Source organism: Sorex fumeus, unplaced genomic scaffold (assembly GCF_029834395.1).
Source record: "Sorex fumeus unplaced genomic scaffold, SorFum_2.1 ptg000122l, whole genome shotgun sequence".
In the NCBI taxonomy this organism is placed as follows: Eukaryota; Metazoa; Chordata; class Mammalia; order Eulipotyphla; family Soricidae; genus Sorex; species Sorex fumeus.
In genome coordinates, this window is record NW_026606179.1 from 1,119,331 (window position 1) to 1,190,074 (window position 70,744).

A 70,744-nucleotide genomic window follows, 5' to 3' on the forward strand; every position below is an offset into this window, starting at 1 on the left:
GAGAAAAATCAGGCAGGCCTCAGGTTCAGTTCCTGTAACTGAAACAGATTCAATTTCCCAATAAAACAACGCATAACTAGCCAACCTGAACCCACCTGGGAAAGTTCCTGGGCTCAGCAAGCGGGCTCAGTTAATCAATTCTCACAATGCCCCAGAAGTTGCTTTTCGTTAACCCTAAAAGAAAGAGAAGTCTATGTAATCATAAAACTATTACTGTTACTGGAAATTATTGTTTAATTTGACACTTGCCAAAACACCTTTGTTTGGTAACTAAGTAAGATTCTTTTTGAAACAATAAGGCATGTACTGCTTATGTAATCAAACCCTATATAAACAGCTTGCTGCCTGAAGTCGGGGTCGCTGTCAAGAGACCACCCTGTGGGTGAGACAGTTGACCCCAGTATACTGAAATAAAACTCCTACTGCTTTTGCATTACCGAGTTAGTGTTTCTGTCCATCTTGCCGCTTGGGAACCCAGAATCCCGGGCTTAACAAAGGGAGGGAGGGAGGGGTGGAGAGAGGAGGGAAAGGAAGGTCTAGGTGAGGGTGTGACCATTTTTGTAGAAGTTCATAAAAATCCAGAAAACAGGGAACTACAGAGGGATGAAGCTGCAAAAACACTCCCTTCTGAACCACCCCTCCTCTTGAAAGTTCAGAAAACTTATATAAAAATGAGCAACAGAAAAGGATTGTGGAGAAATTCCATAAAAAATTATTATTTTTAAAATGAGAATATAATGAGCACTGTCCCCGCAGATAATGAAGGCATTCCAGAAATATATGCCCACAGAACATGTGTCCAAAACATAAAAACTGTGCCCTAATATTTAAAAATGAGTCAACAGAAATTAAGAAAGCCATAAAGGATAACAAAGAATAGCACATCAGGATGAGAAGACCTCAAAAAATATGTGTTAGAACTGAGGAGAGAATTAGAAACCGCCCAGAAAGGGGCAGGAAAGACCGTCCAGGAGGCGGGGCTGTGGCGGCGGGTTCCTGGCTCCGTTCCCCAGCACCGCACACGCGCCGTATGCACCACCAGGGGTCGCTCTGAGCAAAGAACCAGGAAAGCTGAGCACTGCAGGGTGTGAGCCAGCCCCCACCCAAACTACTCAGAAATTTAAGAAACTCATTTCAGAGCGAAGAATTAGAAGGAATGTAAGGTAAAAGGTAAAGGCCCTCCCGTTAATCGTCGATTTGCTCGAGCGGGCCCAGTAACGTCTCCATTGGAGACTTTGTTGTTACTGTGTTTGGCATATCGAATACGTCAGGGGGAGCTTGCCAGGCTGTAAAATCTACATATCGTAAATAAGTACGACAGAGAAGGCCTTAGGAGAATTCTAATCAGGGGTGGACAATTCACTGAAAAAGGCTCCTTCTAAGTGGAGGATGGGAACCAGACTTTTGGTAGGATCGTAACAGGGCACGTACAGACGTCAGGCTGCAGCGCTGCAGGCCTGAAGTCTGTACAGAGATAAAGGCCAATGCAAGCCCAACACACTATTCTTAAAGAGAATTTATTGGGTTGGAGATCATAGAGTAGCTAGGACACTCACGAAACCAACCAGCATCCTTATGGTCCCGCAAGAACCACAGCATCCTTGTGATCCCGCAAGAACTGCCAGAACTAACCCTGAGTGCAGGGCCAGAAGTTACCCCTGAGCAACACCAAGTGTGTCCCAAAAACAAAAGAGAGGGAGAGAGAGACAGAGACAGAGAGAAAGACAGGGACAGAGACAGAGAGACAGAGACAAAGACAGAGAGAGACAGAGAAAGAGAATTTAGTTTTTAGTGGTTTATTTTTAACAACCAAAATGAACAGGAAGAGAGATAACAGGCTCCAAGAGAAAGTGACTGCATAGGACAGGCAAATGATCTAACATATGTAAAATAAAAGCCACTGAAGAAGGAAACCAAAGCTAGAGAACCAAAGTCTAAATACTATGATTTAAAACAAAGAGACTCTCTGATCGGAGATGCTATTCAGCAGTGAAGTATAGATAGGGTATATATGAAGCCCTAAATTTTCTTCCAGCAACACACACGTTTTCAGAAATGAATAAGTTTGAAATGTATTTACCCGTGACGTATTCGATATGCCAAACACAGTAACAACAAGTCTCACAATGGAGATGTTACTAGGCCCGCTCAAGCAAATCAATTAACAATGGGAGGACAGTGCTACAGTGCTACAGAAATGTGTTTATTATATATTAGATATATTAGATATAGCTGAAAAACTGATGCAGAATGCCCAACCAGATAGTCGGCTGAAAAATTGATGCAGAATGCCCAACCAGATAGTCGGCTGTAGCTCCTTGTGTACTTCCTGCAAAGCAATAGAACGCATGTTCACAATAGTATGGAAGACAGCATGTGCCATGGACACTGACTCTAAAGTTCAAGGTCATAACCTGTCACCCACATGACTCCAAGACTGTTGAACACAACCGGAGAATAGGCTTCAGCACTCTCCCTGCTAGCTTCATCCACACGCCTCTATTCTGCAAGACAGTTTCTTCCCTTCGTTGGACGGTGCATTCCCCTTGGGGGTTGCTCACATCCCAGCTTGGGGTGGATAGTTCCTTTCTTTTACTTTACAGTGTTCACTCTTCTCTCTTTTCTGGCTCTTATTTTCTAAATAAAACATTTTTCAAAGAGAAAAAAAAGAGGAAACAGTCTTCGGAAAACTAAAATTACTAGAGAAATAAGGGCTGATGTGGAACATTCAACATATATAACACATAGCTTCTTGTCCAATTTCAGCAGGATAAGGATTGTAACAGATAGCATAACTGACATAGTACAACTGCCAAATATCAGAGGGATGGGTAGAGCATAGAAAGTGAATAATAGGGCTAGAGCAATAGTACAGCAGGTAGGGCATTTGCCCTGCACACCGCCGACCCAGGTTCAATTGCCAGCATTCCATATGGTCCCCTGAGCACCACCAAGAGTAATTCCTGAGTGCTAAGCCAGGAGTAACCCCTGAGCATTTCCAGGTCTGACTCCAAAACAAAAAGTGAATAAGCTTGTGAACTGGAGATAGTACAGTGGGTAGGGCACTTACATTGTATGCAACAGACCAGATTCAATCCCCAGCACCCATATAGTCCCCAGAGCCCCACCAGAAGTGATCCTTGAATGCAAAGTCAGAAATAAGCCCTGAGTACAAACAAACAAACAAAGAAAATCAACAAAAATGTGCAATAGACTTACAGGTTGCCTTGTAGTTCTCATCTAGGAGTAAAAAGATACTCATTCAAATGGGAAGCTTGGATGATAAGCCCAACAAATTTTAATATTGCTCATAGGAGGGAGCCAGGATACTGATGGGAGGAGACTGGCAGCTGTGCTGTTCACTCAGGTTAGAAGAAAGGTAGCGGCTGGAACAACCTCTTCGATATGCCCAAAAGACAAAGTCAAAAAAAATATTTTTGTTTGTCTTGGGACACACCCGCCAATGCTCGGGGGTTACTCCTGGCTCTGCCCTCAGAAATTACTCCAGGAGGTGCTCAGGGAACCATATGGGATGCTGGGGATCAAATCCAGGTCGGCCGTATGCAAGGCAAATGTCCTACCCACTGTACTATTGCTCCAATCCCAAAGTCAAAAAAAAAAGTTTAACTGTCCTCCCATTGTTCATCAGTTTGCTTGAGTGGGCCCAGTAATGTCTCCATTGTGACACTTGTTACTGTGTTTAGCATACTGAATACATCATGGGCAGCTTGCCAGGCTCTCCGAGAGGGGCAGAGGAATCAAACCTGGGTCTGCCAGGTCGGCCATGTGCAAGGCAAACGCCCTACCTGCTGTGCTATAGCTCCAATCCCAATGTCAAAAATAATTATAACTAAACCATATTTAAAGACAATTTGTTCAAAAAAACTTACATAGACGTAAATACAATATGAAACAGTATGACAGAACTGAAGCCAAACATATTGATCCTACTACCTTAAGTCATCTATTAATAGAAAGAAAGATTTTTAGGTTGGCTAAGAAAGGAAACTCCAACATTATGCTCCAAATTTCTCTGGATTAATGGTCAGAATTCAGCGTCTAGTGAGAAACTGTGAGGTGGAGGGAAGTGACTTTGACGTGCTCTGGTTTCTCTAGTGGAGGGAGGGATGCCCTTGGTACAAACCCACTTATATTACATATGAAAAGTTCCAGTTGTCTGTTGTAGCACCACAAACCACCCCATAGTGTGGTGTAAACAACCATTTTCTTTTTGCTTTTTTGTTTGTTTTTTGACCACACCTGGTGTTTCTCAGGGGTCATTCCTGGCTGTGCACTCAGGGATCACTCCTGGCAGTGCTCAACAGACCTTATGGAATGCCAAGGATAGAATCAGGGTCAGCCACATGCAAGGCAAATGCCTTATCCACTGTGCTATCCACCCTGGCCCTGACAATCATTTTCTTACACAAATAGTGTGGGGAGAGTCCCTGCAGGGTTGACCAGGTTGGTTTTCTTGTTCACAAAGTACAGTGGAAGGCCTTCCCTGGCATCCAGTTGAAGATAGGCAGCTATGGAGGACCCAGCTATCTAAGGGGTGTTTGGCAAGGCTGTTGGGAGGTGGGGCTTAGTGAGGGCAATGGTCTGTTAGTCCCGACTCATGTGCTCTCTTGTCATCTTTTGTGATTCCTGCTCATATGGTCTCCTCCAACAAAACACTTTCCAAGCACCAATGTCTCAAGTGAGCCAGGTGGCTTCGCAAACAGCACAGAAGTTCCTGAACATCAGTTCTGCCGTGTACTTCTGGAGGCTGAAAGAGCCACAAGTTCCCTAACTGCAAAGGGAGGTATAAAGGCATCTCTGGGGGCTGAGAGCTAGTACAATGGGTAGGGCTCTTGTCTTGTGTGGGTTTGATGCCCAGCACTCCCAACCCACCAGGAGTGATCCCTCAGCACCCAACAGGAGTAAGGCCCGAGCACTGCCAGGTGCAGCCCCAAAACAAACATTTACAACAACAAAAAGACCACGCCTCTCATTGAAATGAACATTCAGATATTTGTGACTATGTTTTACAGGGGCCAATGTGGGTCAAGAGACATCACAGGGGTTTAAGCATTTGCCTTACATGGGCCAACATCAGTGTGATCCCTGGCTCCTCACGGTCCCCTGAGCACTGCCAGAAGTTACCCCCAAGCACAGGATCCAGAGTAACCCCAACATCTTCAGGAGCAGCCTAACCCCCCAGCCCCCAACCCCTAAGGATCACTATATATCTAAATGGTTACAAGGAGGGGGAGAATCTCAACAAGAGTAGTTACTACCATTTATTGAAAGACAAATTATATTTGAAGCATGAGTTCACAACTGTTCTTCAACCTCTACTTGATCACCATTAAAAGACCCATTTAGGGTCGGAACAAGAGTACAGCAGGTAGAGCACTTGCCTTACACGCAGCTGATTTGGGTTCAATCTCTGACGTCCCATATGATCCCCTGAGTACAATCAGGATTAATTCCTGAGTGCAGAGCCAGGAGTAAGCCCTGAGTGTGGCAAAAAAAAAAAATTAATCTAGAAAACTATTAGCAGGACCATATCAGCGATACATTCTGCCTTTCCCCTACAAACTGTCCCCTTAGAGAACAATTCAACTAATTAAAAAAAAACAGCATTGATAGAACTAGGATACCACAGGACTGAGGAAACAGCAGAGGGGCTAGGGCTCTTGCATGCATGCAGCAAACCCTGGTTAAAATCCCCAACACAAAAAAGCCAGGAATGACCCCTGAATGCCATTGGGTATGACCTAAACTGTCAACCAAAAGATTAAGATACCACAAGTGTTCAGTTACTTGTAAACTGGTGAATCCAGGCAGAGAGTTGCTGCTAAAACTTCATATTTGCCCCAGAAATATAGATCTCTCTGTCAAGTGACCTTATCCAAAAAATGTAGAAATCCAGTGCCAGAGAGGTAGTATAGAAATAAAAATGCTTGCCTTGCATGCAACTGACCCTGATTTAATCCCAACACAATATATTGTCCCCCGATCCCCACAAAAAGTGTCCTTGAGCACAGAGCCACAAGTAAGCCCTGAGGACTCCCAGATGTGGCACAAGACAAAATTTTTCCCACTTAATTTTAACTGTGGTTTACAAAGTTGTCCATGATTTGTTACAGGCATTCAATGTTCCAACCCCAATCCCACCACCACTGTCCCCTTCCCTCCACCTATGTCTCCATTTTCCCAACCACCCCTCAAGTCTTCCCCCATAGCAGGCCCAAAATAATTTACTTTATATTGCTTTTTACACTAATCAGAACGTTCCAAAAATATTTCTGTAGAAGAAAATTTGTGAAAATGGTTGTATCTCACCACGGGGGCATTAAGTCCTTGATGAGGGTTTACTAAACTGTTGTTGCAAATTAAGACTTCTGTGTTAATATTATTGTTAGTTGGCTTCTACATTACATCCCATCCAATCCTGATGTGCTCCTACTAGTATGTCCTAAAATGTCAGTGTTGTAGTTTGGAGATGCTGCACGGCCAAGAATGCAGCTGCGCACTCCAGAAAATCCAGAATATTTACGATACGGAGGGAAAGACAAGAAAGAAAGGAGGGAAAGAAAGAAATTGGGAAAGACAAGTAAGGAGAGGCTGCTAAAATCTCAGGACTGGGACAAATGAAGACGTTACTGGTGCCCGCTCGAGTAAATCAATGAACAACAGGATGACAGTGATACAGTGGTACTGCGATTTAACTGGGCAGTCCGAGATTTTTTTTCTTTTGAGTGTCTGGAAGAAAGCCAGGAGATGAGCTTACATGGTGGTGGTGGTAGGACACGAGTGTGGCTTCGGGGCTTCCAGAAGTATGGGGAGATGTGGGGAGGTCGCCCGTCCTGACTCTGAGAAGACCTGGAGTTTTCAGCCCCAAAATCCCATGTACCTGAAATTTTAAGCAGATTACATTCTCTGTGGAGCTCAGTCCTGAGAAGAAGTGATCCGGTAACCCAATACAGAGCCCAGTCAAATCATTTTGGGTTCATTTTGACATTTTGAGGCCATTCTAAATTTGAATGAAAACAAATTTAAATGTTTATGTTTTTAAAATTATGTATTAAATTGTGACTTTGGGGTGTGGGAGCAGATGCCGGAGCTTTGGATGGGAGCTGGCCCACTCCCCTCCAGGGAATGCCCCAGAAGTCTCAGCTGCGAATGGGCATTGCAGCTAATTGATCTCTTTTGAGATTTATTTATTTATGAGTCTCTGGAACAAGGCCAGTAGGTGAGCGTCCATGCTGAAGGTGGTTGGACATGGGCCCCAAAATAAGCCCAACGAGAACCTGATGTGGTCCCTGGACCCATATCCCAATTTGCAGGAAATCCAGGGACTGCAGGGAGTACTATGGGTGTGGGGATAATCAGTTCTTCTTTAACAAATAAATGAAAATGAAGAAAGCATGAAGGTCCAAAAGCAATGAAAGACAGAGAAGAAAAGTTAGCTAATGGGACAGGGACCCAAAATGGAGCCACTCAAATCATTTTGGGTTCATTTTGAATTTTTGAGGCAATTCTAAATTTGAATAAAAATGGAATGTTTGTTTATGTTTTTAAAACTATGTATTAAATTATGATATTATTTTCTTAAGTTCTCATCTTTCAGAAATAAACTCTGAAACATTAGTGGGTTGGCTAATAAAGTTGGGTTTGCCCGGTAATCTTTTGTTTTTCTTGTTCTCCAATCATGTTATTATCTCCATATGGTGATAATATTGTGCTGTGGTACTCTATTATGCTTTCCAAACTGCTTATACTTTCCATTTCCACAATCCATATGCCAAAAAATAAGCACATATTCCCAAATACAGTCAAAAATAGGCTTACTAGACTGTTTCCAATTGCAGCTGAAGGTAGCAACATTTACAACAATTAGTTTTTGTTATTCCCATAAAAATGTCTAAATTGCAATGCAGCTATAATGCCAGAAGAGTCTTGCAAACATTGCCTTGGTGATTATGTATCTCCTTCAGCTGAACGATTTGGATTCTTCCTCGGCTGCCTGATCCTCACACACACAAAGCGGTATCAGCAGCCCTTAGGCCATTAAAGTCACAGTACAAAATAGCATTATGGTGGTTTACCCATAGACACAAATAATGTCACGGTCACGGTCCTCCCGTTGTTCATCGATTTGCTCGAGCGGGCCCAGTAACGTCTCCATTGGAGACTTTGTTGTTACTGTGTCTGGCATATCGAATACGTCACGGGTAGCTTGCCAGGCTCTGCTGTGCGGGCGAGATACTCTGGGTAGCTTGCCGGGCTCTCCGAGAGGGGCGGAGGAATCGAACTCCAGCCCAGACACAAATAATGAGCTAGCAAATATGTAGTAACAGATTAGATCCTTGTAATATGGCAAAATATAGGCTGGTTAGGGGCTGGAGCTATAGCAGAGCGAGTAGGGCATTTGCCTTGCACACGGCCGATCTGGGTTCAGTTCCCAGCATCCCATATGGTTCCCCGACCACCGCCAGGCATAATTCCTGAGTGCAGAGCCAGGAGTAACCCCTGAGCATCGCTGGGTGTGACCCAAAAAGGAAATATTATATATATATGTACATATATCACTTAATCATACATATATATATATAGGCTGTTTATGTGTTCCCAAAATTATTAGAAGCACCTTTTGTTAGAATGGAATGCAAGTGAACATTTCAATACTCCAATTTAAAGTGATGTTTGCCTCTCACTTTCTTGGGAAAGAGTAAAAGTGGTATACATGGGTTTCACTTAAATTATGCCACAATCTTCTACTATTGTCCCAGATTCTGCGTAAGGAAGTTCTATCATCAAACCAACCATGGTATTTCACAACTCTAAGAATGATAATCAGGGGCCAGAGCTATAGTACAATGAGTAAGGCACTTACTTGTCTTGCACACAGCCAACCTGGGCTCAATCCCCAGGATCACATATGGTCCCCCGAGCACCTCCTAAAGTGAATTCTGAGTGCAGAGCCAAGAGTATCCCTGAGCATCAGCCAAAAAAAAAAATGGAATGATAATCAGAGGCCTGAGAGATAGTTAGTAAGTATAGCAGGTGAGGCACCTGCCTTACATGCGGCCAATCAGGCTCAATCCTGGCATCCCATATGGTCCCCTGAGCACCGCCAGGAGTAATTCCTGAGTGCACAACCAGGAGTAACCCCTGCGCATCACCAGGTGTGGCCCAAAAGAATAAACAAACAAATAGAAGAATGGAAATCTTATGTGAGACTTGAAGAAACCCCCGAAGCAAAAGCAACACAATGGGAGAACTGATCCAAACAACTGAGCTGGGGGTTGGGATGCTGGAAGGGAGGGGTGCTGAGGCCCTTGGGGAGGGAGCTGGGTGCCTCAGTCAGGAGTGTGGTGTCAGAATTATGTACAAGGAAAACCAACATTAACAGATTGACAATATTATTATAAATCAGAACTTCGATCAATAAAAATGTCTTTTAAAAGAATGGTGAGATGCTGGAGCAATAGCACAGTGGATAGGGTGTTTGCCTTGCACGCGGCTGACCCAGGTTCGATTCCCAGCATCCCATATGGTCCCCTGAGCACCGCCAGGGGTAATTTCTGAGTGCAGAGCCAAGAGTAGCACCTGTGCATTGCCAGATGTGACCCAAAAAAAGCAAAAAAAAAAAAATGGTGATCCCGAACAAATGTGCTCACAGCAGCCCAGGCCATGACGATAGGTATGTCATCTGAGACATTTTCTTGGGGTTATTGTCCTGCATGACATTGGTGACTTCATCGACCTGATTCTGAACATGTTTGATTGGAGATCATTTCTAAGTCCAAATTGTGGTCCAGAAGATCCCCTTAAGGTCCCCTTAGGGAAAAGTCCTCTTCTCCATCTGAATCATCTGTAAGTCTCTCGCTTTTCACAGAGTCAATACCATCATCATCATTAAGGTGGCACTTGACCCTGGAAGACAGGTTTCTTACTCAAGGAACACCTTTCTACTTTCTCTGTGGGATAAGTATCCCCATGTGTCCCGGGAAAGCTCCGGGCAGCTCTCAAGGGCAGGTAGAGACAGGCCACTTGGTGGTAGGACCAGGAGAAAGGAGAGCATGTTGTGAGGGTCTGCAAGAGACCACACCACCCAGGCCTAGTAATTGCAGGAGTAATTTCAGGAGAAAGTGGAGGGAGGATGAAGAGATGAGGCAGGAAAGAGCGGATCACCAGACTGAGGTGAAAGCTGATCAATTAGCTGGATGCAGGACACCAGAAGGCCACTTACTTGCCCTAATTTTGTCTGTGTAACTTTTTATTATAAAAGATATATGTATGTAAATTTTGGTACAATAAAATGTGCTTACATATAAAAAGTAGGAAGAATATAAATCAAAATGTCAGAGTACACCTTGATCTTACACAATTTTATAGGTCAATTATATCACAATAGAAATAACTTCTTAAAAATTCTAGTCAGGGGACCAGAAGGACAGAAGAGCAGGCAGAGGACTTGCCTCGCACACAGCTGATCCCTGACATCACCTATGATCCCCTGAGCACTTCGAGAGTGATCCCTGAGCACAGAGTGAGCCCTGAGTACAGCTGGGTGTGGCCCCAAAGACATCTGAACAAAAGAGAACAAACAAAAAATTCTAACCAGAGTCAGGGAAGTAGCTCAGTGATTTGAGCTACTATTATTATTTACAAATATTGAGTATTTGCTACAAATATTGAGTATTTGCCTTGTATGTGTAAGGTCTTGGGTTTGATTTCTGGAGCTATATTTTTGTAGAAATTAGTTATTTTAAATTCTAGCCATAAATAGCTGTGGCAGATGGGATTATAGGCAAAGTTTTCTTTGGGGGAGGGAGGTTGGGGCCACACCTGGCAGTGCTCGAGGACTATTCATCACTATGTTTGGGGTGGCTCCTGGTAGTGCTCAGGACCTTGCAGTGCCAGGGACCAAGGTCTCCTGCTTGCCGAGCACACAGGATATAGCCATTGAGCTCTCTCCTCCATAAATTACCCCACATCTTCCCAAATTTCAGTCTTATTTGTCTTTGTTTTTGTGCTACACCTGGCAGCACTCTTGGGGGACCATGTGGTGCTGAGGATCTTAAAGTTCTGCAGTGAACACTTAGTGTTTCAAAACTCTAGGAAGGAATGACTTAACCAATGGACCTGTGGATGATGACTTAGCACAGCTGAGCCTTTAAGCATCTGACTATGCAGTCCAGGGCTCAACAGACGTGTGTGCTCCCCATCACCCCACTTGTCTCCTGGGGATCATGCTCAGAAATCAGTCTGAGAACAACTGTGATCAAGGACGTGCAGGTCATAGGGCCGGAGAGATAGAACAGTCAGTAGGGCACCTGCTTTACACACTCCAAGCTCCACTAGAGTGAGCACGGAGGCAGGAATAAGCCCTGAACACACACACACATACACACACACACACAGTGCTGGTCAGGGGTAGTGACAGAACTTGGAACTGGAGACCATATCCCAAAACAACAAGCAATCTTGGTGAAAAAAAGCCCAGAACCCCGATCACTAAGCAGCCTACCAGGGGGCAGAAGCCCCAGACCTAAGGCCACCTGAACCAAGATGTCTACATACATCAGAGCTGTTACAGTCTTCTGTGGGAGAAAACCAAAACCCAGTTATCAGCTCCCTGGAACCAGCCATTCATATTTCACATTAAACTATGCCAATTTGGGTTGCTGGAGAGATAGCACAGTGGGGAGGATACTTGCTTTGCACATGACCAACATGGGTTCAATCCCCTGAGTCCCACCGGGAGTGATTCCTGAGCAGAGGAATCCTGTCCCCAAACCCTAAACCCTAGCTTAATTAAGTAACTAAGTAAAATAAAATAAAGTAATAACAAATTATCCCAATACTTTCCATAGCAGTAGGCTTTTCTGAAACTCCCAACTTGGGCAAGACCATGCACACCCCACTTCTTCTTCCTCTTTTTTTGGCTTTTTAGGTCACACCCCGTGATGCTCAGGAGTTACTTCCGTCTATGTACTTAGGAATTACTCCTAGGAATGCTCGTGGGGCTATAAGGGATGCCGGGGATCAAACCCGGGTTGGCAGCGTGCAAGGGAAACGCCCCCCACCTCCCCGGCTGTACTATCACTCCCTCCCAACACCCCCCTTCTTTACTTTCACTGTAACCACTTCTCCAGCTACTGTGTGTCATACTTGAACTGGAAAGAACTGGGAAGTAGGGCAGGGTGGGCTTCACCTGACTGTGCTCGGGGCTTATTCCTGGCTCAGCACTCCGGGACCTCTCCTGGTGGAGCTGGGGACCATATGGGGTATCCTGGGTGGAATCCATGCAAAGCAAGCACCCTACTGCCTAAACAATCTCTCCAGTCCCTGAAAAAAGAAAAGAAAAGAAATTTGTTCAGACTTTACAGCAGTATCTTGTCAGGCTTATTTCTAGTGAGAATTGGGATTTCCCGGTATCTGTCAGCCTTCCTTCCAGAGCCCCAGTGTTCAGGCAGGCTCCAGGGTGCCTTAGAGACTACATTTCCCAGCCTCCCTTGCAGTGCCGGAAGCCCATGTGACTGGAAACGGTGAATTAGATGGAAAGCAGTGATGAGCTGCGCCTCTGGACAACGCCCTCAAGGGAAGGAATGTGCCATCTCTTCAACTCTCCCTTCATCCTTCCACCAGAATGTGGGCTTGGTACAGGGGACCGACTTGAGTCACAGGGAGGAAGGTATCAGACACCCTCAGTGTCGGAGCAAGGAGCTGGAAGGAACTTAGACCTTAGCAGCAACTGTTACAATGACCACTGACCATCAGAGTGTGAGGAGAAGCCTGTCTGTGTGGTTTCACCATCATATTAATTAATTAATTAGTAACCATCATTTTTGTAGTTTTTCTGTTATTTTAAATAAGCAGCTGGACCTAGAGCTCCTAACCAATAAAACGTCTTAAAACTCACCGTGGCACCCAGGGCTGGCAGCTTGTCTTGTCAGATTCTTCCAGAAGCAGAAGCTGAGGCAAGAATTCAGGGGCAGGTGTTTAATGAGGGTAGTTCTGGCAGCAATGGGTGAGGGAGCAAGGGAGCTGGGGGTGAGCAACAACCAAGCCCAGGGGGATTTCCACTTCCCCTTCTGGACCCCTGAGTGTAGACAACAGCCCTGAGTCTGTGTTGCTTGGGGCAAAGGACTGGGCGCTCCCCTGCGGCAGACCAGCGTGGGTCTGTGGTTGGAGGCTGCCCAATACTCTGTTGTACTGGCCAGGAAGCTCCGGGCAGGATCTAGGGGGTCTGAGGGTGAGTTTCTGAAGCAGGTTCCAGATGCAAGTGGCCAGCAGCAGGCAATGAGCGGACAGGCAGAGGACGGGGACAGGCTCAGGGCAAGGTGCCAGCACTGTCCCACGTGGAGCTGGGTGGGGGCTGGGGAAGGCCTCCAGGCCCTTGTCATCCTCACCCATCGAACATAGCTGGCTGTCCTCCCAACATGTCCTAAAGCAAAATGAACCATGGACAGTCCACAGCCCTGATCCTGGGTCCCATGCCAGCAGCTGTGACCGCTACAATTCTGCTACTGTTAAACCAACTGGCATTTGCCCCAGTGGGCAGCAGATCCCAGCGCATGGAGCTAAGAATGTGCAGAATCAGAGAGGTGTGGCAACCTGCCCGATACCACACAGCTAAATGGAGGGACTGAGACTTGTAGTTGAGGGGAGGAACAACATCTCAGTCTAAAGTCTAAAGTTCTAGAGAACCTGGAGGAACAGGCGCCAGACTCTAGAAAAAGCCAGGGGGGCTGTGGAGGAGGGGTCCACCACAGAGGGGCTGGTTCCGTCACTGAGGGAGGCTAAGGTCCTGCCCCCCACTATGCTTCTCTGGGACTTTGGCTCCTCTGCAGATTCCCTGCAGCAGACGACAGCAGAGAGGCTCAGGGCAGGAAATTCGGGGAAATACCCCTGGGGAAGTGAGATGGGCAGGAAGGAGCCAGTTAAGTGTGTTCTCAGCACAGTGCCCTGGGGGTGCCCGGGGCTCCATCCTGCTGGGAAGCTGCTGCTGGCCTGGCACAGCGCCTTCCTCTCCTGTCTGCTGCGGAGCCCGGGAGCTCCCAGATCACAGCTCCTCTCTGCACACAGGCTGCTGCGCTAGGTACTTAACTGGGTTCCTCCAGCTGCCCCGGCTCCCTGCTGAGAAGAAATTGACCAGAGGGGGCCATGGCCCTTGGGCTGGAAGATGCTGCTTCCCTGCCCTTGGACCCAGAGCACAAGATCTCCCCATCCTTTCCGACTCCTTGTTCAGAAAATAGCATTTGCCAGGACTTGGAGACCTGTGTGCTTTCTTTAGCAACTTGAGGATTTGAAAGACATGGAGTTTCTCGTGTGGGTGTGGACAAGTCTATTGACTTAGCTCCTTCAACCTGATCTGAAGACAGACAGCAGGTGCCAGAGAGCGGAGAGCAGGCCAGTGGGCAGCCAGACCCCACCTGAGGGTGCCAGGCCCAGGACGCACCGTGTCCCACTGAAAAACTAAGTGGTCTGGTCCAAAGACCACCCAGCCTGTAACTGAGGCGTCTGTCTGGATAAGGACCACCACAGAACCCTGGACAGACTGACCTGGGTACCCAGGTCCCTGGATGCCCCTTGGGCCCAGAAAGTTTTCCCATCACTCTGTAAACCCTGAGACAGAGCAAGAAATCACACACACACGCACGCACGCACGCACACACACACACACACATATTGGTTTGGTTTTGGGGTCACACTCGTGGTACTCAGAGCTTATTCCTGGCTCTGTGCTTGGGGCTTAGTCCTGGCAGTGCTTGTGGAACCATATGAGATGCAAGGAGTCAAACCCAGGTCAGTTGCAAGCATGGCAAGTGCTCTACCTGCTGTTCTGTCACTCTGACTCCAGAAACCCTCCCCTTAGCTGGGAGGGACAGAGTCACTTTCTGTTGCTGGCCACCAGGACTCCTGAAAGGCATGTCCAGCATAAGCAGCACGAGCAAGAGACAGAAAGGAGAGATGCTCAGTGATCCGCCAGCCCATGCAGCCTCTGAGCGCTCAGACACCTGACGACTTGCTGAAGGTCACCTAAGGGCCAGGAGCACCAGAGTCGGCATCTGGCCGGGCTCTGTCCTGACTCGTCAGATGTCTGAGTCTCCAGGACAGGCAGGTGGACTGCCCCTGGCCATGCAGCCTGTGGAATCTCATAGTCCCTGACGGATGGACACGCCTCCCGCACCCATTAAGATCAAGGGCAGCCAGCAAGCCCCACCAGCCTTGGGCACGGCCCAGGGGGGGTGAACACAGGCATGAGAACTTATTTAAAGGCAAGTATGGGGGAAAGAGCAGACCAGGAGCCTGAGAGCGGAGACTAAAGCACGTGATGCAGAGAAGGGGTCGGGGAAGGAGCCGCCAGCACACACACAGCCCTCCGGCAGGGTCAGGACCGAGCATTCTTCAGAGCCAGGGGAACCCCCCCCCCGCCCCCGATGATCAGCCTCAGCACTCCCATCGTGTGTGTGGTTTGTGTGTGTGCACGTGAGCATGGATGCATGTGTGTGTTTGCATGCATGTGCTTTCATGTGTGTGTTCATGCATGTGTGCATGCATACATGCATGTATGTGCGTGCATGTGCGTGCATGTTGCACGTGTACATGTTTGTGTGTGTGTGTGTGTGTGTGTGTGTGTGTGCCTGTGCGCACGCGCTGGGGACAGGAGAGGTTGGTGAGGCTGAGGATCATCCTCAGGGCCCCACAAGTCTAAGTATCAGCTCACCACTGACCCAAGTCCCTGACCCAACATCTCCAATTTGCAGATGCCATGACAGAATCCCAGAGGGGTGTGTGACACTTTCCCACTCATACAGGCTGGGGGAGCAGAGTCTAAACAGGTCTTTGTGTCCCAGACAGCTCAGGAGGATGTGGCAGGCCCTGGAGGCAGAAAGGCAATAAGAACATTCCGGAAAGGCCGATACTAGTATTGCTGTTCACTGAGTAAGGGTCTCCCCAAGTTGTGCTCAGGAATCCAGGGGCCACTCTCGGCAGTTCTCAGCCCTTCCTGGCTTGAAGTTCACTGACTGGGTTTGGTCAGAGTTGGTTCGGGATCACTAGGGCTGCACTTGACAATGCGGGGGCCGAGGGGCACCAGACTCATCCCAGTGGTGCCTGGGGGACACCAGAACAATATATAGAAATGCTCAGGGAGGGATTTGGTGCTGGGATCAAACTTGTGGCCTTACACATGCAAGGTATGTTTCCAGCCCTGTGAACTATGCTCCCAGTTCACGATTGATTTTTAACTTTGAGGATTATTATTTCTATGTTTATTCTTTTATTGTTTGCTTGTTATTTTTTGTCTTGTTTTTGACGTTTGGGCCACACTCAGTGGAAGTCAGGGCTTATGCCTGACTGTGCGCTCAGGAATCACTCCTGGCTGGGCCCAGGGGAACTTATGTGGTGTCTTGGTCTGCCCAGGGCAGACAAACACCTACCCGCTGTGCCCTCTCACTCCAACCCCCTGTACTGATGTTCTCTGTCCCCTGGTCAAACCATCCCACCCCACCCCACCCCCAATTTCAAACCCTTTGTGAATTCCCACACAGCCTTAAAAAGAAGCTGTGGGGCTTTGCATGCTGGTACCCAACCCTCTGCTCGCCGAGTGACCCCGATCCTCTCCCGTCTCCAGGTCTGTGCAGATGGCCCAGGCTGCCTGCTCGCTCTGACCTAGTCATCCCTCTCCTGTCACTGTGCTGCCACCACAGGGCTCCCCTCGTCCTTACCCTGAAGGCCCCCCTCCTTTTGTGGCACTGCGCAGCTTCCAGTCCTCTGGGCCGGCCATGCCTGCTCCAGGCGGGCACAAGCAGGTTCTGGGGAGTGAAAGAGCCTCTGGCAGGAGAACAAAATGCAGGACGCGCCGGGATCCTGCGGGCTGTCCTCTCATGCGGGAGAGATTAACTTCCCATCATTAGCTTCATTAATCAAATTGGACGTCTTAATTAGAGTGAAGCCTAATTTATTTACATGTTTTAATGAATTCATTTCCATGTAACTTCTCGTTGCTCCTTAGGGAACGATCCTGGAAGGAGAAGTGGGAGACTCTGCCTGAGCACTTGTGAGTTTGCTCAGGCGGGCGTGAGGCCCTCGGGAGCTCCCCGAGATCTTAGTCCTGCTCCAGCTTCAGCTCTGAGCACTGCCGACTCCAGCAGGCACGCGCCTCCCCTGCAGAGAAGCGCCGAGTCCACGCAGGCCTCCTCCCCGGATCCACACACACTGGGAACCAAGAAGGGAAGAACTTTCCAAGCGGTGCACCCCCAAGCAGAGATCGCAGCTGTAGCTGCCTCCCCGAGTCCCCCCAGGAGACAGGCCCTGGACAGGAATAGAGCAGCCCACGGCTTCTGTAAGGCTGGCGGGGGCAGGGGCAGCTAAACCCAGCCTGGCAGGTGGTTCCCTCGGGAGGAGCAGAGCCCTCGCTGGGCAGAGCTCTGGGTCTCTGAGCTCATTCAGTTCTGTCTCCCTCTCTGGGGAGGGGGCCGTGGCCAGGTACAGCTCTTGACTGGGACTCTGAAACCTCCAGGAGACCCCGAACGCCCCCGGGCGTGAGAATCAATGAGCTCCATCCAGTAAACAGAGCACAGCTAATGTATATATAGGCCCTCCCACCTGGTTTCCAAAAGGATTTGCAACAGCTTTTGCGAGAGACAAAGAAATGAGCATTTCGGGCGTGCCAGAGTTTACTCATGAGCTCTCCCACCACAGACCACAGGGACCAGCGCCAGGACAGAAGAATCTCAGATCCCCCCAGGCAGCCGTGTGAGCAGTGATGAGCAACCCACCCCTGGAGGTGTGCAAGCAGAGACTGGAGGCTGGCACCGGGGAGGGACCCATGCACCTGGTACAGGTTTCACCTGATGCTAAGTTCTGCCGAGGAGAGATGTTGCCAACCATGCTCGCTCAGCCCCCACCCTGCCCGCAAAGAGAGGCAGAGCCTGACATACAGCGGGCGGTGGCAGCCACTTGCCGGCTTCTTCCCACCCTCCCCAAGCCATTTCCCCAGATGATTGAAAACTAAGGAGAGGAAGCCGCGAGGCATCCCATGTGGTGTCCTGAGCCCCACCAGGAGTGATCCCTGAGTGCAGAGCACTGCTGGTGTGGCCCAAAGACACTTAAAAAATATAGAATAATAATAATAATAATAATAATACTGAGAAGAGGGGCCAGAGAGATAGTACACTGGGTAGCATATGTTTTAAATAAGGCCAATCTGGGTTCCATCTCCAGCATCCCCAATCTCTGAGGCGGAAGGCCCTACACACTGCTGGATGCGGCAGAAAGAAATGGAGGGAGGGAGGGGAAGGAGGGAGGGAGGGAGGGAGGGAGGGAGGAAGGGAGGGAGGGAGGGAGGGAGGATGGGAGGGAGGGAGGGAGGGAGGATGGATGGAAGGAAGGAAGGAAGGAGAAAAAGAAAGAACTGTGTGGAAGGTTGGGACAGTCCCCTGCTGGTCTGCTGAAGCAGTCTGGGGTCCTCAGAGAGAAAGTGGGCTGCAAGGCATGGGATCCTCCAGAGACCTCAGCACATGCAACACCACCCCCTCTGTTCCATGTGGCCACGCTGTCCCGTCCCCTCTCTGAGGCACCCCGCTCCTAGAGAGCACTCCCATCGATACCCCAGAGAGCCACAGCACACCTCTTACCCCATCATAGAACCTGACACACGTTGGCATGTCCTGAGGTGGAGCTCTGCCTTGGAGCCAGAGGGCAGTTTCCCGCTCAGGCCCACGTGCGGGTTCTGGCAGGACACAACCCTGCCTGGTCCCAGGGGCGCCTCCAGGGGTGGAGGTGGTCAGCGAATGAGAACGAATCAGGAAGGCACTCGGACAAGTTCTCTTGGGGAAGAGGACACCAGGGCCAGCCAGGACGCATCTTTGGGCAGTGTCTGGGCAGAGGTGGGTTGGTGCAATCAGAGGAAAATCTGGCTTGGTGCTTGTTTTGGCTTAGACCTTTTGCTTACTCCTGGCTCTGCACTCGTACCAGTCTTCAGAGTGCTCAGGGTGTGTGCAGGCAAGTGCTCTCCCTGCTGTACGAGAGCTCCAGGCCCTGGGCCTGGTGTTTGAAGCAGGTGTGGGGAGAGGGAAGGAGGCAAGTGGGCTAGGGAAGGCCAGAGCGGGTCTGTGGGAGGAGACAGTCACAGCAGGACAGGAGAACTGGGGGCTGAAGGAGGGAGCGGTTCCTGGCTCTGTGCTTCAGGGACTCTCCTGGCAGTGCTCAGACATGGCAGGGATGGAAGCTGAGCCATGTGCATGCAGAGCCTGCATTCCATCCTCTGAACTGCGGGAATGGGTCAGACCCTTCCCTCCCTGCAGGAAGGCAGCACCTTGAGAACCCCTGCTGCTGAGGCCGTCACAGCTGTCTTTGCACAGACAGGCCACGTGCCTCCACCATCTGGTTGTCAGTTCCGAGAATCTCATTATCCTCCGGTCTGGGCTGGACCCTGCCTACCCTGCTGCCAGGAGGGAAATGCTTTCACCTCACCATAAGGGCAAGGCCTGGTCTCTCAGGGCCAGAGGGCAGGGAGGGGCAGACAGGGTTCTTCACTGAGGCCATGGGGGGTGCACAATCTTCCTTGCCTGACTTCTGACCACGGGACTTGTATTTGTCGTGTTGGGCACACTGCCTGCTCCCACTCCTCAGGAGCCCTGGATACTTTTTTTTTTTTCTTTTTGGGTCACACCCGGGGATACACAAGGGTTACTCCTGGCTCTGCACTGAGGAGTTACTCCTGGCTGTGCTCAGGGGACCATATGGGATGCTGGGAATCAAATCCGGGTCGGCCGTGTGCAAGGCAAACGCCCTACCCGCTGTGCTATCGCTCCAGCTCCCAGCCCTGGATATCTTTTGCTCTCTGCTGAGTTTTTTGCTTTGGGAGGAGAGGTTCACTCCTTTCTCTGCAGGTGGGGCTCAGGGGATCATATGGGCACTCACTCAAAATACGGCCACTGCAGAGCAAGCACCAGACCCACTGTAGTATCTCTCCAGCCCCACTTCCCTGCCTCAGTGTCAAGCCTGAAAACAATGGGCCGTTAGCAGGGCTGTGTCCAGGACTTAATCACTTGGTAAACTCTCAAGTTATTTGTGATTCTGGAGAGGGCTTTGAAAATTGTAAATCCTTTGTGTAATTTGTAATTGTGTAATGTGCAATGACCAAACACTTGGTAAACTGTTCGGTGAATGAGCCCGCGTGGGAAACTGCCAAGTGCTTTTATAAACTTCCAGCTCTGCACTGCGCGAGGCTGCCGGATGGAGGGGGCCGTGCCACCCGTGACCCCCAGAGGCTGCGTCATGCCTCCGGGCCTGCACGCCCGCATCACCGCATCGGCTGAAGAGCGAGCACAACCACGAGGTCTGGAGAAGGGGCGTGCAGGGCGCGAGGGACTGGGGGCGGGGGGGGGGGGGGGGGGGGGTCCTCTCGCGGCGCACGTTGTCAAAGTCCGGGCTCTGCCGCCTCCTGGTGGCCGCAGGAGGAATGACGAGGCATCCTGAAGCCTCGCGGCTGGACGCGCAGGCAGACCCGCGCACGCGCACCGGTCCACGTGCTCCCCCCCCACCCCCCCGCATACCAGCGTCGGGGTTCACTCTGGGCCTCGCGCTGGCTTTCATGTTACTTGTTCTTTCGGGGTTGCATTCAACGGAGACTGACCATGCGCTCTTGGTCGGGGGGGTGGGGGGGGGTTGAGGTGGGAAGAGGACAAAGAGGACAATGATAGGTTACAGCTGTCTGGACAGCAAAGATGAGCTGGACGTCCAGCTAGGAGGGGTGGGGGGCACGCACCGGGGCACCCTGAGGAGGGATACGGGAGCATGCATGGCTGGCGGGGACATCCCAGGCAGAGGGCACGGCCAGTCCAGGGGCCTGGGGTGAGCTGCACCTCCTGGGAATGGGAAGGCCAGATGGGGGCGGACGTGCCTCTACTGCTAAGGGCAGCGCCAGGAGGAACCAGGTGGCAGGGGTCTGCCACTGACCATGGACTCCTGGGGATGGGCTGGTGAACAGAGGCACAGGGCTGGCTCCTGGAACCCTGCCCGGTATTGCGGTGGGGGCTGCTTCCCATGTTGGCTCCCTGGCCCAGGCAAGGTTGGGTACTTCCACTGAGCCCAGCCTCTGGGTCTTGATCACCACCATGCAGGGCTTCTGGTCAGTAGTGGGGCTCCTGGGTCCAGTGGAAGAAACTTGGTGTGACGCTGCAGGGCTGCACTGCCTGGGCCCTGGAAGCTGGCCTTCCTCCCACTGCCCCCCCCCCCCCACCTCCCCACCTCAGGGAGTCCAGCACCAACTCCACCCCCAGCCTCCACCTAATAAGCTGTGTGGCTCTGGGCAAGTGACCTCAGCTCCTCGCCTCAGACCGGGAACAACAGCAGGCTGCAGGCAGCGGCCTATCAGTGAGACAGTGTCCAGGGTGGGGTGCAGCCCCCCGCACGGCCCATCACTGCGTGTGCCGGGCTATCACACTTGGGGACAGAGGGACAGATGACCGGGCCACGTTCACTGAGAGGCCACTGGGGAGCTTCAAGTTCCCTAGTGGACAGGCCTGACCATCTCAGGGGAACAGGGGTCGCCGCAATGACAGTCTCACACCAGCTTTCATCCCACTGTTTTGTTTTTAAATTAAACTAACAATTGGGTTTCGGCCCCGCCCAATCTACCAGGGAGAGGGCCCAGGGCGGTTCCATTCTTCAAAAAAATATATTTTCTTTTTTTCTTCTTTTTCTCTTTTTCTTTTTTAAAAACACCAAAAGCAAATCCAGAGCCCCGCCAGAGCCGGTCCCCAAGGGGTGTGAGCTGGGCAGGTCACCGGCACCTGTCTCAGCAGAGACCCGGCCCGCACCCCGACCCCAGCCTGAGTAGAGGGCAGGATTACGCCTGCTGGTCCCCCGAGGGGTGACAGAAGTGATCGGCTCCAAACCATGCAAGAAAAGCCACCAAACCCACAAAGCAAAAGAAAAAATAATAATAATCAAAAGGATAAATTAAAAAAAAAAAAAGAGAGAGAGGTGGGGGGCTCGGACTTACCCCCGGAGGCCCTGCCGTGTGGGGTGAAGGTTTGAGGAGGGTCCTGGTGCCCACTCACAGGGATCTCTAGGGGATCCCCGCGGCCCATCCCTTCCCTACAGCCCCCAATCCATTGCTGGAAGAGGTGTGGCCACCCTGGGCCAGTGTGTGCAAAGTTCATTCAGTTGATAAAATTAAAAAAAAAATGTACAACTTAAGTGGCACCCAGGGCCGGGTGAGCAACAGCTGCCTTCACTGCCGGGCCAGCAGCATCCGCCGGGCCATCCGGCACCTCCGGGTCAGGTAGCAGGGGCTGGAGACTCGGGTCCCTGGGGCAGCAGGGACAGAGGCACGGGCCAGGCCTGAGCGGGTAGGCACAGGCCCCTCAGTCCTTGGCAGCTTGTGGATGTGAGCAAGCGGGAGCTGTGCGGTCTGGTGCGCAGCGTGGGGCCTGGCCCCATACCTAAGAGTCTTCCCCCAGGATCTCCTGCACAAAGGCAGCGATGTCCGTCTTCTTGGTTTTGTGCAAGGTGAAGAAAGGGTGCTCCTGCAGGGGAGAAGGAGGCAGCCCAGTGAGTGTGACAGGAGGAGCAGGGGGACAGGACAGGCAGCCCCCTCCCTGGCCCATTCCAGCCCTGTATCCTGCTCTAGCCCAGTCACCCTGCTCCTGCCTGGCAAACTCCTATTCGACCTTCTTGGACCTCTGCCCCAGGAGGCAATCCTCATTAGGGGCTGCCCTTCTTGGGTTCCTTCTCCACCCTGCAGCCCCACTAAGTTGGATGGTTCCCAGGTAGCAAAACTTCCCTGTGGAGGACCCTCTCTCCACCATCAGGGACATCCCTAAACTCCTTCCAGGCCCATTCAAAGGACAACTCCTCTGTGAAGCCTTCCCCGATGCCTCTGGATAAAAATTATTCCCCAGGACCCATTGTTCTCTGAACCCTCCGTGGGGCTGAGTGCTGGAGGAAGCCACCAGGGGTAGGTGTGTGTAAAAGGATGACTAAATGATCAATCACCCACACCCACCCACCCACCCACCCATACACACACATACTCAACTGTTCCCACTCCTCACTCACCATCAGCTCCAGATAGCTCATGCGCTCTGCTGGGTTCTTCCTCAGGCTAGGAGGAAATAGGAAAAAGGCTGGGGCCAGGCTGGCAAGGGAGACAAAGTCTTGCCTCCCCCTCCAGACCAGCAAAGCCAGGCCCTGCTGACAGCTGCCTCAGCGAGGGGGCCACATGCTCCGAGGGCTCAGGAAGGGGCAGGCCTGCCCCAGGGCTCCCAGGGTGAGGGTGGGGATTGGGTGAGAACCCTTGGTGCTAACTCAGGAGACAACCCTTGGTACTAACTCTGCCCCTTGGGGGCTTCACTCTCCTATCTCGAGGAGTCTAGGATATTCCTAGTGATCCCAATTCTAAATACCCAAAAGCTAGTTAGCCACCATTCACCTGGCACCCTTCAACAGAGGAGCAGACTCCCTATCTCAGGCCATGGGGGGCGGGGGGGGAGAGGCCACGAGTTAGGAAGGGTTCAGGTGATCGGCAGTTCTGTGTGGCTGGGGTTCACGCACCTTCGGCCTCTCTTGGTTTCTAATGAAACAAGTAAAGGCTATGAATTTTCCTCTCAGTAACTCTTTGCCTACAACACACAGCTGTTGATATGTTGTGTTCTCCTGGCCTTTTCACTGATGAATAGTTGGCGATTTATTTTTAAAATCTCATCTGTGATCCAAGAGCTACTGAAAAGAATTTACATTTACTTTCCTCCTTTTTAGTTATTAACAGGCTTTATTCTCAACTGGCTGACAGTCAGAGAACAGTGGTGTGCCTATGTTTCTCTTGCCCCCTATTTCCTCTGCAGTCTCAAACACAATTTTTATAAAGCTCCTACGGTCATTCTTTAAAACAGTACAGTCCTGCGGCTGGAGAGATAGTACAGTAGTAGTGGGGCACTTGCCACGCATGCGGTCAACCTGGGTTCAATCCCCGGCATCCCCAATCATCCCCCAAGCCCACCAAGAGTGATTCCTGAGAGTGTAATAACCCCTGAGCATCACTAAGCATCCTCCGCCCTCCCCCAAACAACAGCAAAGTTCCAAATATCAGAAAAACAAAGGGGCTTGTTACACTGTGTGAGTCCTCCACAGGTTCTGGTCTTTTCTCAGTCTAACTGCTCTGCTGGTTTCTAGGACTGGAATAAAATCTCCCCCAGGATCACAATCTAAACAATTTAGCCTGTGCTCACTTTCTGCCTTTCCTGCACTGATACTACCCATCTGAAGGTCTCCTCGGCTACAGAAGGGGCCTCGGCCAGCAAGGGGCTGGGTGCAGCCAGGGCAGAGAGGGGACTGGCTGCGGCTACGGGAGATCTGGGGGCTGACAGCTCACCACTGCGCAGTGAAGTCTACGAACTCGGGGGAGAAGCGGTCGGCAGGAAGCTGCGGTGATGGCTCTTCTACCACTTGCTTCAGCTGCTGGAACGGTGTCCCCCAGGACTCGTACGGAAACCGGAGAATGGCCATCTCAATCTGCGGGGCGGCAGAGGCATGGGTCAGGGACCCCCCAGGAGCAGGACATTAGGGAAACCTTCCAGAGCCCAGAGCTTGAGCCCCAAGGTGGGTCAAAAGGCTTGATACCAGGACCAGGACGAGGACCTGACCATGACCTGACCAGGACCCAGCTATGAAGGGCTTAACGATCAGTTTTCAAAACCATCTGAATTCAGAAAATTTTCCACAAATGCCCAGATCCCAGCTCGTCTAGATCAGCCTGAGAGGCGGGCAGCCACAGCCACTTGTCCATGAAGTCAGCAGCAAGGACACCTTTCCTGGGGCCTCTGGCCTCAGTCGACCCGAGTTCGATTCCTCCGCCCCTCTCGGAGAGCCCGGCAAGCTACCGAGAGTATTCAATATGCCAGACACAGTAACAACAAAGTCTCCAATGGAGACGTTACTGGGCCCGCTCGAGCAAATCGATGATCAACGGGAGGGCCCTTTACTTTACTTTACTGGCCTCAGTGGCTTCATCCTGTCTCACATGCCCAGTTCCTGTCACCCGCCTCGGAGGAGACTGTCAGGCCCTGAGCTCATGGGACAGGTCTCTGGGCCACACAGGAACAGGGGTATGCAGTCCCTCCTCTGCCCACCTGCCAGCATCCGGGCCCGCAGCTGCTGCCCTCCCTCTGCAATGGCTCCCGGCTCCACCTAGATAAGGTCCCTGGTGGGCCTCACCTCTGCAGTGGATGAGACCTCCCTGTCCATCCGAGGCCAGCCTGCACAAGGACCCAAACCTGCACCTTGTGCCCTGGCCCCTGCCTTGCCAGCAGTTGGTGGGAAGTCTTTTGTGGAAATGACCGACAAGCTGATGATCAACTCTTGGGTCCAATTTTGACTACCCAGATGAAAAAAAACAATGAATTAGGTCAGCCCAGGCCACCGCCTGGAACAGCAGAGGCCTCTCACTGACAGGCCATAATCACCGTAATGAACGGAAGAGGCCGCAGCTCCAACAAACGCGCTGGGCTGGCAGGCAGCACTCGAGCAGACACTAATTACTGTGTTCGAAAGGGCCTCCCCGTTAGGCGCAAGGCCCCTTCCCACCAAGACACCGGCACAGGCTGCAGATGGAGGAGCTTCACAATTGGGTGGGTGGGGGGCATCCAGTGGGGACTTTCACAGGACAAGCTGAAGGCGCTTCTTGCCTAGTGTTCCTGACAGCCTGCAGAAGGCAGGACCCTGCACGGGACCCAGACCAGCCCTGCGGGCTGCCACCATTTATAATTAGGAAAAGAAAAGTGTCCAGATCTGTGACCTAGAATCCCCCTCCTGGCCAATTTTTCTCTAGCGGGCACAAAACAAACAAACAAAAATAAAATCAGCCTCTGGGCACAGAAAGGCACCGTGCACTGTCATGTCTGACTGAATCTTCAGAAACCACCTAAACATCCGGCACCAGGGCACTGGCCCTGCACAGGCCCCGGATATGTCTGGAACTGGGTGCGCTGGACACCCCAAACCAGCCATTACAGGAATCATGTGCAACTGATGCCCACTGAAGCTGAGAGTCTTCTGGAATATTTGATCTGCCCTGGACTATCTACACCCTTCATGCCCGGAGGGGGTCTGACAAGAGCACCCCAGGATGGGTTCAGGGGACCCTGGGCGGGGGGTGCCCGCATGCTCCCCCGGCTGCCAGGGAGTTCCAGAGAAAAGGAAACGTTAGGGGATGAGGCTCATAGTGAAGCAGAGCACTTGCATGCATTCGTCCTGGGATTCCTAGGACAGGGTGGGAGGGGAGGGGAAGGGAGAAGTGGGGAGAGGAGGGGAGAAGAAATTAATGTCTCTCAATAAAAAAATCACAAACAATTGTATATCCCAGTGAGGGCTGGTTGGTAGATGGTGACGTACAGTTGAGGGGAGTTTGGAGGAAACCCCTCTGCTGGGGTTTCTACTGAGCCAGAGAAATAGCCCTTCTGGTTCAGCTCCGGGTTGATTTTCTCGGGCTGTGTGAACATCCCGACATGAGATGAAGAAAAAGGCAAAATAAAAACTAAATTAAAAAAAAAAAGAAATACTAAATGTTTTACAACAGGAGAAAATGTCGGCAGCTGACCTGGGGAGAAGGGAAGTCTGTCTTTGAGAATAAATCAGGCGATTTTCCACTTTCACTTCTTTGTTTTTATGTTATTTCTGTGACTTTTATGACTGTGGGGGGACCTGACTGGCGCTGACCGCCTCCCCGCTGACCACCATGTGACCCCAACCTCAGCTGGACTGGACAACTTAAAGAGGAAGAAGTAGTCCCATGGCAGTTTCAGGTCTAACGGGTAACAGCCCTTCTCTGGGACGGCAGCCACAAAACGATACTGTGCCTAACACCCGGGAGGGGTCAGCATAGAGCCCAGTCTGCCAGCCCAACCTTGACCCTAGTTGTGACTCCAGCTGTGACTCCAGTCTTGACCCTGATGTGACTCCAGTCATGACCTTAGCCATCCTAGTCGTGATCCCAGTCATGATCCATCGTGACCCCACTCATGACCCCACCTATGAACCCAGCTGTGATCCCATCCTTGATCTAGTCATGACTCCAGCCGTGAGTGATCCCAGTCCTGGACACATGGTCCATGGCTGTGATTTCCCATCAAGCACTGCGACCTCGGGACAAGTTCCATATGTGTGTTGCAGGGACTGGGGGTTGCAGTATTTGTAACACAATGTCACCTGCAGACATTCCTTTCAGTGTATTATGACTGGTCAGGGCACTGGGCATTTTGCCAGAAGCTCAGGGGTAACAGGCTGGCCCCAGCCCCCAGGCCGTACCATGGTGATGCCGAGGCTCCAGACATCGGACTTGACATTGTAGCCCTTCTGGTTCAGCTCCGGGTTGATTCTCTCGGGCTGTGTGAACATCCCGACACGAGATGAGCGAAGGGTCCTCAGCCAGGCCTAACCACCCACCCACCCCAAAACTCGGGGACTGGTGCGCATATATCCTGTCCCAGCTTCTCGAGGCAGAGATGGGGCAATGAGGCCTGTGTGGGCCCTGGGCGAGTACTGAAAGCTTGCCTGCCTACTAGGGAGAGAGGGTCCCCACCTTCCAGACACCGAGCAAGGGCAGGGCCTGCACAGACCCTGAGCTACCTCCAGGAGGGAATTCCTGCAACTTATCTTCTAAAGGGGCACTTTAGGGTACAGTTAGTAACAGGTGCAAACGAGGCCCTTTGTGACAGGACATGCAACATCTGGGGAGGCCTCTCCTGCAGGAGAGAGGACCTGGCCACACTATGCTTTGGACCTGGGGAGACCCAGGGGCCCCCTTACAGCCATGTAGGGCTTGCAGCCAGCATCCATTGTCTTGGCCACTGAATCCACCAAGTAGCCGCTGATGCCAAAGTCGCACATCTTCACGTGGCCCTCCTTGTTGATGAGCACATTCGACGGCTTCACATCTACAGGGGACACAGACCTTTCTCAGCTCCTAGCCACTGAACCCATCTGGAGGCCTGCAGGCACCTCCACAACAGGCCCAGGGGAGGAGGGCAGGAAGTCAGGCCCCACAACTGGCCAAGGAAACAAACGTCCACACCATCAGTACTCTGGCCCAAGGTCAAGATAGGGGCATGTCCAATGGCTCGGACACAGACCAAGAGCTGGCCTCTAGGTGCTATAAGACCTCTCAGTCTGGGATCCTCCCAGATGGGGGTGAGAGGTCCACCGCAGGACAGGCAGGAAAGAGCAGATGACAGGGGTCCATGGGCATGCCGGGAGTCCATACAGGACGTGACAGGGGCGCAGCACATACATGACACCGCCCGCCCACAGGTCCATGTGGGCACATGGGGACAGATGGAAAGATAGCCGTGACCCAGGGGGTCCAGCTCCAAGCGCAGGCTGGGAAACTCCTTGAGTAAGGGGACTTACCCAAATAAACTCTCCCAAAGCAGCAAGCCTGGGAAGGGGCCACCGGGTACGAGAAGGAAAGGCTCTGAGATGCCAGTCTGGGCATCACATGTACATGCAGTGGAGGGAAGGTGACCCCGAGAGCCGACACATACCACAGGCTTTTCCATAGTGCTGAAGAGCCAGCAACACCACCAAACGCGGGAACTCAGATGAGGGTCCCCAGGGGCATGGGGCGGGGGGGCAGGGGCTGACCACAGAGGGAAACTTCCTGGGTCTCTAGGGTATGTCACATGGTATAAACTGCTCAGATCGTCCACAGGGGCCTCGACATCACATAGCATAACACACCTGTGACGATCAGGGGGCCAGGGACAGTGGCTCTGAGAACCTCAAACCCAGCGGCCAGGGACAGACCAGGGCAGCTGAGGAGAGGGGCCTGGAGATGTGGAAAGTGGCAGAACTAAGAAGCGGGGTTCAAATCCCAGGAAAACAAAAGAGGGTCTGGCCAGGGTGAGGATCACCCAGAGCCTCCGCTAGCACTAACCTCTGTGGATCACCGAAAGCTTGCTGTGCAGATGCTCCAGGGCCCTGACGATCTGCAGGGGGAGAGTGACATGAGCACAGAGGGCCCCTTCAGCTGGCCGGGTCCCTATCCACACACGCTCCAGCGCCCCACGGTCCCAGTTGCCATGGACGCCCCCACCTTACTCCAGAGGCCTGGAAGCTAGGGATACATTCACCTTGGAGCCCCTCCGAACCCCCCACTCATGACCCTCCACAGACCACACACACCCCTAGCCTCTGCCGCTCCCTGCTGCCTCTCCCCTCAGGCAGTACCCGGCTGCATGCTGCGGCCCTGCCCTTGGGAGACACTCCAGGGACTGGGCAGCTGGTAGCCGGCTCAGCGTCCCCCTCAGGTGAGAGTGACACCAGTGGGTTTTCTTTTCCTTTGGGTGGGGAGGGAGTGGTGTGGGTATACCTGGAGATGTTCAGGGCCTACAACTGGCTCTGCACTAGAAGATAGATCACTCCTGGAGGGGCTCAGGGGACTGTCGGAGTGCTAGGGCTCAAACCCAGGTTGGGTGTGTGCAAGGCCAGCACCCTCCCCGCTGAAACATTGCTCCAGCCCATCCCCGGCAGTTTCAACGCCTCCCACCTGCAGACGGCCAGAGCACCACAGCTGAGAACCCTCCAGATGCTGTCCGGGAGCCATGAGTCACGGGCTGTCAAGGTTTCTATGCTGCTCTCTAATATTCGCCCTCCAACACTGCTGGACACTAACCTTCTCCCCAGCTTAGCTGCTACCTCCACTGGCTGCCTGAGGAAGCTGTAAACACTAAAGTGTTTTCTAGAACAGGGGCCAGGAAGGTCGGAGGCTGCACCAGAGGCCTAGGGCCTGGATCTCCTCAAGCAGGAAGGTGCAGGAACAGGTCAGGGCAGCAAGCACGGGGGCGGGGTATGGCTCAGCAGCTGAGGGAGCCAGCAGCAGGCCCGTTCCTGCTGCCACAGGGCTGGACCCCAGCCCCCCCAGACCAAGGCCACTCACAGACACGGCAATCTCCCCCAGAATGTCTTCGGGAATCGTCATATCCTTCTCCAGCACTTTCCGGTAGAACTTGTCAAGGGACGTGTCCATGAGCTCCATACAGATCCAAACATCTCCCTGCAGGGGTCAACTGAGGTCAGCCCACTCTGATACCCGCCCCTCCCCCACCCCCGACCTCCCACAGCTGGGGCTCCCCTCTTCAGCCATGGGGATGCTCTGAGCTCGCAGCTCCTTGCAATCTCCCCTTGCCCCCGCAGTCCCTGTCCACCTGCTCTCTGTCCACCTCCAGGCTACACTGCCCAGCCACACACCCAGCTGTCCTGGCCGAAAGTTTCCCGGGAACAGTAACAGCGTGTCTGAGTGGGCATCACCCCAGATCTGACCACTGGGAACAAGGGCGGGACCTGTGCACCCGGCCCAGTCCCTCCAGCCCAACACATGGGGTTCATCCAGCTCTAACCTTGGCTGCCACTTTCCACCTCTGTCCAGGATGCCCTTCTCCCCATACCCTACCCCCTTTTCTCAGGAAATTCCTGTGTGGCCTTCAGGACAGCCTCTGGAAGGCAGCGGCAGCATTCCCTGGGCGTCCCTGAGTGTGTAAGGCCTGGGTGTCCGTCACCCCAATGGCATATACGGACTGCACAGGAATCAGGTCTGCCCAGCCAAGCAAGCCCTGGGCCTGCTAAGTGCTCACAGGAAGTGTCTGGGCAGGTAGCAAACCCAGAGCGTCCACCCTAGCTCCTGGTGTCCATCCACATCCCACAGCGGCCTTCCTGCTCGCTGGCCAGCTCCACAGCAGCCAAGCCACATCCCTGTTCTCCTTCACTCCTGGTCCTCCCAGTGAAGTCAGTGCCTCACACAGCGCCCCCTGCTGGCCCGGCCAGGAGAGGCAAGCAGCACCCCTATGGCACCCTCGTGCCATGGCAGGCCTCAGGTCAGTAGCAAGGGACAGCAAAGGAAACTGAGGCAGAGGTTGGCACAGTCGGGTGATTCTGCTCCAGAGGCTGCGCTCTCAGGAGCCCAGAGGAAGGCGAAAATGGGTGGCCTGAGCTCCAGACCCAGTCCCGGCAGTCAGCCCCGCCTGAGCCGTACCTCTCTAAAGAGGGCCCCGTAGAAGGTGACGGTGTAGAAGCAGTCCACGGTGCGCATGTTGACATCCAGGTCCATGAGCAGCCGCTTCTGCTCCTGTGAGTTCACAGTGGCCCGGATCCGCTGTGGGAGAGAGCTGCCACTCAAGGTCCGGCCCCAGCTCCGCCCTGTCCAGCCCTGCCTCAGCTCCGCCCTGTCCTGCCCAGAGCCACCTCCAGCCCCTCCACAGAGAAAACCCTCACACAGCACTCGCTGGCCACCTGCTTCTCCAAGTGAACAGCGTCCCCCTCACCTGAACCTCAAATCACTGCCGCTCTCACCTGTCTGAGGAGGGTGGGGTGTTCTAATTCACTTGGGGAAGGTCTGCATTCTATGGCTGGGTCAGGAGCTGAGGGGCACCCCACACCTCCTTTACACCACCTCCAGGGCCCCGGCCCGCCCGGGCCCTGCTCACCTTCACGGCCATGATGGTGCCGCTCTGGGCATGCCGCACCTTCTCTACCACCCCGTAGGCACCACGGCCCAGCTCCGAGATGGTGACCAGGTCGTCGGCCTCCACCTCAAAGTTCTTGGGGGACAGAAAAGAGAAGGAGTAAGTGGTCACTCAGAAACCAACTGGTCAGAAACCAACTCTCACATCTCGCCCAGTGGAGGCAGCAGGAGGGTGGGAGAAAGAACAGAGTTGATTCCTCAGATCCGGATTCAAATCCTAGGCCAACTACTTCTTCCAGTGGGACCCGGGTCTGATGGCTCACCCTCTCTGAGCGCATGGGACCCTATCTTAAAGAAGCACAGTGTGTGTGGGGGGGGGGGGAGTGACAGGAGCGATAGTACAGCGGGGAGGGCACTTGCTCGCACACAGCAGACCCGGGTTTGGGCCTGGCTTTGATCCTCAGCACCCCATATGGTCCCCTGAGCAATGCCAGGAGTAATTTCTGAGTGCAGAGCCAGGAGTAACCCCTGAGCATCACTGGGTGTGGCCCAAAACCAAAAATCAAAACAACAACAACAACAACAAAAAGAAGCCTGGTGCCCAAGTCCAGGGGCTTTCAAAAGCAAGGAAGAGAGAGTCTGAGTGTGCAGGGATGCATCCCTCTCCCTCCCCCCCCCCCCCCCCTCAGTGCTGATCGAGTCATGCATTTAACCACTGCTGGTCAAGCACCGCCTAAGTACAAGTGCCTGTTTGCGGCCACAGGTTGCAGAGCACATTGCTGGGAGCGGCGTGAAGGGGGCATCCCACTCCCTCTCCAGCTCCCTACCACAAGAGGCGAAAATGGAGGTCCACAAATGGGAATTCAGATGCTGATAAGTGAATTGGGGCGTACAGCTAAGCCGCGGCCCTGGAGTGGGTCGCCACTCAAAGACCCTGGGCCTCTCTCGTGGGTGATGCTCGATGTCTGAGCGGGACCCCCAGTTGCTGGTGTCTGAGCCACAAGGATCCACGTATGCAACCAGGCTCTTGGCACTGGCCCTGAGGGTCTGCTCAGGGTCTGGGTGGGACCTGGCGTCCAGGGTCCTGAACCCGGAGATCAGAGAGCTTTTTACCAGCTCGGGGCCTCAGTCAGGCCACTGGTCCTGGCCCAGAGGGACACACACACCAGCCTCCAGCCCAGACACCCACCACAGCCCCCAGGACTCATGCCCTAGCTGTCCGTGGCACAGGCTCTGCTGGAGATGCTGGGCCCGACAGGGTGGCGCCCAGTGCCTACCTTATCTCCGATGGTAATGAACGTCCGGGAGTCCAGGTTCCGGGGGGGCCTGCAGGGAGAAGACAGATCTCTTGAGATGACACACAGAGAAGGAGTAACACAGAGAGGGTGGCTCGAGGGAGGAGGCACCTTACTGCACCTGCCAGAGCCTCTGCAGCGCCAGGCCCCCATGTCCCATCAAGAGTGTCAGGACCCCCACAACTTCCACACCACAGAGGCTGCCCCAGGCTGATCCCTCCTTTGGGCCTCCCAGGCAACCTCTGTAGCTGGACCAGAGGAGAAACTGAGGTAGACTCACGTGGGGTTGGGCACAGGTGGCTTGGGCACACATGATATTCGTAACTTCTTTTTCTTGGTCTTTTCTAAAGGGGAGAAGAGGAGAGGTTTCAGATGCACATTCGGTCCCCTGGGCTGCCACGGAGCACAGCAGAGATGGCACAGAATGACAGCACCATCACCCCCATGGCCCCTGAGCACACAGGTGCTGAGGGTCAGTGTGACCAATGCCACACCAAAGTACCCAGGGAATGTGCCCACACAGGTTGGAAGTGCCCAGACCCCACCTATCCTCCTAGAAGCTGGCCATGGATGGTCACCCCAAAGTCGTCCTAGCAAAGAGGCACCTCAGGGCAATGCCTTCAAGGAACTCAACTGTTCCACGGGGGCCCTATCCCACCAACAAGGCACAGAGCAAGCTACCACTGGGCACCCACTTGAAAACAGGGACTGGTCTGGGCAGCTCAGGCTTCCACCAGGCCCCTGTATCTACGTTTCCACAATGATCTAAATCATGCCACCTACAAAATTCCCGTGCTGCCATCCAGAGCTGCTCAGGGTGGCAGCCTGTGCAGAGCCAGGACCTTCATAGAAATGAGCTAAACTGAGGCCTCTGATCTTTCTAACAGGGTATCGGGACCCAGAGACAGGCCCAGGAACAAAGGCTGGGACAGCGCCATCCCTTGAGCTCAGGGAGCCAGCCTCGCCGACACCTGGATGTGGGAGTCCAGCCTCTGTCACCATGGCACCACGAGCAGGGCCTGCCCGGTGAGCCCCCGAGGGTGCTGCTCTGGTCCCTGGGAGATGCCCTAGCACCTGCCAGGTCCCAACTCTGCCACCCTTGCTCTGTGCCCCAGGTGTCATACTGGAACCCAGACACCCGCCTCTGAGGCCCTGCCCCCTTCAGCCTCAAGTTTCCCCAGTGGCCTGTGGGGCACAAACACTTATCCATGGGCAGAGGAGGCCACAGGGACCACACAGCACACACAACCTGGAGCAGCGTCCATCCTTCCACATCTCCCAGCCCAGGTTATACTTTTCAGCAGAGCAGCAATGTCTTAGGAGCAGGGTGTGGCCCAGAGCCACTGGCCGCCACCAGCCCTGCACAGCAGAAGGTCGAACCTGCCTGTGTCCCTGGCTAAGGCGCATGGGGCTGCTGGGTGGAGCCAGGATCACTCGCTATTACACCTGTGCCCCATGCCTGCACCCAGCACACAGTCTGTGTTTGTAGCACCGAGGGTACCAAGACCCCCCAGAGCCACAGCCACACCCACCACTGCGGTCCTGGGGCAGGCGGGAGACAGGGGATGCCCATGGAAAGCAGGGCGCTGAGCCAGCAGCCTGCAGGGGTCAAAGCACAGCAGGTCCAGGCAAAAGGCCTTGCCCACCACCCCCTACCCACTGAATCTGGCATCCTGGGCCTCAGTTTCCCCACCTTCGTGTTTCCCCAATAGGAGTGTCCCTGCTGAATGTATCCCCTCATGGCCTGGGGTGGGAGGTGGGCTCACAGCACAGCCCATGGAGAGGCCCTGAGAGCAGAGGGGGTGAAGGATGTGAAGAGCAGGGCCAGGCTCCCAGTTAAGCGGCTCCCAGGACGGTTCTGGCTGAGCCACCTCCCCAGAGTCCAGAGCCTGCTCTCCACCCCCCACCTCACCCCCAGGTCCTCGCCTTTCCCACCTCCCAGCGCCCTTTAGGAAGGCTGTGCCTATCACAGAACGGGGGCAGGGGTCTCCCTCCCCCCTGCTGGGGACTGGCAGGGACTCTGCCGCTCTGGGGGCCAGTGCCCACAGCTAGCATGGTCAGTGCTTGACAACGGGACAGCATTTGCAAAGCATGGGCATGGTCCCTGAAGAAGGGGTGGTGTAGCTTCACACAGGGGAAAGTGGGGTTCAGGGCAACAGGGGTCCACGCAGCAATGAGAGCCCAGTTTGAGTCCAGCTGCCCTGCTCCTGGGCACCCAGATGATGGGGTCTAGGTTTCAGGGGAGAGAAGGGAAGGTCTTGCCCTGGGCACCCAGCATGTTCCAGCACTGGGACCTGACCAATTCCACCCAAAACCATCCATGGCAGAAATGGCTGCCCACAGCCTGCTTATACACAAGCATCCGTTAGCCTCCCGGGCACAGTCTGGGGTTTGATGCCTGCTTCCAGGGGACAAAGCATCGCCCTGCTGGGTGCGGAAGTGTGGGGTGGGGGGAGAGACCACTGGGCAGGGAAAGGGGGTTCTTACACCTGCACTGTGAAGGTAGCCAGGACCCAGGGGGCTTCTCCCCCAAAGCCACTCCAAACATACTTAGATCCTGGGGTCTGGGGTGCATATGCCTGTAGCCCAGCTGCAACAGTCAGAGCCTCTGGAGAACACTCTGAGTGGGTGATCCTGCCATACTGTCCACAGTCACAGAGTCAAGCAGAGGCACTCGTGTTCCAAGCTGGCCCTGGAAGCTGGTGTGACAGCAGCCGGAAGCTCCCCTCCCTCCCTGCAGTGCGATGGCCATGAGCTATGCACAGGCTTAGGGATGGTCTCTGACCCCGATAATTCCACAAATGTGGGAAACTTGACATAATCTGTGCGTGTGGGGGGCTGCGTCCTTGCTCCCCAGGGTGGGGGGTGGGGGAATAGTTCTTCTTTCTCTGGCCCCCAGCACGGCCTGGTGTGTCCCCAAAACAAACAAACATACAGGCTCCTTCTCTTTCCAGTCAATGAAAGCAAAGTTTCAAATCCTTCTGCCCTGAGTCCCAAGAGCATCAGTGGCAACGTCTACACACGCTGAGTGCCCCATCCACTCTCGGGACCTGCAAGAAGGCGTTTTCCTCCCCTTTCACAGAGAAGGCAGCGTGGGTCAGGCTGGTGCTGTGGGAGCGCACAACCTCATCTGTGTGAGGCCCCGGTCTCCATCCCTGAGCTGCAAAAAATAATCATTTAAAAACTGTCAGAGGGACGGAGAGATAGCACAGAGGTAAGGCACTTGCCTTGCCCGCATCAGGCGTCTAGCTACTCCTTCCAGCCACGCTGCCCTGGAGATCCGCAAAGGCCAGGTCCATGTGGGAACAGCGAGGACCAGCCTGCTTTGCTCCCTGACCCACTGCAGCCTCCCCTGGGTCTCTAGAACATTCTAGATGGCACAGAAAGCCCAGGAATGTGGGCAGCCTGCCCAGAGGCCACATGCTGGGCAAGTGGCCTGGCTATTCCTGCTCTCTGGGGTTCGGGGCTCACAGCTGTGAAATGGGAGCAAAAAGGAGGGCAGCCCAGCTACAGGGTGAGGCCTCTGTGCACGCTGGAACAACAGCCCATATGCAGCTGCCACACCTCTTATCAACACCTCCCCAGAAATGGAAACCCCGCCCCAAATACTGAAATGCATAGGGAACACCTAGCCCTGCCACAGAGCTCTCTGGAGGCAGGCAGTACAGCAACGCCTGCAAAAAACGGACAGGCTGCAAATCATGGGGCAGGTAGAGGGGAAGGAACGCTGAGCCAGAGTGCACAGAGGGACATGGGGACAGCCATGGGCAATTCAGGGTGGGGTGGACACTGCTGACACCAGGTGCTGGGACACTACTGCAGCCTGATCACCTAGACTGCAGTTTAAAAGGGTTTTGGGGGGGTGGGAGGGGAGCAGGGTGTACTGGATAGTCCAGTGGGAGGATGCCTGCCTTGCACATGGCCAACCCAGGTTCAATGCCTGGCATCCCATATGGTCCCCAGAGTAATTGCTGAGTGCAGAGCCAGGACTAAGCCCTGAGCATCACTGGGTCCACGGTCCTCCCGTTATTCATCGATTTGCTTGAGTGGGCCCAGTAACATCTCCATCGTGAGACTTGTTGTTACTGTGTTTGGCGTATCGAATAAGTCACGGGTAGCTTGCCAGGCTTTGCCGTGCGGGCGAGATACTCTCAGTAGCTTACAAGGCTCTCTGAGAGGGGAGGAGGAATCGAACTCGGGTCGGCCATGTTGGCTGCGTGCAAGGCAAACGCCCTACCCACTGTGCTATCGCTTCAGCCCGAGCATTGCCATGTGTAACACAAAACTAAAACAACTCAAAAAATATTTGAACAACATAGGGCCAGAGAGAAAATAGAGAAGTTAAAGCACCTGCCTTGCACGCAGCCAAGTCCTGTTGGATCCCTGGTCCCCCAAACCCTGCCAAGAATGGCCCTGGAGCACTGCCAGGTGTGAACCCAAAGCAAAAGCATTAACAAAACTTAAGAATTCACTTGGGGTGTGAGAGATCCACACAGCAGCCTCCTCTCAAACCCAGTGCTCCAGGGGAGACCCTTGATGGCGACAGTGGCTTCCCCCGGGGCAGGCCGTGCACTCCAGATATGCTGACCCCGATAATTCCACAAATGTGGGAAACTTGACAGCATAATCTGTGGGTGTAGGGGGCTGCGTCCTTGCTTCTGCGTCTTTGCTCCCCGGGGTTGGGGGTGGGGGAAAAGCTCTCCTTTCTCTGGCCCCAACATGACAGACCCCTCTCCCACCCGGGGTTTCTAGAGTGTCCTCAGACACCCCGGTGAGGAGCCGGTGAAAGCACATCTGCTTCTACTCCCTCCTCCCTGGTTGGGAAGGTCAGAGGCCACCACCCTCGGACCTGCACACTGGGCAGCATGGCCCTGATCTCCCGGCGGGTAGCCTGCCCTGGCAGCTGTGACACAGAGGCCCTGGTGCAGCCGTGCCAGCTGTCAAGTGAGGGAGGGAGGGAAGGAGGGAGGGAGGGAGGGACGGAGAGGCTGCCCTGCAGACAGCCCAGCAACAAGGCATCAGCCGCCGGCCACAGTCACCGGCTGCCACAGACATCAGGCCGAGGCCCAGATGGCCAGGCGGCCAGCGCTGCCCAGGTGCAGGCCCACTGGGGTGACCGTCACCACAACAAACAGATTCGCAGGCCACCACCACCAAATCACGAGCAGCCGCCAGTCTGAGCTCGTAGAGCCCCGGGCGCAGGTGGGCGCTGCGCCAGCCTCCATGCCCTCAGCCTGTTCCCGCCTTCCAGAGAAGCCCAGGAGGGGACGGGGCACCCTCCACGGACCCGAGGCACGGAGACAGGGACCGCACCCTGCCCGCCCCCTCCTCCCCATCCGTCCCCCAAAGAGCCCTTCTGAACATCTTCTGCATAGGCCTGCAATTCCCTCCCTCGCTGGCTCCTGCTGACGTGGGTTCTCGCGTCACTCCTGCCGAGCACAGATCCAACCCTTCTCTTCTGTTCTCCCGGCACCAAGCTCCAAGCTCCTAGGCACTGGAGCAGGAGCCAAGCAGCCAACAGCTCTGTGTGCCCCTGGGCAAGTGACTTAACCTCTCTGAGCCTGTGGCCTCAAGTGTGCAAGGCAGATAACAGAAGAGGCTCCTAGGTGATCAGGGCCAAGACAAAGCCCCCCTATGAAGGAAGAGGAGATGGAACTTTCTGGAAAACCACACTCCTATTGCAGGTAGAGAGCAGGCTCCTGGTCTTGTGGACTGGGGAAGATGCAGGAGGGGACCCTAAAGCAGAGAAAGGGTGTGGGTGCTCGGACATGCAGGATCCAGCTGAGGGGGCCCTGGGCCACAAAGCCTTGGTGACACAAAACTACAGGCCCAGCGTGGGGCTGGGTCCCTGGGAGGAGGGAGAGCTGGCAGACCTGCGGGGACAAAGGACAGCTTTGGGGGCTCCACATCTCCCTGCCTGCTACCAGCAGAGAGTCAGCCACCCCATCTTGCAGCCCCACCCAGGGTTCTGTCATGTGACATTCCTCCTGAGGGGGCAGGGGTCACACAGACAGCAGCCTGACAGAGACCCTGCGAGGGGAGGTCCCAGACCCTGCCAGGGACCTCGCCAATGCTAAACAGACTGAACTTTGCTGCTCACTCTTGGGGTCCATCCTGGGGGACAAAAGAGAGGTAAGTAGCATCCACCCCACACCCCAGACCCCGTACCCTTGGCTCACAAAGGGGATCCCCAAGAACCAGCAGCAGCCGCCAACAAAAAGCAGTACCTGCTCCAGACCTCTCCCACCCTCTACTTTGGGATTTCTGATGCATCTGGCAATTTCCCGACAACCTGGCTTCTGAGCCCCCAGTACCCCCACTGCCCGCCACATCTCTGGGCCTTCCCGCCCCACCTGCAGGGCAGCAGAGGAAGGTTCCAAAGGGTCTGCCCACCCCATGTGCCTGCCCTTCTGGGTCGCCAACAGCCAGGGCTGCCACGTCTCCATCAGTCCCCTCAGCATCCCCACCAGGCAGGTGGACCCTGAGGCCCGGAGCCAGGGACCTCACAGGGAGGGGACAGGCACTATTCCATCCAGAGGAGGTGGGAAAGCCAAAAACTGCCCTTCTGTCCTTGGTGCCGCCCCTGCACGGCAGCAGCTCTTCAGACAAAGGAAGGTAAGAAGAGCTCAAGGAAATTCTCCTGCTGTGCCCTGGTCCCAGCTCAGTCAACGCCGGGACACTCCCAGCTCCCACAGTAGGCAGCGGCAGTGCCCGGCTCCTTACAGGCGACCCTGGCCAGGGAAGAGAACAGGGAACGTGAGCTGCTGGGCGAGGCGGTGAGCCACATGCCCCCCTGGAAGCATGAGAAGCATGGCTGGGGGCGTGAGATGGGGCCAGTCTCCAGGGAGACCTCTCTGACCACGGGCCAGTCAGTTCCCAGCTCAAGGACTCAGAAAGGTGGCCCCGGGGATACCTGGCACAAAACGGGTTGGGTCCGTGGCAGCCCAATTGCAGTTGCCAACGTGCCCCCTCCTCAGACTGCAGGTGGCTCCCTAGGGGTGTCTGTGGAGTGAGATTGGTGCCCACAGCCTTCCCTGTGGGGGGCACCTAGGCCAAGCGCCCCCAGGTCTCCCCCGGGGGCCAGTGCACTGTCACCAGGCCACACAGGGGGACAGTCCCTGCTCCTACATGAAAGCATGTTCCCTAACAAATGGCCTTGATCGCCATAAGCATCCAACATGGGTCAAAGAGAATACCTCAAAAGGGACAATACGAATGAGTCTACTGGTACTTGAATCAAGTTCAAATTCAGTCCAAGTCCCCAGATTCCAGACTCCACACAGGTCTTGCTCCTTCCCCACCCCACACTAGCCCTGAGCAGTGGGTGTTTCCAGTCTCTTGGTTCAGGTGAGAACAGAGACCTCAGCCTTCACTCCCCCCACCCCCAACACACACACACACACACACACACACACACACACGGTACAGGGAGCCAGGGCAGAGAGTGGCCTAGAGTGGGACAGAATAGCCCCCTCCCCTGCAGTGCCCACAGACTCACTTCACAAGGACACTGGGGTCTGCCCCAGGCAACATCAGATGGGGCAGGTTGAGCCAACAGCTGGCAGGTACGGACAGACCAGAAAGCCAAGTCACAGATACACAGAAGGACAAGGACAGCAGGGAACATTCTCTAGCCCCCAGAGCCAAAGTAGCCTTGGGCAGTCCTGGCCCCCATAGTCGCGGATGACAGAAGCACCTACTTCCAAGGTGGATGGCCATTCCCTCCATTCGCTTCTGACTTACTGATTCTGGGAACACCCCAAACACCCCCACTCACATGCAAGGCCCTTGGCTCATCACTTCACACCCACGAGCTCGTGCAATCCGCAGGGCAAGCCTTCAAAGCTGCAGACAGACAGTGACGCAGACAGCCTGGGCTGTCAATACAGCTGCCCAGGATGAGCACTGCACTTATGGAGGCCCAGGAACGAAAGATTCACTTAGCATGGCAACAACAGCAGCAAACACTCCGTACACTCACTCCAAGTCAGCCCTCAGACTTAGCATTTCCAGAAGATTACGCACTGACTGCTTATGACAGATCAGTACTGTGGGTTCTCACGCCATCCCCTTATTGCATTGCAGGTGAAGAAACCAAGACCTACAGCTGGGGAGTAGAAGGGGCCTGGCCTCAGCTGGCCTATCTCTTCCTCACCACCACAGTGCAGGCCAACAGACCCTGCTGAGAGACCAGTTGGGGGTTCTGCAGAGCAGTAAGCCAGAGCACCGCACACTCATGCAGAGTCCAATTCTAAAAAGTAACAAAGAAACAGGGGCCAGAGGAATAGTATAGGGATAGGGTGCTTGCCTTGCATGCCCAACTCCACTCAGATCCCTGGCACCCTATGTGGTCCCCTGAGGCCCACCAGGAGTGATTCCTGAGCACAAAGCCAGGGACAGGCCCAGAGCACAGCCAACTGTGGCCCCAAATCCCAAGATAATAATAATAATAATAATAAAGAAATGAATATGACAGTCAAAACAGCTATTAAAGCAGATGTGAGTCTAGAGGGGGTCTGGGGAACAATATGTTCAATTGGTCTAGCAAGGAAACAGGTACACATCATTCATTTCATTTACTCAGTTTTAACCTAGAGAAACATTCTGCACATCTGCTTGGTGGCTGTGATGAATTTACAGTTACAGGCTGAAAAGGGAACATAGGCCCCACTGGCCAGAGTGGTAGAACTATGGAAGGTTAGCACAGCAGGGCGCAGGCCCAACACAGATGTAACAGAGGGGTCCACGAAGGGCCAGGATGGCATGGACTCCCTAGAGGCGCAGGGCCGTCCCTGAAATGCCAGCTGTCATGATATCCCAGGGAAAGACAGTCCTGCTTGTGGTCGGGATTGAGGGGCATGGGGACAAAGCCCCTGCAGGGGAGCCTGTTGACCCTCTGGGGAAGTAGCAAGGCAGGGTGGGAGGGGTGATTGGGGTGGAGGCCTGGCATGGCTAGTACAAAGCTTTACCTAAAGATTTTGGGGTATCCATGGTCACTGACAAGGAGGCAGCTACAGACGCAGCAGGAACACCGGACAACATGCCTGTGGGGGCCTGGACAGTCCTGGGCGACCCAACGCTGGAGAGTGGAGCCCACTTCATCACCCCATCACCCCCCACCCCCTACTCCTGATCTCAGGCTTGGATTCGATGCCAGGTCCCCAGATAGAACTATGAAAGGTAGGCTGCAAGGGACTCCACGGGTCCCCCCAGCACTCTGGGCCTGTGCTGAGAAAGTTCTACCAACTCAGGCTAGCCCAGGGGTCCTTCCTCCTGACACCCCCCTCCTCATCCCACACCTCCTCTGGAGGCCTGCCAGCAGACAGAGGCGCCCAGCCCCTTGTTCCCCACAGGTCTGCCCCAAGAAAGGGCCCAGACACCACGGGGAGCCCAAAGCTTCAGCAAAGAATACAGTACCCTCTCGCTGTCACTGTGGGGTTCAGACCTGTTCACTCATCTGCAGTGGCCACAAACAGAGAATTGCCACAGATTGTTCACCTGACGAGTCTTATCTCCAATCTTTATCCACACTCTTCAAGGGTGGAAACTTTATTCCCACTTTATGGAAGAGGAGACTGAGGGTCAGACAGGGCAAATGAGGAAGTCAGGAAGCAGTACAGCGGGTTAGAATTCGGTCTGGCCGTGCACAGGGGCTACTCCTGGTCGTGTGCTCGGAGGAAAGGAGGTACTGGGAACTGAATCCAGGCCTCTTGCACACAGAGCACTAATCCAGCCAGCTGAGCTACCATCCCAGACCTCAAGTCAGAATCTGCATGAGGCTGATCCGTCCAGAAGCCCGGCTCTGCCCTGTGCTCTGTGCTGCTGTGATGTCCCTAAAGTTGGGTCCTTGTAGACACAGGATCGTCTTGCTGAGTCCAGCACCTGACACTGGGCAACAGCGGATGGGAACTGTTTGTCTCTAGCCTGTGGCCAACAGCCGACCAGGCAGCTCCTAGCCCAACTCCGCAAAGGGAGGGAGACACAGGCTGGGGAAAGCCTGGGGGTCTGACCCCGCCACAGAGGGCAAAGGCTGTGCCAGACATGCCCAAGAGCACCCAGCTGGATGTACTCTGGGCCGTCTTCACACTCCACACCACCTCTGCTCCTCACCCTCCTGCGCCCCCCAGCACTGTCTGAGCCTGAAGAGAGCAATGCTCGGCCACCTGGGCCTGCTCAGTGAGTGAGAGGAAGCAGGGGCCTTGCCTCACAGAGGAAGTTCCTGGGCGGGGCAAGGCCAAAGCAGGGAGGAACTTCCCAGGGGTCCCAGCCCGGGCAGAGGCCACCTTCCATGACGCCCCCCTTCGCTCAGGGCCAGCTGCTGACCTGCAAGGATGGAGCTCACAGCCCCCAACCCCACCAGCCCCGGGCATCGCCCCTTTAAGCAGCAGCCTGTTGGCTGGCATGCCCGGGGGGTGAGTCAGCGCCCAGTGCCCGCTGACTCACCCACCGGAAGCCTCCCGCTGCCCCAGCCCGCTCCTACACAGCAACTGAGAACTTTGCTCCCTTCAGGCCCTGAGCCATGGGCTGGCTGATAGAGAGTTTCCTGTGCGTCACACCAGGGGTGGGGGAAGTTCCCAAGGTGCCACCCTCCAGTCTTCTTTCCGACAGCAGGATCAGGGAGAGACTGGGGGGGCAGGAGGAGAGGCAGCCAGGGCTCCTGCAGTCCCCGTGTTCCCATAGGACAACAGGGACTCCCATGAAGATCAGCTACAAAGAGCCCACAGGAGGTGGCAGCAAGGGGGGTCAGTGAGGTCCCCCTTCAAGGACAAAGCAGTGTGGGCCATGCTGACCCAATGCGCCCCTGCCCACTAGCCCGAGCGCAATGGCCTCTGACCCCAGTCTAAGATGGCACGTGGGTCAGGCGCTGGGAAAGACCAGCAGGGCCAGGGCCCTGGGGCCCTATGTGCTCATGGAAAACTCCCAGGCCCGTGGCACGGCGGATGGGGCAGGGCACCAGCTGCAAGGCAGGAAGCGCAAAGGTAAAACTCCCGTAAGGTCAAGTGTCATCCACACCCTGCTTTGTTCAAATTCCTGGGAGAAGGCAGCGGAGAGCCCAGAGCCGGAGCTCTGCCACAGTCAGGGAGGGCACAGGGAGCAGCGGCTTTGTGCACCAGGTCCAGCAGCTCCCCTTGTCTGACCTTGGTCTTATCATCTGCTAAATGGACTGTCGTGAACATGCAGGGGATATAAACCCTGGCTCAGTCCCTCTTCCGGGTAGGGCAGGGCCAGGAGGAGAGCCACCGGAGAGGGAAACCAGGTATGCGTGGAAACAGGCTGTCCCCCCCACTCCAGCAGCTCCACACAGGGCTAGATGAACAGATCTACCGGCCAGAGCACAGGCTTGGCATGCGGAAGGTCTGGATCTGATCCCTGGTACTGCATGATCCTCTGAGCATTGCTGGGAGCAATCCCCTAAGCACAGAGCTAGAAGCAACCCCAGAGAATGACCAATGTGGATGCCCTCCAACCCTCACCAAAAAAAAAAAAAAAAAAAAAAAATCAAATATCTAGCACAGAAATGGGATGCAGGGTTGTACTGTGGAGACCTCTGGAGCAGACAGTCCGGGGTGCAACCCGAGAACTACATCTATCACAGTGATGTGACCCCAAGCAGGGAATCAACACCTCTGCTGCTTCTGCCTCTGTTCATAGGACTGTAGGGAGCAAATGAGGTATGAGGGAGGGTCTGGGTAAAAGGGAGCACTTAGAATTTTTGGCAAGGGGGCCAGAGAGATACTATAGCAGGTAACGCAGTCAATTTGGGTTTGATCCTAACACTACATATGATTCCCAGAGAACCGCCAGAAATAATCCCTGAGCACTGAGCCGGGAGCCCGAGCACTGCCAGGTATGTTCCAAAGCCCAAAACGAGAGAACAAAACAAAAACAAGAATTTCTGGCAAGGGTGCCTGGTGGCTTCCCTTCACATCCTTCACAGTCCCCAAAGAAGTTGATGGGGTGCTGGGCCCCTGGAAAGGCCTCACACCCTCCCTCCGACCCACCAGACATCATCTGTTGCTTGTACTCGCAAACTAGAACTCCATCCTGTCCTCTCTCTGCAGAGGCGCAGAGCAGGCAATGCCGGACTGACACAGCATAGGGGGGAAATGAGTCTTCTCTGCACACCATCCCAGCTCTCCCTCTGAGCCTTGCAACTTCCCTGCCTTTCTTTCGGGCGTGCTTTCGGGCGTGCTTTGCACTAGCACCTGCTAGTGCTCAGTGGCTGCTCCCCACTCCCGTGTTTAAGAGAACATGCAACGCCAGCACGGAACCGACCCCGGAGTTCTGGCTCTTTGGGGCATTCCCCCCTGCCTTGAACTTTGGGTTTGATGAGGAATGCCCTGCCGGGAGGAGCGGAACACGAGCCTCCGAGGAGAGCACACGTGGCCTCCGCCTTCTTTCTTCCCTGCACCCCTGCAAGCACTGGTGCCCCAGTCCCAACTGCAGAGACCAGGCTGGCCTGGCGCCTGAACGGGACAAGTGGAAGAAGTGTGTGATTTCCTTCCTGGTTCCCAAGCCCCACGAGGTCCGAGGTCCGCGCCGCCGAGCCAGTCCTCCCCAGACGCCTCCCCCATGAGTGCCTGCCGGGTTACTCACAGTGGTTGGGCAATGGTCAGGGATCCGGCCTCCCACTTATGTAAGACGTAATTACCCTGCCCACCCAGCCGCAGCAGCAGCAGCAGCAGCCGCCGCCGCCGCCACACGCCGGCACGGCTGGGACCCTCCTGAAGCCCCCTAGGGAAGGGGAAGTAGGGCCAGCTGTCACCCCCGCCCCGGAGCTGCAGCCCGCAGCAGGCAAGGCCGGGACCCACGTGCCTGACTGAGGCTGAGAGCAGGACGAGCTGGGGCGGGGGGGCGGGGGGTGCTCTCTTCCTGAGTGCTCCGGAGTGCCAAGAGCCCCGCTGGCTCTCTCTGGTGCCATCACCCACCCTGGCTCCAAGACTCCAGCGCGCACCAAGCTCCAGCCACGCCGGGCCGTGCAAGCGCGGCGGCGGCGGCGGCGGGGCTCGCGTCTCACGGCTACTACGGCGGCAGCTGCGGCCCAGACACGCTCCTTGAGGGGAGCTGCGGGAGCCGCGCCGCCCATTCATCCCAACGGCGCCCCGGGGTGGCGCGACCCTCTCCACGGCCCGACTGCCTGCGGGGCCTCCTCACACGCCACTCACACGCCACACACGCACACGCGCGCACACACACACACGCGCGCGCGCGCACACACACATCCTTTCCTCTTTCTGCAAAACGGGAAAAAAGAAAAACCCCCCTTCGCCCCCAGGCTCCCCTCCACCTCCGCCCCGCGCGTGACCAGCCAGCCGGCCAGCCCCGCCGCCGCCAAAACCACCTCCTCACAGAATTTCCAGGAAGGCCAGCTGCTTGGAGCCGGGGAACAGGAAGCTGCCCCGGGACCCACAGCGCGGCCAGGGGCAAGCCCGGCCGAAACCGGGCGCAGGTGGGGGCGGACCCCCACCCACCCCCCGTCGCCGCCGAGTGCAGACGGGAGCGGGGCGGGCGGAGGGCGGTGCTCTGGGGAGACCCGTCGTCGGACCTCCAGAGGCGCCCGACAGCTTCGCGGGGTGCCGGCTCCGAGCCCCGGCGCGCCGCCGGGCCCAGGTGGGTCGCAGCCGGGACGCTCTGGGAGGCCGCGGGGCAGGGGGCGGCGAGCCGGCCCACCCGTCGCCACCCCGCGGCCTACACGGGGCGGCCAGGTGAGGTCCCGGCTGAGGCGCCGAGTCCCCGGCTGAGGCGACGCCGGGCCCGCGAGGGGCGGGCGAGGCTCCCGCAAGCGGGGTGGGGGGGCGCCGCGGCCCCGAGCCCGGCCGTGCCCGGGCGGGCGGGGGTCGCGACCGGCCCGCGCCCCTTACCTTTGGGCTGGGGCAGGCCGGCGGGTTGACTCGAGGCGGGCGACTCCATCGTGCAGACGGCTTCGGGGGCGGCGGGAGGACTGCTCGAGCGGGCGGAAGACTCAACCCGGGCCGAGGGCACTCATGGCTGCTGACAGGCGGCGCGGGCGCGGCGGGCGAGAGGCGGTCGAGGAGCGGCGGCGGCGGCGGCGGCGACGGGGACGCGTCCGCCGCGGGCGGCGCCGGAGCCAGACTGAGCCGCGCTGCTAGGGGCCGCGGCCGGACGGCGCCTCTGGGGCCCCGCCCCCGAGCAGCGATTGGCTCTCCAGTCTCTGGGGTCCTTCCCCTGCCTATCACACGTGGGTCTGGCCCTGCCCGTCAAGCACAAGCCACGCCTACGGCCGGTCGACTCCGGCTCCGCCCCCCCGTCAGTCACGTCCGCCGGCCACCCGGGAAACCCAGTCAGGCTCCGCCCACTTCGGACCGGACTCGGCTTCCTCGCGCTGCCTGTCCAGATGCAGGACCCTCCCACTCGCAGGACCCACTGGCACGAGGGCCGCCTCCGAGCCCCGTCCCACCCTATCCCCGCGCCCAAGCTCGCCTGCTGGGCGGGCTTGAAAAAAAACTACGTCCCGCAGGGTGGCCAGCCAGGGAACCCGGGAAGCAGGAAGCAGAGTGCCGCGGAGGGGTTAAAAGTGCACCTCGCCGGTGAGCCCTGGGTTCAGATCCCCACGCAGGTACTTTCCAGCGATGGTCACAGTTACAGTAAGCCTGGCCTTTGACCCGCGGAAAAGCCACAATAACGGCCCCGCCTCCGGCATTGCTCCTGAAAACCGGACCCAGACTTTTAAGGACACTAGCAGATGTTTTGTTGACTGAACATTAAACCTTGCCAGACGTGCACGCCTGTTCCCCCCTGTTCCCCCGGCTGCAGCACACGTGCAACCAGGTGCCCGTTGCTGTGCACGCAGGGGCACAGGTGATGCATTTGGTGACTCCTAGTAAGAAGTAAGTGAGCAAAGGTAGTTTGGGTTTGTTGGTTTTGGATTTTTATTTCTTGAGGGTTTTTTTTTCTTTCACTTTAGGTCACACCTGACTGCACCCCTGGCTCTGTGCTCAGGAATTATTCCCGGCAGTGGGTGCTCGCGGGATCAAATGGGATGTCGGACATCAGACCCGGGCCAGCTGCATGCAGAGCAAGTGCTCTACACCCGTACTACGGCCCCTGCTCCCCTCCTGATAGACTTGAGGAAGCTGGGCCTGGCAGGGTGTACAATGCCATTTCTATGCCTTTGGCAGTGTCTCAGCTAGCTCTCTCCTCGGCCTTTCATCCTCTCCTCTTGGGGCCCCCTCAGTCTGCTCATCTATGTAAAGCCCAAGTGGCCAGACCTTCCCCATGCTCAAGCATGGTGCTTGGATCAGGTGACTCGGCTGGAAAGTCACAGGCTAGTGAAGACAGGAAGCACCTAGCCGAGGTCAAGCGGTCAGCCCCTCACCTCCAGGCAGGCATGAGTATGTGACCTGCCAGGAACCTCACGTGAGGGCAACATGATCGACGGAAGGGCTTGGAACAGGGAACTGACCTCTGCAGGTCCGTTTGTAAAGTCCTGGTGATCTGAGCGGGGCCCCACCCACACAGTGATGGAAGGGCAAATGAGATAAGGGGGAGACCATATAATTATCATTCTTCTCTTCCTGCATCTCTCGCTCAGCCTTTGCAGGCAGTGGGTGGATAGTCATGAGCTCCAGCATCAGACTGTCTCTTGCTGGAAGTCACTAAGCCACTCGAGGCCTGGCTGACTTCCTGTCTCCTGAGGACTATGAGGCTTCTCTGAAATAAATGAGGCTTGAAAGACCCCAGATGCTCAGACCTTTTTTATTTTTAAGTGCTGAGGCCACATCCTACAGGAAGCCATCCCAATCTTACCACTCCTGAGAATCTCGAATGGCCTAACACACTGTCCCAAATGGGCCATGTGACCTTGGGCTGATCATTTCTCCTGGGACCTGCCACTTACCAACCAGTAAAATGGGTACCCAGCAGCAGCTAGCTCCCTACCAGGACTGCAAGTCCCGTCCAGCAGGTTTTCTGGGCTCAGGTTCCCTGCTGACCACTCAGTCCTCCATTCCTCCCGTGCTCCCTCCAGGCTCCTTCCAGGCTCTCCCTGGCTCAGGTCTCAGTGATGCAGATATCTATGCTGCTCCCTCCCACCCTGGGTGGCACCTCTGTTTGGGACATCTTTCTGCTCATTCCCTGTCATTCTGTGGGCTTCCTTGTGCATGCGTGTGTGCGTGCGTGCGTGTGTGTATGTTGGGGAAGGGGTGCTTCCAGAGATGGAGCCCATGATGCAGACATTACGTGTGTGCTCTGCCACAGAGCCACACCCCGGCCTCTGCAGCCCGCTCTAAATGCACTCCCCCAAGGAGCCTTCTGTGTTGCCGGTTTTAATTCTCGACGTGGCACTCATGCCACGGCTGCCTTTCCTGTTCTGTTTCTAGCCTGCTCTCCCTGAGCAGGAATCTGGTCCAACTCCTTCCCTGGCACATTCCCGGCATATAGCCCAGAGCCTGGCACATGTTAGGTGCCTACTAAATATTTGAGGAATGAACAAAGGAAGGATGGAAAGCATGCCACCAACATGGGTGAAGCGACTCTCGTGTTGTGCAGGCCTCCGAGGTGCCCAGATGACTCAGACAAGGCCCTCCACTTGAAGGGGTTCATGGTTAGTCAGGGACTCTGACAGACAGCCCAAGAATCACAGAACCCCACGTGCAGGACTATAAATAGACATGAGCAAGAGTCCCGGGAAGGGGCCAGACTCCACCTGGGTGGGGTCAGGAGAGACTCCTCAGAGCAGGTGACTTTGAGACAGGAACTTTAAAGAACCAGAAGGAACTTGGAGAAGACAGGGAAGAAAGAGCCTGCCGTGGGCCACAGAAATAGATCACTGAGCTGAGAGCACACTTGGCATGATGGAGGCATGGGCTTGATACCCAGTACTGCATGGTTCTCCAAGCACAGGGCCACCCTGAGCACTACTGAGTGTTAGACAAAAGGAAAAAAAAAAAGGGGGGGGGCTGGAGGGGCCGGAGCAATAGCACAGCAGGTAGGGCACTTGTCTTGCATGCAGCCGAACTGGATTCGATCCCGGCATCCCCTATGGTCCCCTAAGAACTGCCAGGAGGAGTGCAGGGCCAGGAGTAACCCCTGAGAATCTCCAGGTAAGACCGAAAAGTCAAAAGAAAAGAAAGAAAGAGGGCTAGAGATAGAGTATACAGGGAAGACACTTGCTTTCATGTGGCCAGTTCTGGTTCAAATCCCAAAACTGCATCTGGTCCCAGCAGTACTTTCCGGGAGTGATCCCTGAGCAGAAAGCCAGGAATAGCCCCCTGAGCACTTTCCGGTGTTGCCCAAAAACAAACAAACAAACAAAAATGAAGAGAAGGAGAGAGAGGGTGGAGGGGGGGAGAGAAGGAAATAGGGAGAGGAAGAGAGACTGGGAAGGGTTTAGGTGTGGGCCTCAGACTGGAAATGACGGCAGCACTGCATTATTGCTGAGTGGGGCAGAAGCTTCACAGCTTCTTCCCAGTGGGTGGGTTGATGGGGTGGGGTGATGGCTTGCAGCAACACCTGCTGGCCTCCTCTGCCTCTAAGAAATGGTAGGAACAAGGTAAGCGGGGTACGGCGGGGGCCTAGGAGGGTTTAGGAGTGAGTAATAGTGCAGCTGCTAAGTCCTTGCATGTGGCCTGCCGGTTTTGATCTCCAGCATTCCATATGGTCCCCTGAACACCATCAGGAGTAATTCCTGAGCACAGAGAGAGGAGTAAGCCCTGAGCATTGCCAGGTGTGGCCCAAAACACAAACAAAAAACGTGGAAGGGACCAGGAGAGAACAGCACCTCTACTCCGAAACAGAAGGGGGCTTTGACAGGGTCACAACTGGCTGCCTCCTACCCTGGCTGCTAGAAGTCCCAAACTAACACCCCTCTGAAAGATCAGGGAAACTGAGGCACGGGGGCAGCAAGGGGGTCAGCAAGTCAAATTGTGGATGTGAGTTGAGGTGGCAGAAGGCTAGAGAAAGGCTCGTCTGCAGTCGGGATCTGGGTCCTTCCTTCAACCACCAATCAGCCATTCAACAATGATTTATTGAGTACCTGCTGCGTGCCAGTCACTGAATATGACAGACACCCCTCCCCACTCTCAAGAAAGTGATGAGCCGATGCATAAGGCAGAGCAGTAAAATACTGACTCCGGGTAAGTGCCACAAGGGAAAGGGAGGAAGAGGACAGGTGCGTGTCTGAAGCTGCAGCCTGTAAATTGGGAAAGGACAGTCGTGGACGGCACCCTGCAGGCAAAAACCTGAGGCCATCAGGGAAGAGTATGCCAGGCCGAGGAAACAGCATGTGCAAAGGTCCAGCTGCACAGCTGGTGGAGATTTACAGCAGCAGGAAAGGAGGGCCCTGTGCCCACATCCTCCGTCCGTCACATGCATCCCAGTCACAACTCTGCCAGCCCCCCTTTCCTCACCTCAAACACCCACCTACTGCAGGGCAGGCAGTGGGTCGTGCACTGAGTCAGCTCACCACCCTACCTGACTCCCGAAAGGGGTGGGTGAACTCTCACATCTGGTGGGGAACAGCCGTGGAATATTACACTGAACTCAGCGTGGAGTAGCTTGGCGGCTCTCAAGCACACATGTTTAAATCAGCTTACTCTTAGCTCCAGCCTCCTCCTCTCAGGAAAACTGGCAAAGGTAATTGAAAGTAAGAAGTCCTGGGGTCCTAGGGCCCAGCCTCCCGAGGCAGGAAAACCTCAGTCCACTGGCGCCACGTGGCCTAGGCAAGCACCTCACCAATAACATCTGACACACCAGATGGAGCCAGTCACTAAGTTCAACAGGCAACAGAAAGAGCACTTACGAGTGGGCCCACCCAGATAGTCCCTGGGCAGTGGGGGGTGGGGGAGCGCAAATCACAGCCTAGAGAGACCCACACCCAATCAGCAGCTGGCACCAGGGAAAAGCCGCACAGAACCCCATCATGCTTAGTCAGCGGAAATGGCAGACCCAAAGATTCAGCCAGAACTAACCACCTATATAACCTCTCAGAAAGGATTTTAGGGAGGAAACCGAGGCTGTTTAATGAGCTCAAAGAAACAATGGCACAGACAGCCAATAAAACACCAGGCAATTTGAGAGCAGAAATCAGAAAACTACAAGCAAAATGGCAGAGCTAAATAATTTGGTAGATGAAATGAGATGTTCACAGGAAGGCCTTAATGGCAGAGTAATAAAATCAGTGAGCTCCAAGATGAGATGTAGAAAACCTCCAATAATAGCAGAAGATGGGGGGAGGGGTGGCAGGAATCCTCAGAGTAAATGACAAGAGAACTTTGAATTCAAGAAGAACAACATAAGAATTTTTGGGTTCCTAGGGCTGGAGAGATAGTTCAGCAGGTAACGCGCTTGCTTTGTATGCAGTCAACCAGGGTTCAATCTCTGGCATCCCATCTGGTCTCTGGAGCCTGCCAAGAGTGATTCCTGAGTGTGGAAGAGTAACCCCTGAACACTACTGGGTGTTACCCCCAAAAAAAGCTTTTTAAAAAAAAGGAAAAAGAAAAGATCAAGTCCCAGAGAGCTAAGAAGGCAATTTTGATGAAGATTCAAGAGTCAAAGAAATCATAACCAAGAAGTTCCCAGAGTTGAAGAATGCATGCATCCAGATTTAAAGGCCCAGCTAAAAAAGCCAAATTCAAAAACAAAAACGAAAACCTCGGTGAAGTGAATGCCTCACCAAGAATACTTTACCCAGCCAGACTTCTATTCACATTTGAAGGAATGATAGAGAGCTTCATGAATAAACAAAAACTCAGAAAAAATTTTATAGACCCTAAATAAACTTTGCAAGTACTGAAGGGGAGCCCAGAAAGACAGGACAACAGGAAAGTCTCTTGCTTTGTTCAACCCAAGTTTAATTCCCATTTGGTGCCCCCAAGCACCTCCAGGAGTAATCCAAGAACACAGAACCAAGAATAAGCCCACGTACCACCAGGTGTGGCCCCAAAACAAAACCAAAAAAAAATACTAAACGCACTTCTTTAAGATAAGAAGTTGTCAAACATGCCAAACTTCTACTGAAAGATGGCACAAAACTCCATTATAGTAATCCCACTCAATGTCAAAGACCTAAATCCAATGAAAAGACTTAGAGTCGCAGGATGGATTAGGAAGCTGCATCCAACTTTCTGCTGCCTGCAAGATACACAGAGATGGTCATTTCTCTTTTAGTTTTTGGTTTTTTGTTTTGGGACCACACCTGGTGGTGCTCAGGGCTTACTCTGGGCTTTGTGCTCAGGGGATCTTGAGCACATTTCTGGCAGGGTTCAGCAGACCATATGGGATGCCCAGAATTGAATCTGGATCTGCCACAGGCAAGTTATGTGTCCTACTTGCTGTACTATCACTTCGATCCCATGAGAAATCATTATTTATTTATATATTTATTTTCGTGGAGCGATAGCACAGCAGTAGGGCATTTGCCTTGCACGCAGCCAACATGGCCGACCCGAGTTCGATTCCTCCGCCCCTCTCGGAGAGCCCGGCAAGCTACCGAGAGTATCTCACCTGCACGGCAGAGCCTGGCAAGCTCCCCGTGACGTATTCAATATGCCAGACACAGTAACAACAAAGTCTCCAATGGAGACGTTACTGGGCCCGCTCGAGCAAATCAATGATCAACGGGAGGGCCTTTACTTTACTTACTTTACTATTGAAGAAGAAGGGGAAGGGAAGGAAACGCCCCAGTTGGGGACTAAGTTCAAGATGGTCATCTCTTAATCATCAAGGGATATGTACATCAGGAAGAACTTAAAATCCTAAATATATATGCATGAAAGAAGGGACCAGCAAGATACTTAAAACAACTACTGATAAACTTGAAGGAAGACATTGATAGGTGGAGACACAATAATAGGTGGAGACTTCGACCCCTCTCTATCAATCAACCAGACTAAAACCCAGCAAGGAAATATTGGCTTTGAAGGAAGAAATGGAGAGAGGGTCTGAGCAGATATATAAATTGCTTTGCATTCCCCAAAAAGCTGAATACACATTCTTCTCCAATGTACATGGGACATTCTCCAAAACAGGTCACAAAACATGCCTCCATAAAGTCAAGAGGATAAAAATTGTATCAACTATCATCCCAAACCATAATGCACTGAAAATAGAAGTCAAGTTAATCGCCAACAGAAACGAAGAAGTAACTCAAACACCTGTAAATTAAATAGCTCACTGCTGAACAACCAGTGAGTCAAAGAAGAAATCAAGACTCCTGGAAACGGGGCCAGAGTGATAGTACAGTGGGCAAGGCACTTGCCTTGCACGCAGTTGACCCTACTTCAATCCCTGACATCCCAGATGGTCCCCCAAGCATGGCCAGAAGTAAGTGCTGAGTGCGGAACCAGGAGGAGCCACTGAGCATTGCTGGTGTCACTCAAAAAGCCAAGAAAAACAAAAGAGTCCTGGAAAAAAAATGAGAATGAGTTCTCAAGCTACCAGAACTTGTGGGGCACAGCAAAAGCACTGTTAAAGAGGAAAGTTCATAGATATAAAAGCATCCATCAGAAGGCAAGAAAGGACCCACAGAAATAACCAAATACAAGTGCACACGGGAACACAGTGCCACGCACAAGCATGTGCTCTCCTGTGGAGTCATCACACGTGTAGGCATGTCCATGAGAGAAGCCCAACTCCTGGCTGTGTGCCGGCTCAGCCAGGTGCCTCCTCTGTGGGCTGCCAATGGTGCCCTCTGGTGGCCAGACCCAGCATGGCAGGACGGAAACTTCTCTATGGCTCCCTGGGTGATGTTAGTTGTCTCCTCCTCCTCCTCCTCCTCCTCCTCCTCCTCCTCCTCCTCCTCCTCCTCCTCCTCCTCCTCCTCCTCCTCCCCCTCCTCCTTCCCCTCCTCCCCCTCCTCCTCCTCCTCCCTAAGCTACCCATGCCCGGCCCCTTCACAGCCAGAGTGAGTCTCCAAACCTATCTCCAACCAGACTGGACAAGCTCCAAACCTGTCAGCTCCCCAGTCCGGCCACTGCCAGCCATGGTTTCCTGCCCAAAGCTCTCTGCAAATGCTGCTCCCTGGGCCAGGAATGGCTCTGGCCCTGCTGCTTTCTCGAGCCGACTCCTTACCCTCTCAAAGCCTAGCTAGGGAACAAGGAGGGAAGGCACTCCTGGACCTACCCAGCTCCAGCCCACCCCTCTCCTCAGGGACCCGCACTCTGTCCACCTCATGTGCCCTGTATATCAGTCATGCTGCTTCCTGGCAGCGGTGGGTGGTGCCATGGCTTCCACGTGGGGCTGGCTCCAGGCAGCAGCTTCCCTAGACACGTGTCCCTGTGTTCAGGGTCGGCTCTGAGGTGGCGGCAGACCAGAATAACAGCAAGGATAAGGGAGGGCTCATCAACCTTCATCACAGGGTACTACTCTCGAGTACTGAGGGCCACATCTGGAAGTGCTAAGGGCTTACTTCTGGCTCTGTGCTCTGGAATTACTCCTGGCAGGGGTTGGGAGGACCATGCGGGGTGCTGCAGATCAAACCAGGGTGCAGAGCAAGTGCCTTCCTGCTGCACCATCTCTAGTCCCTCAGAGGCCAGCCTCGGGCATCCTCCCTCAGTAAGATGCAGGCTTCAGGAGCACCAGGAACTCCTGCCGTCCCTGTGGCATCCCTGCACGTGGTGCGGGTTCACAGAGCCACTGTGGACTAGAGTGAAGCATACAGCAGCCCAGTCAATGCATGCAGTTATCATCTTCTCCATTGAACAGATGAGAAAACTGAGACTCAGAGGGATATTTAAGGCTGCCCACCTCTCTGGCGAACACAGAGCTTTCCTGCCTTTTTCTCCCCAAACTTCCCAAACATGGTTTGCAGCCCCCTTTTCTGAGAAAAGCAAGACCCCCTGTACTCCTGCCACCGCTGCCTCCTGGAAAGACGCCAGTGCCTTGCCGCTGGTGGAGGGAACATGTCTGTCCTGCCCCATACCCTACAGGGTGACCCCAAAACACAGTAGCTGCCATAGAGTGGCTCTGGGTGCCCCAGGATCCCAGTTTTTTCCACACCAAACCGGGAGTAGGGTCTTATTGTGCAATTTATATTGACTGATAAATTTGCACTCCAATCCCATGATTTAACTCTTAATTAATCAGAATGGTTTAGACTGTCATCTCACAGACAGGGAAACTGAGGCACCAGGCTTCTGGCAGCTTGCTCGGTCCTGTGGCCAGGAAGGGGTAAGGTAAAGGTAAAGGTAAAGGCCCTCCCGTTGATCGTCGATTTGCTCGAGCGGGCCCAGTAACGTCTCCATTGGAGACTTTGTTGTTACTGTGTCTGGCATATCGAATACTCTCGGTAGCTTGCCGGGCTCTCCGAGAGGGGCGGAGGAATCGAACTCGGGTCGGCCATGTTGGCCGCTTGTAAGGCAAACGCCCTACCCGCTGTGCTATCGCGGCCAGGAAGGGGACAGCCCTTCAAACCCACATCAGCAAGGCAGCTTCCAGCCTGTTATCTAGAAGCCTCAGGACCTCGTGGTTAATCTTATCAGCGGGGTACTCAGGAGAAACACCGCAGCCACAGGCAAGTGGCTAACCCCACCCCCCTGAACCCCACTAAAATGACAAATCTCTCAAGCAGGGAAAAGCAAGCCAGAGCTGCCCCCTATCTTCGGTGCACCCAGAAGATGGCTTTCAAATCTGAGGGGTGTTCAAGAACAGGAGTTTTCAAGTTTAAAGGAGCCCTGAATGCCCAGCTGATGGCAGAAGAGAGGAAGTAATTTGTGCTTTTTTTGTATGTTTGGTTCTTTTTTGGGTGGGCGGGCACACCTGGCTGTGCTCAGGGTTTAACTCCTGGCTCTATGCTCAAAAATCACTCCTGATGACTCGGGGGACCATTATGTGGGGCCGTGGATCAAGCCAGGGTCAGACGCATGCAAAGCACGCACCTCACCCACTACAATATCCCTTCAACCCAAGAAGAGAAATTCTTTTTTGTTTTTGGGTCACACCTGGCGATGCACAGGGATTACTCCTAGCTTTGCACTCAGGAATCCCTCCTGGTGGTGCTCGGGACCATATGGGATGCTGGGAATCAAACCCGGGTTGGCCGCGTGCAAAGGGAACATCCTACCCGCTGTGCTATCACTCCAGCCCCATGAAGAGCAATTCTTAACACCTAGAAAAAGAAATAAGTAAGATGGAAATAGAGTCAGAGTGACACAGCTCAGCTACAAACAATATTTACGGTCTTGTGACTGTAAACACAAAATACTGATGCGTTTAAAAATTGTTATGAAGGTCTGGAGAGATAGTACAGTGGGTAAGACACTTGCTTATCTTACACATGCCCAAATCAGTTTCAGTCCTTGGCATCACATATGGTCCCTAGAGCCCACCAGGAGTGATTCCCGAGTGCAGAGCCAGGAGTGACCCCTGAGCATCATTGGGTGTGACACAAAAGTTCTTTTTAAAAAATAAAATCTGTTATGAAATGAGATCAGCATTTATGGAAGAGGTGCTGGGATCCATAAGTGAAGTAGTAACACTGTAGCACTGTCCTCCCCTTGTTCAGCTATTTGCTGGAGAGGGCACCAGTAACGTCTCCATTGTGAGACTTGTTACTGTTTTTGGCATATTGAATATGCCATGGGGAGCTTGCCAGGCTCTGTCGAATGGGCCGGATACTCTCGGTAGCTTGCAGGCTCTCCTAGAGGGACAATGGAGGAATCGAACCCTGGTTGGCAGTGTGCAAGGCAAACGCCCTGGATGCTGTGCTATTGCTAATAACAAAGACATGAAATGAGAGAAAAGGGGGGGGGGAGGGTGGAGATGAGGGAAAGAGGAAAGAGGCAACATAGTTTCAAAATAACACTGCACTGCTCTGTCCTCCCATTGTTCATCAATTTGCTCGAGTGGGCCCAGTAACTGGCTCCATTTTGAAACTTGTTACTGTGTTTGGCATATTGAATATGTCACAGGTAGCTTGCCAGGCTTTGCCTGCGGGCCAGATACTCTCTCGGTAGCTTGCCTGGCTCTCTGAGAGGGGCGGAGGAATTGAACCGGGCAGGGCAGGGCAGAGCATAAGGCAAACACCCTAGGCTGTGCTATTGCTAATAACAAAGACATGAAAAGAGAGAAAAGGGTGGGGGGGGGAGGAAAGGAGGAGAGGAGAGCAGGGGAGGGGAGAGAAGGAGAGGGCATGGGGTGGAGGGGCAGAGAGGTGAGAGGGGCAGAGGGGAGAGGGGAGGGAAGGAGAGGAGAAGAGGTGAAAGGAGCAGGGCTGGAGCAATAGTACAGTGGGTAGAGCACCTGCTTTGCATGTGACCAAGCCAGGTTCGATCCCCGGAATCCCATATTGGTCCCCCAGCACTGCTAGGAGTGATTCCTGAATGCAGAGATGTGATTCCTTGCACATAGCAGATAGTTAGTAAACATCAGAGCTAGGAGTAACCCCTGGGCTTTGGCTGGGTTTGACCCCAAATAAAATACAATATCTCAAGTCTCCCTTTTAAAAAGGGGAGGAGAGAGGAGCACGGGGAGGGGAGGAGAAGAGAGGAGAAGAAAGGGAGGAGAGGGGAAGGGAAGAGAGAAGAGAAGAGGGAGGAGAGGGGAGGAGTGGAGAGCGGAGGGGAGCGGAGGGGAGGGGGGGAGCCGCAGGCTGTGGTGCATGTGCCTTGCAAGTAGGAGACCCTGGGTTCAATCCCTGCACGCCTACAGTACCACCTCACAAAGCAGCTGTAGAAGTGACCCCCATATCAGTGAAAACAGAGGAGAAAGAGCAGTCTAAGCAGGCGCCTGAGAAATGAGGCAGGAAGCGACGGGGGCTGGAGGGGGCTCCACCAGAATGTTAGCCATGGGAGGAGCAGTCTGGGCTGGTGTGGGGAGCCTGGGCACCCCAGAGCCCTCAGCCTACTCTGCACTAGGCGCCCACTTCCGGCTGGTCCCAGTGTAGTCTAGCCAGCAGGTGACTTGTTCTCATAAGCCTGTGGGACTGTTTGACTTCAACGCTCTTACACTTTAACACTATGTGCTTGCATGCTTAAAAAGTCAAAATTAGGGGCTGGAGCAATAGCACAGCAATAGGACGTTTGCCTTGCACACGGCCAACCCGGGTTTGATTCCCAGCATCCCATATGGTCCCCTGAGCACCGCCAGGGGTGATTTCTGAGTGTGGAACCAGGAGTAACCCCTGTGCATTGCCAGGTGTGACCCAAAAAGAAAAAAAAAACCTCAAAATTAGGGGCTGGAGCGATAGCACACTGGGAAGGGCATTTGCCTTGCACAAGGCTGACCCAGGTTCGATCCCAAGCATCCCATATGGTCCCCTGAGCACCACCAGGATAATTCCTGAGTGCAAAGCCGGGAGTAACCCCTGAGCATCCCCGGGTGTGACCCAAAAAGAAAAAAAAAAGTCTGAATTAAAATAAGTAGTTACAATTAAATTAAAAACAAGTAGTTAGTAAACATCAAAAATTGATTTTTGGGGAGCTGGAGAGATAGCACAGAGGGTAGGGCATTTGCCTTGCACGCAGCTGACCCGGGTTCGATTCCCAGTATCCCATATGGTCCCCTGAACACCGCCAGGAGTAACTCTTGAGTGCAGAGCCAGGAGTAACCCCTGTGCATCACCGGGTGTGAGCCCCCCCCCCCAAAAATTGATTTTTTTTCAGTATTTTTACTTTTCAATATAAAAGTAAACCAAGTGGCTGGAGTGATAATATAGTGGGCAGGACACTTGCCTTGCAAGTGCCAACCTGGGTTCAATCCACAGAATTCCATATGATCTCCCAAGCATCGTCAGGGGTGATTTCTGAGTGCAGAGCCAGATGTAACCCCTGAGCACCACCAGGTGTGGCCAAAACAAACAAAGTGAACTCAGGTGGCCAGAGACATAGCCTCAATTCCCAGCCTCCCGTCTCTGATTCATATCGCAGACCAACAGCTTTTTTAAATAAATGAGTTTACGTCAAATAACTCACTTAGGGGCCAGAGAGATTGTCTAGTGGGTAAAGCTCTTGTCCTGCTGATGATCTCTTTGGATTCCTGCGCCCCATGTAACTGCCCAGAATCCTGGCAGCACCGAGTCACTACTGAGTGTGACTCTAAAACAAAGAAAAACAAACAAAAGGAAACTTCTAGAAACACCACAAGGACACTGCATCTAGATAGTCCGAGCAGGGAGGGAGAGGGGGCTGTGTTCAGGGGACTCCTAACTTGGTGCTCAGGAGACCATGCAGGGGCATTTGAGTGGGGACTGCACCAGGGCCACTGCATGTGCCCCGCTCTTTGAGCTGTCTCTCGGACACCAAATGGAACCATGTGAGAGGCCTGGATCATTCGGGGACTCTGGGGCCGGCCTGGCAACCCAAAGCCCAGCGGGGAAAGGCCACCAGTCTCTGGCCAGAGCTGAGGCAGGAAGAGCCCATGAGGGCAGTGACTGCTGGCCCCAGAGCTGACTCCCACCCCAGCCTGCTCACCTCCTGTGCTCTGGGCCGGGGGTACACACAGAGGCTAGACAGACAGGGACAGACCCCAGGGGGGACCATCAGGAGAAGGATGGCTCCAGGCTGGCATCTGTGGCTGGACGGCAACCCCACCCTGAAGGGGTCAGCCAGCAAGACAGAGCTTGGGGGTGAGGGATGGGCAGCCGGCTCTGCTCTGGGCAGGACCAGGACCCCTCGAGTGCCCTTCCCCAGACAGATGGAGGATCAGGCCGCCTGGCCCAGGTTAGGACCCATGAGGCCCTGCGGTGAGCACTGTCAGGAGAGGAGTGCTGTAGGATGTGGGTGTGCAGAGATAGCACAGCGGCAGACGCTTGTTTTGCATGTGGTCAGTCTGGGTTCCATCCCTGGCACCCCACAGGGCTCCCCCAGTCATACCAGTAGTGATCCCTGAGCACAGGGCTGGGAGTAAGCCCTAAGGACTCTGAGTTGGCCCCCAAACAAAACCGTGAGGTGTATTTCCCGTTTCCCACCTCCCCCCACAGAGCAGAGAAAGCTTCTCAAGCAAGTGTGGCTGTGCCAAGGTGCCAGGAGGGGCCAGACTGAAGAGGAGGCGCTGCCCAGGCTCCAGGGTCACCCCAGCCCCACCCTGGCAACTCCCTTCCTTGGAAACACTTGGTTTCCGGGTCCTTTCCAGCCCAGAGCAGAAACAGGACACGGGAGAAGGGCTTTGGGGGTTGATCTTGGGAAGATGCCATGTAGGAGGCTGGAACATTCTTGGGCTGAAAGGAGAATCTGTTTAGGGGTGGGGGCTGCCAGAGAGTCCTTGAGGCTGTATCCGAGGAATTCATTTCCTATGCCCCCCACCCCCCACCCCTGCCCTGGGACCAAGACTGACTCAGACTTCGGGAGGCAGCCGGGATGCCGGCAGGGCACCCAGCCCCATGGCTGTCCCAGTCCTCCAAGCAGCAGGCTCGGATGGCGCCACAGCAGAGGCAGCTGCAGGGATCACCTTGTCGCTGGGGCAGTTCAGGGGCAGTGAAGGACGGTCCCCTTCCCCAAACACAGCCTCTTCAGAGTAGGGTGAGCTCCCCTCTGCCAGCCCCTCTGCCATGCTGGAGCCTTCAGGGAAGTTTACTCCCAGCAGCATCTGGACCGCAGTAGGAAGGAGGCAGAAGCAAACAGAGAGAAACCCAGCAGCAGGGACCAGAGCGACTGTACAGCCTATAGGGTAGGGAGTTTGTCTTGAACATAGCAGATCCGGCTTCAATCCCCAGCATCCCATATGGCCCCTTGAGCACTGCCAGGAGAAAGTTCTGAGCACTGCTGGGAGTGGCCCAGAAAAGGGAGGGAGGGAGGGAGGGAAAGAATGAAGGGAAGAAAGAAAGGAAGGAAAGACAGACAGAAAGAAAGAGAGAGAGAGAGAGAGAAAGAAAGAAAGAAAGAAAGAAAGAAAGAAAGAAAGAAAGAAAGAAAGAGAAAGAAAGAAAGAAAGAAAGAAAGAAAGAAAGAAAGAAAGAAAGAAGGACCAGAGCGATAATACAGTGGGTAGGGCATCTGCCTTGCATGAGGCTGACCTAGATTTGATCCCCGACATCCCATATGGTCCCCTGAGCACTGCTAGGAGTAATTTCTGAGTGCACCACCAGGAGTAATTCCTGAGTGTAGAGCCAGGAGTAACCTCTGAGCATTGCCAAATCTGATGCAAAAAACAGGAATGAAGGAAGAAGAAAGGAAGGAGGGAGGGAGGGAGGGAGGAAGGAAGGAAGGAAGGAAGGAAGGAAGGAAGGAAGGAAGGAAGGAAGGGAGGAAGGAAGGCAGTTGCCAGGGGCAGAGGGGTTAGGTTTATCTTTCAATGTAATTTTCCTACCTAACACCGCTACCAGAAGATGGTATTATTTTAGTTTTGTTTTTCTTTGTTTACTTGGTTTGTTTTGTTTGGGGGCTACACACAGCTCGTGCTCAGAGGTTACTCCTGGCTTTGCACTCAGGAATCACTCCTGGCAGTGCTCAGGGGGACCATATGGGACACCAGGGATAACCCGGGTCAGCTGCATGTAAGCATGAAAAGCAAATGCCCTGCCTGCTGTACTATCTCTTGGGCCCCTGGTTTTGTTGTGATACTAGTGAGTGAATTCAGGGTTTCACACATGTGCAAGCTATGTTCTCTACCACAGTTGTTATTTTAGTATATATTAAGTTATAAAACATTTTAACATGCTAACAAAATTAATTAATGGGATTAACGTCAAAGAGAAAAAAATTTTAGGTCCTGTCTCGTGGCACTCAGGAGCTGCTCCTGGCTCTGTGCTTGGGGTCACTCCTGGAGACACTTGGGGGACCATGCAGTGCTGGATAGAACCAAGGCATCCTGCATGCACTTGTCCTTTGGATGATCTCTCTGGACCTCAATCTAACATTCTGATATGTGGAAAATATCATTATATAAACTCGACCTGTTCTTGATAACTCAATTTCTGCCTCTTACATGCAGTAATCCTGGATTACCCAGACTGACAGGACTTGATAGCACCTAGTGACCCAAGATCCCAGATTCTAGTCATGTCAAGGACTGCGTAGTTCTTTGGGAGCAGAAGAGGGTCACAGCCAGAGTTCCCTGATTTGAATCCAGCCCCACGGCTTCATGAGCCCAGAGGATGCTGGATACGGTGTTCTAGGTTTTTATCCTTAGCCGGGCTTTAAACCAGCATTGCTCAGTAGCCCCCAGCCCCTCACCAATCCCAGCAGATATGTACTAATCAAAGGTTGGTGATCAGAGATGGGACCATCAACAAAATCGCCCCCCTTTGCTTATTTTCTGCTGCCTGTAAACCACCATGAACTCAGTGGCACAAAAGAATGATCTTGAGGGGCCAGAAAGATAGTGCAGTGGGTAGGGTGCTTGCCTTGTTGCAGTTGACCCAGACCACCAGAGGTAACCCCTGAGCAGAGTCAGGAATAAGCCCTGTGTGTGGCCTCAAAATAAACAAAATTGATGTGGGGGATACTCAGGGCTCAGTGGGGTGACCTGTTGTCCCTGATATCGGGAGCCTCTGTTAGAGCCCCCTGGAGGCCCCTTTGATTCCGTGTCCAGTGCCTGTCCCGGGGGACTGCAGGCTGGCCTGCTGCAGCTGTGCAGGGGACCCCCACATGGCCCCTGAACGTGGCTGGGGCCTCCCCACGGCACCCAGATAGGCCCCATGTCCCAGAGGAACCAGGCAGAAACAACGTGACTCCCTGGGGACATTTGGACTCACGTCCTCCTCTTGCTTCTGACTGTACTGGGCCAAGCAGCCCACCATTTTGGAGGGAGTGGCAAGGATTAGGGCCACACCTGGCAGTGCTCAGGACTTCCTCCTGGCCCGGTGCTCAGGGATCAGTCCTGATGCTCTGGGGATCATAGGGTTGCTGGGGACTGGACCCGGGTCAGCCATGTGCAAGGCAAATGCCTTAACCCCTGAACTATCGCACTGGCCCAAGGCCAATTATTATTATTTTTTTAATGTATTGTTTTAAAGGTTTTTGAAAGTTTTTTTATTATTATTTGCAGCACAATTTACAATAGTGCTCATGCTAGAGTGCTGTCACCAGTGGCTTGGTAACACAGGGAATGAGGGAGGAAGCCTAGAGAAAAGACTGCTTCCAGCCCCGTGCGCCATCCCCATGAGTGCCGGGGGAGATTCCCGGCTGGGGCAAGGCAGGGAGAGCTGCCGTGAGCACCTACAGTCGATGCCCAAGGCCCAGCAGCCCCACAGCGTGGCCGTCAAGCTTCTCCTGAATGGATTTGTTCTGAGGCACAGGAGATGACCTCTAATACCTGAGACTGGAATGAGGAATTGCTCTTTGCAAGCGAGGAAAGTCAGCCTGAACCTCGGCACAGAACAAGCCCAATTTTATCCATTTATTTATATTATTTACTTAGTCCCAGGACTGGAGTGACAGCACAGCAGGTAAGGCGTTTGCCTTGCACGTGGTTGACCCGGGTTTGATTCCTCTGTCCCTCTCGGAGAGCCTGGCAAGCTACCGAGAGTATCCCACCTGCACGGCAGGGCTGGCAAGCTCCCCGTGGCATATTCGATATGCCAAAAACAGTAATAACAAGTCTCACAATGGAGACATTACTGGTGCCCGCTTGAGCAAATCGATGAACAACGGGAGGGCAGTGCTACGGTGCTATTTACTCTTAGTTTCAGGGTCACACCCAGCAATGCTCAGGGGTCATTCCTGGCTCTGCATTCAGGAATCACTACTGGACCATGTAGGATGCTGGGGATTGAACCCAAGTTGGGGCATTCAAGGCAAGCGCCTTACCCTCTGTACTATCTCTCCACACACCCCCCCCCCCATGCACAATTTTAAAGGGGGAGGAGACACATGCCTGCACCCAGTGGGAGGAATAACAAACTTTGCCCCAGAGTCCAAACACCCCACACTTCTGTAAATTCCCGTGGATGTGACCCTTCACAAAACTACCCACAGCACTCATCAGGGTATTAACAAACCTCCCGGAGCAGGGGAGCCAGAGCAAACCGGGATGGGGCAGCAGTGAGGATGCAGGGCTAAGCCAGACCTGAGAAGGAGGCAGAGCTGGTGGGGAGGCATGAAAGAAGGCAGAGCCGACAGTGACAGGCTGGGAGCCGTCTCCGGGCTAAAGAGCGTGCCAGCCACAGAGATGAATCCAGCCTGCAGAGAAGGAGGGGCGGGGAGGGAAGACAGTGTGCTTGGTAAAGGTCTGGCTGGGCTGAGCAGAGCCACCTCTCTCTAGTCTAGATGCCAGCGCCAGCTTCTCCACCCCCTCCTCGCTCCTGGACCAATTCTTGCACCTGCCTCGGGGTCACTGCCCTGTGGACTGCCATCACCAACTGCTCAGAGTATTCCGAGACCAGCCTTTCCTGGAGCCAGAGAGAAGAATCCCCCAAGCTTCCAGGCTAGGAGGGAGAAGGACACCAGAGGGCCAGGACGCCTGATGGGCTGCCAAGAGCCTCCAGGATGGACTTTTGGCCCCCAGTTCCTCCCGTGAGGCCTCGGGAGACTTATGGGATTCCTCATCTGCTCTGAGCCTATGTTCCTCCTCTGTGTGTGTGTATGCATACGTGTGTGCATGTGTGTGCGTGTCTGGTGTGTGTGCATGCGCACAAGTGTGTGATTTATAAAGTAGAAACATTTACTGGAAAGTAGAAGAGAAATGAAAAGGAATTCTTGCATGGGGACGAATTAGTACAGAACTGTCTGCCTATGTTCTCTGGGAAGCGGGGGCGTGCATAGTACCCCTTAAAGATTTAGGGGAAGGCTGGGTATGTCCTTTCCGCCTAGTGAGAGCCACGAGGCTTGACACAAAACCAGCCCCTAAGTTCTGGGGCCGAGGAGCATCCGGAGTGGAGGCTGCCTTTTCTGTGGCCTCCTGCTTCTTCTAAGACAGGTCTCAGCTCCGCCTTTCCCTTGGGAGTTCTAGTTTGACCCGGAAAAGTACAAGGGCCCGTGGGAGGTAACTTCTAAGAACTGGTGGGGCAGCCAGATGTAGAAAATCCATCCAGTGGGGCAGCTGGGTTCCATTGCAAGCATGGTGCACGGTTCCCCAGCACTGCGGGGTGTCCTGAGCACCACTACCCTGCCCTCCTCCCCCCATAATAAGCTCCTCAAGAGTGGGGGCCTCAGGCCGCAGAATCAGACAAGACTTCCCTAGGGCTGGAGCAGTAAGCCAGTACTTGAGACAATGGCCTTACAGATGGCCAGTCCCAGTGAGACGCCCAGCACCACATGGTCCCCTGGGTGGGACCCAAATCCACCCCCTCTAAAGTAAAGAAACAGATTCCCAGACAGGAGTTTGAAACATGAAGGGTTTAGAGAAGTGTTTCCCCCAGGTCTGGAGGCGGCCTGAGGGCACGTCCTCTGGACTCTCTCTTGGGAGTCCACTCCCCCAGGTCGGTTCCCCAGAAAAGAAACTTTCCACAGTGTCCAGAGGCACTTTTGCTTGTCACACCCCCGGGGATGGCTTCTGGAGGGGAGAGGACAGGGCGCAGCTCAACAAGTCATCATGCCCAGGCAGCCTTCCCCGAAACAAGACCCCAAACAGGACCATTATTTAGCTCTGTTTTGTTTTTGTCCGGGGACCACACCCAGCAAAGCTCAGGGCAAACTCCTGGCTCTAACCTGAGGAATTACTCCTGGCAGTGCATAGGAGACCATATGTGCTCAGGCCACATGTGATCACTTCTGGCTGGCCTGGAGGAACCATATGTGGTGCCAGGGATCAAACATGGGTTGGACACATCAAGGCAAGTGCCCTACCTGCTGTACTATCTTTCGGGACCCCGTAGCTCTGCCGCTCAGGAGTGCAGGGGTGAGACAGCAACTTGAGGGAGAGGAGAGACTAGCTTGCACTAGCTTCATTGGGGATACTTGATTTGCTTATTTATGCCACAAGCAGCATGCTCAAGGGCCCCTCCTGGCTCTGCACTCCTGGCAGTGCTGGGGGGAACATCCATATGGGGTTCCTGGTATCGAACCCAGGTCAGCCACATGCAAGGCAAGTGCTCTACCCACTGTACTCACGCTTCGGCCGTTTGGGACTTTAAATGGCTATTGGGTCCCATCTCTGGAAAGATGTGAAGGGATGAGGGAAAAGCAAGAGGGTGGGCTGTACTGTGCAGCACGGGGGCAGGAGGGCTGTCCTGCTGGTGCTTAGGGCCCACTCACCATGGTCCTCAGGACAATCTGTGGTGGCAGGGTGGAGCCCAGCGCCTCTTGCTCGTAGAGAGCACATGCAGACCAGCGTCCGAGCCTGCTCTCAGCCCGAGAAACAGCTTTATATTTTGGGGGGCTTGGGGGTGCCACCCACAATTCTGAGGCAGTTCTGGCTCTGTGCTCAGGGGTCACTCCTGATGGTGCTTGTGGCACCACCTGGTGCCAGGGATCGAAGCCGGGGCCCCTGCTTGCAAAGCATGTGCTAGAGCTTCTCCACTATCACCTCGGCCCCCTGAGAAAATCTTTCCCAAATGCTCCACAGATGACACTGAGATACATTTACAGTTCAGGTCTTGAAACATTGGCTTTGTTTTTCCTTTTAATACCCACACCTTGTCCCTTCCCTTCTGGAGTTGTGGCTGCTGCGGTGACCCAGGGTCACACATAAGCGTCACTGTGGTCCTCGCCTGGCTCTGCTCAGGGCGTTGTGGGTAGCACTGCAGCATGTGGAGAACTGTCTGCAGCTGTGCAGTCACTGCTGAATGACTCCCCCACAGAGCACTCGCCTACCCATGTGCCCTTGGTGCTGGGCCCTGCACTGCCAGGGAGTATCCTCATGCAAACGTTCCCCATGCCTGCAGGTGTGTCTGGGCACCGGGCGTGCCATCTCACCCACACACAGGCTCGGGGGAGTGAGTGAGCCTATGTCCACAGGGGGAGAGCTGTACAAGAGGGTCTGAGAGAGGCACTGTCCAGAGAGGGCACAGGGCAGAGAGGCATTGTGAGCTTGAAGAGTGAGGAGCTGGGGTAGGCGTGGAAGCCAAGGGGAGTGCACAGTGGGGACGGTCTGAGCACCTGAGATGGTCAGCAAGGATGCACTCGGCCCAGGTGTGGGTGCCCCCAGAACTGCTGTGGAGGTGACACAGGCCCAGTCATCAAGCACTCAGACTGAAGAGATGGCATGCCAGGGGTTCAAACTGGACTTGACCATCAGTTTATGGAGGTTGTCACATGGCATTGGGAGCCAAAGCTTGTCATCTGTAAAAAGAGATATGAAAGCTGCCCCCTGAGTGAGACCCCTCATGTGGAGCCTGGTGCCTGAGACCCATTTGGAAGCGTAACTGTCACCGCTTGCCCGCGCTGTGTGAGTTGGGAATGAAGCTTGTGGACTGGGTCATGAGTGAATGTGACTGGTCTTGTGTAGGAGTCACGCTTTATCTCCCATGTCACTGTCCCCGGGCTGGGGACACTGGGTGGCCACGTCACCTCTCCAGCCTCGGCGTCTCACCAGGTTGCAGGCAATCAGATGTGGGTGGACGAGTGGGGACACACCTGTGTCTCCATGCACAGAGCCATGGGCCAGACAGACAGGGGAGCGCTGGGCTTTGCTCCACCACAGGGCAGGGAGGGCGAGGCTCCTGGTCCCCTCCCCTCCCAGGGGCGGCTTAGCCAAGCAGCCTGGCACAGCTGGTCGGTTCTGATAAAGGACTAATATAAACAACCACAAAAAGATGCCCCAGGCCCTAGGCAACTGGTCCCTTGGAGAGATCCAGCTACAGGCACCTAGAAGGGTGTGTGTGTGTGTATGTGGGGAGGACTACAGGGGGAGGGATGGGGGGGTGCAGGTTTGGGTAAGGAGGAGCCTTCTTGAAAACGCTGCTGAAAGTTCCCTGTCCAGAGGTAGAAGGCCTAGTTTAGTCCACAATGACCAAACAAAGCAATAAGACTAAGAATGACAGGCACACCCACTCATTGAGTGTTTACGATGTTATTTATGCCTCAAAATAACCCTGAGAGACAAATGCTTGCAAAACACATCTCTGATAAAGGGCCAGGGCACTGACATATACAAGGAATTCTTAGAGCTCAAACATAAGGAAATAAACAACCCAATTAAAAAAAAAAAGTACAACAGATCTGAACAGACACCTCACCAGAGAAGACAGACAGATGGCCAACAGGTTCAGGAAAAGATGCTCAGCGTTATTAGTCATGGGGGTATGCAAATTAAAATCCACAGCGAGACTCTACCACACACCTATTCGAGTGGCTAAAACTAAAAGGACTGACAGCTCCGGGCTCTGGCCAGGATGGGCTCCAGCGGGAGCTTACACAGGGCTGGTAGAATGCAAAGTGCTGGTGCAGACAGTCTGGAAGACAGCGTCTTGTATAAGATGAAACAGGCCCTTACCCATGACCTAACCGTCCTATTTCCAAGACAAAAGGAAACCCTATGTTGATATCCCCCACTCCTACCCCAACAAGGTGTGCAAATATCAATTGTGGCTTTATTCATTATAACTGAAGCCCAGAAGTAAAACATAACATCCACGAGTTTGTGAGCAATAAGCAAATGATTCCGTCCATGGATGGAAAGATCCTGGTCAGAAAAGAGAGGGACTCCCGCAGAGCCACAGGACAGTGTGCCTGTATGTTATGCTGATTCCAAGAACCAGACTGGAAAGGTGACATTCGGGGCCGGGGAGAGAGCTCAGTGTGCTGAGTTGAGATCTGTCTGCAGGAGGCCCAGGATCAATTCCTGGTACTGCATGATCCCCCATCAGGACCGCCACAAGTGACTCCTGAGAGCTCCTCCTGAACACTGTTGGTGTAATTAATAGAATTAAAAGGATGTTCAGGGGGCCAGAGAGACAGTTCCACAGGTAAGACACTTGTCTTGTGCACAGCTCGTCCCAGTTTGATGCACAGCAAAGTCTGTGGTCCCCTGAACACCACCAGGAGTGGTCCCTGAGCTCAGAGCCAGGAGGGAGCCATGAGCATCACTGAGTGTGGCCCAAAAAACCAATCAACAACCAAGAAAGGTAAAGTTGAGTCTGCTCCCATTTGCAAACTGTTCAAGAAAAGGCCAAACCATAGAGACACAAAACCAGATCTGTGATAACCCAGGGTTAGACCTAAAGTGGGGTATACAGGAAGGGATTCAAGTACAGAAAGGAAATTGCCAAAGGGGCATAAAATAAAATTGGAGATAATAAAAATGTTCTATGTGATGTGTGTGGTAGCATTAGACAAGTGCATATATTTCTAAAAAATCATCACCCTGGGCCCACGAGACAGCACAGGGTATAAGGTACTTGTCTTCTGCCTAGCAGCATGTGGCTCACTGGGTCCAATCCCAGTTCCAACACTTCCCTGCCAGGAGAACTTTGGGAAGCTCTCACAACTGCCTTGCTCTGTGGTGGGCATAGGGGGTAAAGAGACCTGCACCCACAGTGCCCAGCACGAGCTGGCATGTAAGCTGCACTGGGGGAATTTACTGCTGATACTGCTCTCAGAGACACAAACACTTGCGTCTAAGTACAGGGGCCAGAGAGACAGCACAGCAGAGAGGGCGCTGGCCTTGCACACAGCCAACCTGTGTTTGATCCCCGGCATCCCATGTCGTTCCCTGAGCACCAACAGGAGCAATCCCTGAGTGCAGAGCCAGGGGTAACCCCCAAGTATTGCCTGGTATGATCCACAAAACCAAAAATAAAAGCCCCTAAGTTTCCAGCAAACGGTAACTGGTGAGATGACTGTCATATCCACAAGAGGAAAGAGTCAGCAGCTGAGACAAAGATGCTACGTTTAGACGTGACCCAAATAGCACCAATAAAGGACTGTGTCCAAGAGAATGGTGAGGGTGCTGTCATCTGTGAATGACGTCACAAACACTCATCCAGGGAAGCCACTGCAAATGTGCAGAGAGCAAGGCCACTGAACGCCTGACACGCTGAGGCCTGGGCCTTCTGCAGCAGTCTTACACTGTAGGCTAGCCTGCTCTCAGGGTGAACGAGGAGACACTCGACAGTGGTATTTGTGCACATTTATGTGTAGAACATTCTGGAAACTTTAGAATTGCTTCCCTGATGATGGCCAGATTACCTGGGAAGACAGAGGCAGGGCAAAAAGGAAGACAGTCGGGGCTGGAGTGATAGCACAGTGGGTAGGGCGTTTGCCTTGCACGCAGC

The 70,744-nt window shown here is 54.0% G+C and overlaps 1 protein-coding gene across 1 annotated transcript; it reads right to left on the minus strand.

Moving 5' to 3' along the window:
* Positions 1-22,193: 22,193 nt before the first annotated feature.
* On the minus strand, positions 22,194-46,795 carry MAP2K3 (mitogen-activated protein kinase kinase 3). Its single transcript, XM_056136253.1, has 12 exons — positions 46,623-46,795; positions 33,041-33,104; positions 32,743-32,791; positions 31,488-31,601; positions 31,037-31,156; positions 29,945-30,061; positions 28,943-28,994; positions 27,817-27,944; positions 27,316-27,393; positions 24,386-24,525; positions 23,074-23,119; positions 22,194-22,541 (listed from the first exon to the last, which is right to left on the minus strand). The coding sequence occupies exons 1-12, from the start codon at positions 46,669-46,671 to the stop codon at positions 22,458-22,460; spliced, it is 1,041 nt and encodes a 346-aa protein (XP_055992228.1). The 5' UTR covers positions 46,672-46,795; the 3' UTR covers positions 22,194-22,457.
* Between the last annotated feature and the right edge of the window lie 23,949 nt (positions 46,796-70,744).

What these genes read in the sequence shown, in the direction of transcription:
- MAP2K3 (XM_056136253.1), bottom strand. Translation starts at nt 46,671, where the DNA reads ATGGAGTCGCCCGCCTCGAGTCAACCCGCCGGCCTGCCCCAGCCCAAA. An exon ending in TGGGGGAGATTGCCGTGTCT is followed by an intron (nt 28,995 to 29,944) that starts GTGAGTGGCCTT and finishes CTCCCCCTGCAG; the next exon opens with ATCGTCAGGGCCCTGGAGCA. An exon ending in GTAGACTTCACTGCGCAGTG is followed by an intron (nt 23,120 to 24,385) that starts GTGAGCTGTCAG and finishes ATTTCCTCCTAG; the next exon opens with CCTGAGGAAGAACCCAGCAG.